The sequence below is a fragment of the Trachinotus anak genome, unplaced genomic scaffold, assembly GCF_046630095.1.
Source record: "Trachinotus anak isolate AG129_WGS33_773 ecotype Australia unplaced genomic scaffold, CSIRO_AGI_Tana_v1 ptg000011l, whole genome shotgun sequence".
Lineage (NCBI taxonomy): Eukaryota > Metazoa > Chordata > Actinopteri > Carangiformes > Carangidae > Trachinotus > Trachinotus anak.
In genome coordinates this window covers 577682-636057 of record NW_027273862.1, presented here as the reverse complement: position 1 = coordinate 636057, position 58376 = coordinate 577682, and the positions used below count along the sequence as shown (strand labels likewise).

At 40.5% G+C, this 58376-nt stretch overlaps 3 protein-coding genes across 5 annotated transcripts; 2 read left to right on the top strand and 1 right to left on the bottom strand.

Moving 5' to 3' along the window:
* Positions 1–2176: 2176 nt before the first annotated feature.
* Positions 2177–13049, bottom strand: mthfs (5,10-methenyltetrahydrofolate synthetase (5-formyltetrahydrofolate cyclo-ligase)). Its single transcript, XM_071488126.1, has 3 exons — positions 12637–13049; positions 10060–10324; positions 2177–2786 (listed from the first exon to the last, which is right to left on the bottom strand). Exons 1-3 carry the CDS (start codon positions 12745–12747, stop codon positions 2560–2562), a joined length of 603 nt encoding a protein of 200 aa, XP_071344227.1. The 5' UTR covers positions 12748–13049; the 3' UTR covers positions 2177–2559.
* Positions 13050–13936: 887 nt separating this feature from the next.
* fah (fumarylacetoacetate hydrolase (fumarylacetoacetase)) lies at positions 13937–39943 on the top strand. Of its 3 annotated transcripts, XR_011692565.1 has the most exons (15): positions 13937–14090; positions 14581–14691; positions 16181–16302; positions 16688–16737; positions 17782–17872; positions 21929–22026; positions 22837–22937; positions 23134–23233; positions 26940–27070; positions 28765–28840; positions 35600–35646; positions 35969–36070; positions 37166–37283; positions 38301–38464; positions 38507–39943. XR_011692565.1 is itself a non-coding variant. In XM_071488125.1 (14 exons), the coding sequence occupies exons 1-14, from the start codon at positions 14010–14012 to the stop codon at positions 38369–38371; spliced, it is 1251 nt and encodes a 416-aa protein (XP_071344226.1). In that variant the 5' UTR covers positions 13937–14009; the 3' UTR covers positions 38372–39943. The 3 variants fall into 3 exon arrangements, 2 of the variants coding, with proteins under 2 accessions (XP_071344226.1, XP_071344225.1); XM_071488125.1 differs by having other exon boundaries at positions 22885–22937; positions 38301–39943; XM_071488124.1 differs by having other exon boundaries at positions 38301–39943.
* Positions 39944–44140: 4197 nt separating this feature from the next.
* On the top strand, positions 44141–58126 carry LOC139628034 (uncharacterized). The gene is made up of 7 exons (XM_071489351.1): positions 44141–44694; positions 45785–45858; positions 48676–49247; positions 49613–49675; positions 49770–49930; positions 50369–50522; positions 51667–58126. The coding sequence occupies exons 1-5, from the start codon at positions 44690–44692 to the stop codon at positions 49842–49844; spliced, it is 789 nt and encodes a 262-aa protein (XP_071345452.1). The 5' UTR covers positions 44141–44689; the 3' UTR covers positions 49845–49930; positions 50369–50522; positions 51667–58126.
* Positions 58127–58376: the final 250 nt, after the last annotated feature.

The following is a 58376-nucleotide window of genomic DNA, read 5'->3' as shown; positions in this document are numbered from 1 at the left end:
AGAGAAGCTATAAAACTGACCTTCCTTTGAGCTAGTTGAGAATCTGGAGCATCACATTTGTGGGTTCGATTAAACTCTCAAAATGGCCAGAAAAAGAGAACTTGTGAAACATGTGAAACTCAACAGTCTATTCTTGTTCTTAGAAATGAAGGCTATTCCATGCGAGAAATTGCCAAGAAACTGAAGATTTCCTACAACGGTGTGTACTACTCCCTTCAGAAACAGGCTCTAACCAGAGTAGAAAGAGAAGTGGGAGGCCCCGCTGCACAACTGACCAAGAAGACAAGTACAAAGAGTCTCTAGTTTGAGAAATAGACGCCTCACATGTCCTCAACTGGCAGCTTCATTAAATAGTACCCGCAAAACACCAGTGTCAACGTCTACAGTGAAGAGGCGACTCCGGGATGCTGGCCTTCAGGGCAGAGTGGCAAAGAAAAAGCCATATCTGAGACTGGCCAATAAAAGGAAAAGATTAATATGGGCAAAAGAACACAGACATTGGACAGAGGAAGATTGGAAAAAAGTGTTATGGACAGACGAATCGAAGTTTGAGGCGTTTGGATCACACAGAAGAACATTTGTGAGATGCAGAACAACTGAAAAGATGCTGGAAGAGTGCCTGACGCCATCTGTCAAGCATGGTGGAGGTAACGTGACGGTCTGGGGTTGCTTTGGTGCTGGTAAAGTAGGAGATTTGTACAAGATAAAAGGGATTTTGAATAAGGAAGGCTATCACTCCATTTTGCAACGCCATGCCATACCCTGTGGACAGCGCTTGATTGGAGCCAATTTCCTCCAACAACAGGACAATGACCCAAAGCACACCTCAAAATTATGCAAGAACGATTTAGGGAAGAAGCAGGCAGCTGGTATTCTATCTGTAAAGGAGTGGCCAGCGCAGTCACCAGATCTCAACCCCATTGAGCTGTTGTGGGAGCAGCTTGACCGTATGGTACGCAAGAAGTGCCCATCAGGCCAATCCAACTTGTGGGAGGGGCTTCTGGAAGCGTGGGGTGAAATTTCTCCAGATTACCTCAACAAATTAACAGCTAGAATGCCAAAGGTCTGCAATGCTGTAATTGCTGCAAATGGAGCATTCTTTGACGAAAGCAAAGTTTGAAGGAGAAAATTATTATTTCAAATAAAAATCATTATTTCTAACCTTGTCAATGTCTTGACTATATTTTTTATTCATTTTGCAACTCATTTGATAAATAAAAGTGTGAGTTTTCATGGAAAACACAAAATTGTCTGTGTGACCCCAAACTTTTGAACAGTAGTGTATTCATATATCTGCATCTGTTTTACTTTTGTATCTGCTGAAGAACACCAGTATATATTAGAATCTATGAATATGAAAATATTATTAATTTCAAATGTTTAGTGACTGGACCATAATGTATTTTAGTTGACTGAGAAGTTGATTCTCAGTGTAAGTGTACTGGAAGTTTCACACATCACATTTGTCTAAGTTGCATTCTGGACCATGGCCGGTGTCCAGACTAGTTGTTGTTACAAGGTGAGTGTGAAAACAGCCTTTGAGTGTCAAGCTCTGCACATTTATCTGCACAGAGAAGGACAAGTAATGTCACAATAAGCAAAACTAATTTTGAGTGTGGGGGACTTTAGTATTTCAGTAAAAGGAACAAAAAAATCACTAAGCTAGTTTGATAAAACAGTCTTATTTACATGGGTCAGTTTTCATGAAGTTATGATGGAACTTCAGTCGTGTAATGACAGGTGGTCAACAGTCTGTTGTGGATCTACCTCTGAACTTCAGTAACAACAAACATCCCTTCCACCAACAAGTTGTGTGTACTCACACACACACACACACACATGCAAAAGTCTAGGTCACTCTCTCACCATCTGTCTGGCTCATTACATATTGGAAAGTGTAAGGGTGACAGAAAGCTTAAAGGGTAATATGGGCCATTGAATCTGCATGCATTACTTCACTGAGTAAGCTTTCCTGCAGCCTCAATATGCCAACTAGTAGTAACACAATCTCCTCTGTGCTCCGGCACGATGCTCAGTAGTCACCAACATCTTCTTGCACAAATGAGGCAGGAGCTGTGGCGATGCGTGTCACATTGTGTGCTGGAAGCGTGTTCAACAGTGTGAATGTAAAGGCAATAAGGGTCCATCAGCCATTAAGATGTACACTGAAACACTGCACATTTCCCAATACAACTTTATTTGCACTTCTTTAATTTAGTTGTCCATTACTGTTTGTTTGAAGTATTAAGTGATCAGTAAAACCTGCCTTTTAATAGCTCTTTATAGCAACATCAGCTGGACATTAGCAGCACAATACTGACTCAACATATCATTTCAGTAGCTTAAACACACATATCAATAGAGCCATTGTAGAAGTAGCTGAACCTGCATGATGCCATGACAGAGGATATTTTGGGGTCATAGCAAGAAAACCTTAGGTGGAATTAATAACATTAATGATGGCTGTTCATCCTATAGAACACAACGGGCCATCTTCTGCCTCATTAGTACCATTAGTTTTAATGCACCATTGATGACTGATCACTGGTAATTGACTCGCTATTTCTCATCCTCATACAGGATTTCATCAATGAGCACATCATTGTCATCAACAGGGATTTCCTGACACAGCTGTTCTTTGAAGGCCAAGGCGATGGTGTAGGGCTTTCCTTTGGGGTGTCTGATGCAGCGCTCCAGGTAGGTGTCATAGTAGCCCTTCCCTCGTCCCAGACGCTTCCCCATTTTGTCAAAACCAAGGCCTGGCATCAAGATCAGGTCCAGACCTCCTGGATAATGAGAGCAGACCGAATCATCAGTAATGAAGGTCTGGAAAATGGCTGACTTCACCTGTAAATCCTGACAGCTGTCAGCCAAACCTTGTGATGTGAGTGTGTTTTTGATGTCTAATGACATTTTTAGGAACAAATATAAAAAATTTAAAAAACAAACACAAGTCATTAACCCCCAGCTCCTGAAAATAACAAAGTGTGTTATAATGACTGAAACTGCTGAGTCAGCCAGAAGACAGCACGGCAGCAGCTGTGGTGCTTCTATTTTCAGATAACTGCTTCACATATGATGAAACAACGGTGAAACAAAATTGAAACAGTTTCACCCAGACTTAAATATCTCAACAACTGTTTGATGGGTTCCCGTTGAATGAAACAGACCTTTAGTCTCCACACAGTTAATCCCTATAAATGTTCAATTCAATTCAATTCAATTTTATTTGTATAGCGCCAAATCATAATATACATTATCTCAAGGCACTTTACAGGGTAAGGTCAAGACCTTACTTTGTTACAGAATAAACCCAACAGTTCCCACAAAGAGCAAGCGCTTGGCGACAGGGGGGAGGAAAAACTCCCTTTTAACAGGAAGAAACCTCCAACAGAACCGGGCTCAGGGTGGGCGGCCGTCTGCCTGGACCGGTTGGGTTTAGGAGAAGATAGAAAGAGGGGGAGGGGGAGGAGAGGGGAGAGAAGAAAGAGAGAGAGAGACCAGGAACAGCTGTGTCGGCAATGGTGTTATCAATAATAATGACAGGTAACAGTGGTTAATAGTAAAGATGAGTAGTGGTGGATCTGGGTCCTGCTGCTCCAGAGGCAGAGAGACCTGCAGAATGAGGACAGAGAGAGGGAGAGAGAGGAGAAGCACAAACTACGGGAGAGAAAAAATACAAAGTTAATGGCATGAAGTTATCGAGAGAGAGAGAGACAGAAATAGAGAGAGAGCGCCCAGTGAATCATGGGAATCCCCCAGTAGTCTAGCTCTATAGCAGCATAGCTAAGGGATGGGTCAGGACATACCCGAGCCAACCCTAACTATAAGCTTTACAAAACAGGACAGTTTTAAGCCTGATCTTAAAGTTAGAGAGGGGGTCTGCCTCCCGAACCCACACTGGGATTTTAAATTCTATCCTGGAGTTTACAGGGAGCCAATGCAGAGAAGCTAACACAGGAGAGATGTGATCTCGTTTCCTAGTTCCTGTCAGTACTCGTGCTGCCGCATTCTGGATCAGTTGGAGGCTTTTTACTGTTTTTACTTTATGTTGATTTCCTGATTTTTATCCAGTTCCACCTGCAGGTCAAATTTTTCTTCCGGGAAATTCATCAATATCTGTTTGGCACATTTTGTACAGACATTCATCCCTGTGAATGAGTCTTTGATGGTGTCCTGCTGTTTCCTTAGTGACAGGGGCTTGGGAACATTTAGTGGCCTGCAGCAGGTCGGGGCTTGAGCGCTGACCAGGAACAGAAAAGGGCGACGTTTTCCGTCTGATCAGCGACTCATGAGTCGCAGAAAATGACCCACATGCATTCTGTGGTCTGCAGGCAGTTTGGCCTGCAGGGATCATGGGTGTATTCATAAGAGAAGAAAAAAATCATACACACCTACAGCATGTAATCCAAAGAGAAGACATGTGAACAGAGGAGGTTTCAGTATTCAGCTGGATTCACTAAGGTTGGTAAATGTGTTTGACTGCATTTATCTCAGTATTAACTTCTGTAACAACAGCATCTCCACATGCTCCACTGGACCTGCTGCTCCGCCTCTCTCCCTCTTTCTCTCTCCCTCTGGGTACAGTGCCTTGTGTATATTTTAGACACAGATCGTTAGATCTATAAATACAGATATAGTAGTTGGCCTCACTATTTCCCAGGTAGTGTTGAAGCTCAGCCAAAGTGAATATTTATTTAAGGTCTGGATGGGGGAATGGACCTTACTTAACTGAGCATGGCAGCGACTGCTGAGATATACGACCAGCAGGAAGAAATGCAGCATCCAAATTTTAGTAGAGCCCTGTCTTACACACAGCAATATTTACAGCTTTTCAGAGCAACATGGATTCCCCGTCTGGCCACAAACTGCAACCACTGCAAATACAAAGAAGGTGCCTTGTCTACAACCACAGCTGCAATTAGTATCTTAACTTTCTCCTAGAAAAAGCATATAAATATTACATTTTACTCAGACTACTCCACCCACCCCAACCCAAACATAACCTGACTCCTTTCCAACACCCCCCCCCCTTATTTTTTAATAAGATAGCAGTGAAATATTAGACAGGACTTTACTCAAATTCTACCTATCCCACAAACATATTTGATTTCTAACACTTTCCTCCTATATTTCTGATCTACTCCTGTTTTAATTTGCTGTTGTCTTGATGAATTGATTATAATCTAGATTTTCACAAAATCCATTCAAACAGTACCTAGTCATGTTACAAATCTGCTGAGTGTCTCTTTAAATTAGGGCCTGAGCACCAAGAACTGAGGGCTGGAAAGGTTGGTGTGAGGATCCTATTGTTCCTGGTAAATGCACTGCTACATGGCACTGTAAGCACCACTTAAAGCGCTTTACAATACTTGTCACATTCACCCATTCACTGATGAAACTGCCATCAGGGGCAATTTAAGGTTCAGTAACTTGCCCAAGAACACTTCAACATGCGGACTGGAGGAGCCGGGGATTGAACCACCAACCTTCTGAATGGTGGATGATCCACTCTACCTTCTGAGCCTCCTGTAGAGATTATTATTATTCTGCTTCATTTTGTAAAATTAAGCAGTTTATTATAATTTTTTAAGGCCCTGCTAAGCGGTTATTACTTATTACAGCCGTGGTTTTCCTTGAAATGCTAAAAGAACATATATATGTTATTGTATTATTATATATGGGAGGTATTATCCTGTCCCCGACAAACAAAATGTGTGTTTTGTAGCTGTTCTATAGCGCTGCATAGTGGACACAGGAAATGCAACAAAACTCATTCCATGTGGAACATAGTGTTGTGAAAGTGCACAGCTGTGTCAGCCCATGATCCACCAGCACCCCAATGTGCATGACAGAGTGTGGGTCCGATCAGCACTGCTTGAAGCTTGAACTGCAGTTGTTTCTACTTTGCTGCAATAGCTTTACAGTTATCAAGAAAACGGCAAAGTAGAAGTGACTGGAAATAATTAGCAAAGGAGATCAGTATCTCAGAGTGCAGCAGGATTATGACATGACTCTCATGTTGTACTGACAGAATTACTGCTGTGAAAATGTACATTAAACTGCTGTAATGCTACATATATCTTGGGCATATGCTGCAGTAGGTTACAGTGATACAAGAGTAGATCATGGCCCATATTTATCAAGTATCTTAAATTGGAAATCAGTCCTGACTGGCCAAAACTTCACAGTGACACAAATGTTGTCCTACTTTTAGGATTAGGAATAGAAGCAGTTTTTTATCAGCTTTCTTAATTTAGGAAGTCACTCCTGTCTTGGCTGAAATTTAAAGAGTGCTCCTGAGGAGTCCTAACCTGTTCAGAGTTGCTAGGAAATGTTGTTGAGGCAGAAAAATCTGAAGGAGAAGAGGTACCATTAATCACTATGAGCTTATTAAAAAGTTTTTTTTTTTGAGAATGTCAAAGAAAGTGCATGTTCTCTCCACATAAAGCAAGGTCTGAACAACATCAATCTGTTACAACTAACAGCCTCTGCAGCAATAAATCCAACTTGGGTGACTTGTACCGCGATAATAATGTGCAGCTTTTCCGACAACTCAACATGCAGTTATGAAAAAACAAGCTGCATTAATGCAAATGTATTTGATTTGGATATTCATTCATTCATATAAAATGACCCACTGCTGAGTAATACATGTTTATTATTATTGACTTCCTAACAGTGCCATTGTAGAAATAAATCATTTTCCCCATCTGTATGGATACTTAACATGAGGGGCATGAGAGAGTAGAGCAAAGCACAAAGCAAGTGTCTTAGTTAGTTTCAGAATGACTCGGCTGTAGTAACTAATTACTGCAATATTACTATTTTCGAGTAGTGTAAGGGATTAAAATTGCTAAAACAGTAATAATATTATTGTTCCTGATATAATTCAGCATTCCGTTACTAGAACACTAATGTCCTGGATAGCAAAGACGTGCTTCTTGCAGCTGCTAGTTGTCAGAAGTTCACCTCTTATGGCTGTAAGATGAGATGAGGGCAAGAGAGAGCTTGTGAGGGAGCTCCTGCAGAGAAGCCTCCCTGCCTCCACTACATCAGCCTGGCATGATGCAAGTGTCCGAGGAAAGCTACTCAGCAGAAAAAGAAGTAATGGACTACTTGAGGTCAAGGGGATCTGAGGTTGAGACTCTGAACCGGTTCTCAAACATCAAAAAGATTTACATGAAGTACACCACTCCGACCCCATCCACTCACCTGAAGAGCGTTTTTTTAGTTTTGAAGGTTTGGTGCTTCTCCTGACAAGGACCAGACTGTGTGATGAGAGGTTTGAGAAGCTGCTGTGAGATATGATCATCATTTCACTTTTGAACATCGGGACCTGTTTAGTATGTCGTGGCCGAAATAACAAAACAGGAAGCTGCAGTGTCACCCTAAATGTGTGATGTTTATATATTTTTTTAAAGCGAAAGTTATACAGTAATATAACAAGTAATATAACAAACAACTTTTGATATGAAGTACCGTATTTTCCGGACTATAAGGCGCACTTAAAAGCCTTAAATTTTCTCAAAAAACGACAGTGCGCTTTATAATCCGGAGCGCTTTATATATGGATTAATTCTGGTTGTGCTGACTGACCTCGAAGCGATTTTGTGTGGTACACGGCGCTCACGGCGCTCTGTCAAAATGTTTTAGTACGACTTTGGTAAACTACAAAGCCGCACCGCTTGCAGCATTACGGCTATCGTAGTCAGGAGCGTCGCGGAGTAATACATACTGTGCTTCACCATAATATTACGGTGTGCGTGTATAAGGACCTATAAGGAGTTATTGTGAATACGCTAACGTTTGATTTAGCGGTATCAGACTGTGCTTTTTTTACGTGTTACAACTGAACAAGGTTGGGAGTTATTGTGAACGCGTTTAATAAAGTTTGACTGACTTATCTGACTGTTTTGTTTCGCTTAATGCGCCTTATAGTCCGGTGCGCCTTATATATGAAAAAAGTTCGAAAATAGACCATTCATTGACAGTGCGCCTTATAATCCAGTGCGCCCTATAGTGCGGAAAATACGGTAATAAGTAAAGTAATGTGATTACTTTTAAATGGGTAATAAGTAAAAAAGTAATAGCTTATCACTCTTCCTGAGTAACTTGCCCAACACTGCTCAGCTGTCATTTTCGCATCTCACTCCTGTTCTTTAAATAGCAAATACACTTGCACCCATCTGTGTGCCCGTGGGCCTTAATGGGTCTTAATGAGGTGTGGTCAGGCCCTCGTTAGCTCATTGCTATCTTGACGCAGTGGGAAGTGATTGAGTGATTGACCAACAAAAACCTGGTCTTGAGTCAATGGCTCAGTATTTGACTGCTATCTTAAGAATTATTATTATGATATATATGATATATATGCTATATATTATTATTATGAAGAGAGTAATATGCACCTACATAGGTGGGCACACAATGCACATACACTCTGCCTGTTATGCACAAGCAGAGTGTGCCACAATGTTTCCCATTCTTCATCTAGACTAAATTTGTCCCACTGCAGTTTCATATAAACCGAAGATTTATTCACACTTCTCATAATAAAACATAAAACATATCTGTGACATGAGCTGTGTGCAGCGCATTGATTCGCTCAGTCCTTCCTCCCCCTCAGAGCGCACAGAGCTGCTGTGTGTGTCCGGACTGTGCTCACTGGTCAGTCACAATATGCAATCAACTCGACACAAACAGAACCTAATTCTGTGTTAAACACCATGCCATTATAAGAGCAATCTGCCGAGGTGCAACCACGCCTGGCGCTGGTTTATTTTATGTTATGGCCAAAACACTGCTATGATTAATTAAGACACTATGCACAACCCTTTTGAACAATTAGCCTGGCGCAGCAAATGTTTTTTCTGCTGTTAAAATAGCGAAGTGATAGCCCTAAATAGATTTGTACCAGGCACTTTAGTCCATGCACTCTGGATGGTTAAAACAGCCTGAAGTGTAGCTGACACCGAGTTGAACAGTGGAAGAGGAAGTAAATTCCATGTTTTCAGTTAAGATGTGCCCACAGCCCTGTTTGCAACATCACTGGTACATGTGTGATTTTTCATGATAAATGATAAGAATCTGGTGCAGCCTTTGTACAAAGATGTGAATAAATTGAAGTTAATACATTTGTTGGTTAACCCATGTGAGTGGCTTGCCAGTGTTTACTTAAGCCTAATGTGACTGTCTTATTGGTAGGTCATCAAAAGATTTAAGATGTTTATTAATTATGGTGTGATCATATACATAACTTTGATAACTCAGAAGTGCATGATGGGACAATATGGGATTGGCCACTGCAGAATGTTCTATGATAGAACTGAACATCCATTAGCCAAAGGATGAGGTTCTGAGGCCTGATGATATTAGCCCAGTTGGCTGATGTTGAGAAATGGTGGCATAAACTGGACTGTAGTCACTCATTAAATTTGTGATACCACGATCAAACCTGATCCTCCAGGGGAAGCTCATACGGGACTACTGATGTCTTGGTAAATGCAGAGGTCAGATAAATTTACTGTATGAATGAAAAACCATGCAGAGTTACTCCCTCGATCTTTAGAGGAACAACAGCTCTATCTGCTGGTGAATATGTCTCATTTCATTATGGCTGCACAACAAATTAAGACAATTTATCTATAGAGCACATTTTAATACAACAAACATTGATTAAAGTGCATTGCAGAGAGATTAAATGATGGGGTTATTTGATTGATGATTATAATCAACCAAAAACACAGGAATGATCACATACAAACAGACTTAAGGAAGAGGATATAAGTAAATGAATAGAAATACAAAAACAAAAAAACAAGCCAGAGAGTGTGGTCAGACATGTCTTCATGATGATCATTAAGAGGCAAAAGAGAAGAGATGGGTCTTTAGAAAACTCATTTTCCCCTCATTTCCTGTCTGTCTTCATTGTCCCTATGCCCCATGACATGCCTATGACCTAACTTTTTGAACTTCAGTGACTCCTTATTGTACCTCCTTGAATATATGTCTCCAGGGGATGATGTCATGTGTGTATGTTTGTGTGTCTGTGAACATTACCTGCTGCCAGTGCTTCCTCTCTGCTGTTGTCTTCCTCAGCAGGCTGTCGGATGTTCCAGGATGTCAGAGGCAGCATCTCCATGTCCTGCAGACTTCTGAGCTGCAACATGTCCATATGACTGTTGCTGCTGTTGTATCTGGGGATGAAGCAGCTTTTACCCCATTTAAACACATCTTTGATGATTTCATCAGTGCGTACTTCATCATCCATGCTGAGAAACACTGCAATCCGATTACAGGACACATACTTGGGGTGTCTGAACAGCTAAAAGAAAATATTTAGAAAGTGAAAGTTAGTCAGTAACATTATCAGAGCCCAGAAGCAGGGGTCAAAATAAAAAATCACTTTCACATAAAAATCAAGATTCTAATCTTCAATGATTGATTCACAAATAAAGCGTCAGTCTGTTGTCTGTAAATGACATTATATTTTATTCCTCAATAAATGTGCTCTACAAGAGCTGAAACAGTAAGTCAAATAATTGATTAGTTGATTTACAGAAAAATAACAAGCAGTTATTTTAATACTCCCCAGTACATGGTTATATCTGGGAGCAAAGTGTCATTACTACAACAACAGGTTTGATGGGGCAGGAACCGTGAGCAAAGACCAATAACAATCCCAATAAAAATGTGAGTGAACACAACTACAGTAAATATAGTTGGTCAAAACTTAACCAGTAAGTGACTGGAGACTTTGGACAATAATATCAATGTTCACGTTCACCCTCTCCTCCAAACCTACAGGTTTGTTTCCAACCTGTCGGATCACGTGATTGCTCATTTTTCCTGACACCTCTGCCTTCTGATGTAGCTGTGTTCCCAGATCTCAGCAATTAACATGATGAGTAAATGTCATAATTACTGATAGAAATGATGGACCAAATGACAGAAATAAAACCCAAGTTGTCATGAACTGGAGCCATTCTTTAATGCCTATGGAGAATTGATGCCCATGCAGTGATCCTCTCAGACTGAATCTTCTCCACCCAACCAGCCCCACCACCTTAAACATTAACTATTAACTATTCCGCTGAAACCATCCATTTGCCCTTTTTTGTGGCAGATTAGATGTAATTAAATGAAAACACTATACTGTTAGTAGTATAACTCTGTAAAACATTTTACTATAATTGGTGGGTTCTTCTGTTTGAGGAAGTGAGTTCGACATTGACCTCAAATCGAACGCCCGGGCTACAGGTAAATATTGTCCAGGATGCATGATAATGTAATTATACTCGTCATGTCCTTTTAGCTTGAAATGCAATGAGTGTGATGTTTCCTCTGGAAATAAGGACTGTGTGCACCTGAGAGAATGAGAGAGCAGATTATGTGAATGTGTTATCACTGTTGTTACTGTTATTGTTGTTGTTATGTATAGACCTCCCTCAAAGCAAATATTATTCATAAACACAGGTGAAATTAATTATGTAATTTAATGCTGTTTCTGTGGCGGGACTCTGCTACTGTGGTGGCTCACTGGCATGGCTTACTGACACACTTAGGCCACGTTCAGACTGCCAGCCAAAATCCAATTTTTAGCCCATCCAGATTGGAACTGGATGGCTCTTTTGAAGTCTGAACAGTCACAAATCACATGAAATCCGATTTTTGGAAACCAGATCGAAACCACCTTCGGGAGGTAGTTTCAGATCGCATTTGGACAGATGCGTCTCAGTCTGAACAGCTCCAAACACTCAGATCGGTTTTGACTGTCCGTGACATCACTCTACGCGACGCCAGACCCGGCTCTTCGGGTGGCACCACACTCGTCACTGCACAGAAACTCCGGCAGTGAGTGCAGCACGAAGCATTGTTGTGTATAATCCTACCAGCCTCCTGCGGCGTTGCAAATGTCTAGTGCGTCTGAGATGTTCTGCACCTCTACTGGACAGTGATAAGGCCAATATACTGAGGTGACCTGCCTCCATCATGTTTGTAGTTGTTGTTGTCGCAATTATATGACGTCAGACGCTCTGTTACTATAGCAACCTGTCAGATCAGTCAATAATGTGGCACAGTGTGAACAGAGCCATATCCGATTTGGACACTTGCTAAAAACAGTGTGGACAGTCAGCCCTAAAAATCGGATCTGAGTAGGAATCTGATTTGAATCAGATTCACCTGCAGTCTGAACGCAGCCTTACTGTAAATGAGAGTGGGTGATTAATGTTAAGAAGTTACAGCTGCTATGACCTGTCTGTCTTCTCATGTTGTGAACACAGTCTGCAGAGCGATTCCTGTGCGTGGTTCAGTCTGCAGTTACCACGCCAGACTGTGTTCAGAAATATGACAAATCAGCAGTTAATTTGACGGTCAGCAGTTAAATGACTGCTTTGACATAGTTTTTTAACTTCTGTAAGGGAAGCTAGACAAACTTATCAATTCGGCATGGTTTAAACCCAACAGAATCACTTTATTTCACTATTAACTGCACTGCCCCGTGTGGAAAAGTGTCAGTGGGGGACAACAACGACGCTTTAATAGTATTAACTGGTCATGACTAGCAAAGCTAACTTCCAACTTTATATCACGAATTAATTTCGAAATCTTGCACACGGCGCCACTTTCCCTTACCTTCTGCGACAGGACGAGGGACTGTCGTTGCTTCTCCTCGTCACTCAGCGCTGCGACCCGTCGCTTTATTTCTTTCCGTAAAGTTTGCTTTGCTGCTCGCAATGCAGCCATTCTGTCTTTGCTAACTTAAAGATGAGCTAACTAAAAGAAAGACACTTTAACAAATAGCTGTGTGAAGTGTGTTCTGTATACGAGCGGGTTGTCAGTACTGTGGAAGAAGCGATTTCGACATAGCGTTTTGCTTCATGCACCTTGACGTGAGGTTACACATTAACAAACACATGGCAGTCATGTAGTTGGTATTACTTCGCTTCATCTCTGTGAGATCCACTAGCTTGACTGCTGCACCATGTTACGACCATAGCCGACTGCGGCCAGATCATTGGCCTTGCCGTAAATCGTTTGTGCTCGCACATGCGCAACTCACGAGTCATGAGTGTTTTTTTTAATCCCACCCAGCGAGGAGCGCGAAGAACCGCCCCTACCCTGCCCCTTTGTTCCTACCCTAATCCTAACCAATATCCCTCTCCTTGTCTAAATCTAATCGAGTTCTAGCCAATCAGAGGCAAAGTAGGGGCGGGTCTTTGCCCACCTCAGGTAGGACAGAAATGAAGTGGTTTTAAATCCACGTGCTATGGTTGTTTTAAATGTGATTATAAGCACTGTATATCCACAGCATTTTGAGTGTACAGCAAGTGATTATATTAAAAAATAGATCTGTTTCTGTGGCTGCTGCTGCTGCTGTTTACTGCAGCACAGTGGGTTTTCTCACCAAGTCTTTCTGGAAACCTCCAGGGGTTAAATTGAGTTTACTAACGGATGATAAAAACTGAGGTTGATTAAGTTACATTAGTTACATTGACTCCATTTATCAATGACCCATAATTTTCAGTTCAGGGTTTTGTCAATGTTTTCTCTGTACTTGATATTCATTCAATCTGTTCTAACATCTCCCTGACTTATTTTAGTCAGACTAATTTTTTTTAAATATTTATTTTTCTCTCCTATTATACATTTTGTACCATATTATACCCCCTATTTTTGAACTCCAGTTTTCCTTAAACTATCAATCCTCAGTTCATGCTGGAATATTTTGAATATCTATCTACATTTAGAACTGCCCTTTTCTTTTAACTTTAAAAACTGAGAAGACTGATCAGTGCCTGGACTACAAATTTGCTTAGTCATTTACCAGGCTGGTTTGCATTAACTTCCAGAGGTTTGGATTAGGGTGGATACTACAGGCAACATGTGATTGGCCATGCGTTGGGAGGCGGGCCTGTCCAAAGTTAAACATCTGGAAGCGCTTACTGCTGCTGCTCAGTCCCTCAGTAACTCAGTCAGGTTGAGTGGATACCACTGGCAAAGACAAGATGTCCTTTATAAAAGTAGATGCAACTTCTGATTTCTCCTACCACAACCTTCCCTATGGAATATTCTCTACACCTGATAATGTAAGTGCAGTTTGCTTTTTTTTCCTACTGGGTTTTCATTGATTCTTGCAGTGGACTGTTGTCAACACAGACACATTGAGGACTTCTGTTCATGATTTTCAAAATAAACCTCTTAGTTAATTTTTGGTTGATGAGGAAGAAATTGATATCTACTAGGAACTTTCGTTTCATAGTTTGTGAAGTTCACTGGGAGACGTGTGAAGTGTGTTGAAGTGTGTGTGTGGCAGTTATAACTGTACTGTGGATCCAGGGACTCTCATCACAAAGCCCTGAAATACTAAAGCCAATACAAATCTCACACCCAATCAAATGCAAAAACACTCATTATTCAAAAATGACACGTATTTGCTATTGTTGACAAATAATTCAGGTTAAGGTGTGGTTTTCTGGAGGAAACACTGAAAACATACAGAGCATATTTATAATCACTTGATAGATGCATGGTAGCAGAAATCATTTGTAGTAATGCCAGTGTGTTTTATTTCTCCAGCCCACACATCGTATTGGTGTTGCCATTGGCGACCAGATACTGGACCTCAGCGTAATAAAGTCTTTGTTTCAAGGACCTGTGATGTCCAAACATCAGGATGTCTTTGACCAGGTGAGTTTAATTACTAATCAGGGAGGAGGCACCTTAACTCACTTTACCTTTTCAGTCTGACATGAATTTGATGTTGTGCAACATCACAGCAAACTTTCAGTTTTATTACAGTACAGTACTTTTGAAAGGGTCCATTATCATATAATGTATGACAATGGGACCTTTTAAATGAAGTCCAGAGGGCCCCATGGCCTTGATGTTCCTGCTATTTCAACTTCATTGGTGACTTAGGTTCAGAGGCTCCTGGATGAGGGGTTACGTGAAGGTATACATCAGGGGAATACAGAACAGTTCCAGAAACGAGATAGATTCAATATCTGGAGAGGCAGCCAGTGACACGGGTGGAGCAACTCCTCAGATCCCGTACCTCAGTAAAAGTAGCAATACCACAGAGAAAAACTCTTACATTTATAATTTTACTTGCAGAAGTACAGACATATAAGAAAATGAACTAAAAGTACCAAAGTAAAAGCACTAATAATACAGAACTACCCCTGTCTGTATTTAAATACCTTATCATGTTGGATTATTATAACTAATGGGTAATTTAATGCATAACATTCTATTGCAGTTCATAAGCTGGTGATTCTGGTATTTTTTTTATATGTAAAATATCATTTGCAAAGTAACTAGTATTTAAATGTAGTGGAGTAAAGGTATAATGTAGCATGATCTCAAAGTACCCAACTAAAATACAAGTATCTCAAAAGTGCATAAAAGTACAATACCTATGTAAATGTACTCAGGTAAATTCCATCACCTACATGTACATGTACATGTGTAAATCAGTGAGGAGCAGCGTATCGTTTAGAAGGCGTCTCATTTTTATCTTTTAGTCAAATCTGGAACTGCAGGTCACATGATGTCCTTGAGTGCAGATAGATTTGCCAAACACATTCATAAGATAATAAACAGTGGTAGAATAAAGAAGAAACACCAGAGCATCGCATCATTCTTCACAACTTACTCTTTGAATGATCACACCCAATGGGTCAGAAGACACTGTCTGTAAATATTATGCTGGTGTTATTCCTGTGTGCAGGTCGGCTGTGTTGAACCAGATTATAAACCCTAGTGTTCATTTCTTATATATGTGCTGAATTACAAGGCAATAGAGAGAGTTTCAGTCTACTTTATGTGCTGGATGAGCAGCTTTCATTGGGATGTGTGCCATGTTTGGGGCACCACGTCCAGTGTTTAATATGTACATGGTGAACATGGACAGTGTTGAAGCTGCTCTGTAGGCTCTGCCATTTTTACTTCCGTCATGTGCACATTTTTCCATGTGTCTCAAAACACCATAATAACCTCTTCACTTCTACAAATTGTAATTTGCATATTGTCATAATATTGTTTGGGGTCTAACCCACTACATGTGTTGTGTGTTTACCAAAATATCTTTCTATCATTCTAGAAATGTGTCATCTGATTGTAGGATATGCTGCTCAATTTCATCATATTTTAATTTCTATCTGCGTCTTCCCATAAGCCCACACTGAATGCTTTCATGGCTCTCGGGTATGAGGCCTGGAGGGAGGCCAGAAGGACCTTGCAGATGTTGCTGTCAGCCAATGAGAGCACTTTGAGAGATGACATCAGCCTTCGGAGCAGGTCGGTCTGTGCAGGGTCTGTAGATTTAAAAGTCCATCTAGTACAAAGGCTTACATGGTGGAATATGTCTGACATAATTATTGTGGTAAGCAAAGAGATTTTGCCACTATATATACATTTCTCCGTTGCTATTTGTTTCCTGTCACTTAACTGTAAAGGCAGTTTTTTGTTGTATAGTGCCTTCTGAGCCACACAAAATAAATATTTTCCACAAAAAGTCACCAGAAATTTCCTCAAAATGTTCTGAAAAAAGAATTTTGTAGAGTGGAAACCCAGCCTTATGTTTTAGCTCTCTAGCCTTGTTTATTTTCTGGCTGACATTAGGCCTTTTGTGGAACAGTTTATTTCATCAGAGGTTTTTGTCTTTTTGTCCGTCTCTCTGCAGAGCATTTGTCCATCAGAGTGCAGCCACCATGCACCTTCCTGCAGACATCGGTGAGCCTCTGCTGAGTTCTGAGGGTTGAATCTGTCATCAGAGCAGTTTGTTTCATCAGACGCTGTCATCCTTAGAGCACAGAGTTACATCCACCCATTAATGTGATCTCCCCCTGGCATCATTTTTTAAATTGATGTCCCATCACACTTCCTGAATAATGCATTTGTTTGAGTCAATGTGAACAGTCTTTCATTTCAAGACTGACGTCCCACCTCTTGACAGAGATGATTTGATGTGGCGGTGCTGCATGTCTCTCTGTGTTAATGTCGGCAGCTGAAAAGAGTGTAATTTGTACAATGACAGGTGACACTCCCCCTACATTTGTTCCCCTCATTTTGATAGCCAACATTACAGTTTAACCCAGTAAACTCTATCTAAACAGAACAGAGATAAAATATATTTGCACATCTGGGTGGCCTTGAGCTGCTCTTATGTGCTCACACAAAAGTCCCTGAAAGCACTGACTGACTTTTCCTGTCCTGGGTTTTGCTGCTCTGGCTACAGGCTGCCCTAACCCTTGGATTTGGTGGAGCTTGTTGGGGTGGCAGGAAGCCATGACACAACACGGGGGTGAAATACATGTTCTCCCACATTAAACTGGGAAAGTCTTTTCTTTAAGGACCTGGCTTTGTACACAGGGCGTTGTCATGCTGGAACACAGGGCTGGAAGAACTTGATTGTCTAAAATAAGCAAAAGTATACTGAAGCATGTGGATGGGGGTGACCACATACTTTTGGACATATGGTGTTACTCATCTTTAATGTCACTTCTAAGTTTTTTGTTAGCCTTACACCATAATGGAGGGCACAATGACTGATTCATAGTAATTCTCTGCTTTGATAAGTAGCTAAGGAAAGAATAGCATTCACATAGTTTTAGATTTGAGTCACAAGGAGGCACTGTTTAACCACATATTACATTTTCTATTACTTTTGAGTTTGCACATTCAGTGATAGACTTCACTGACACAGAAGGGTATAGGCAGTAGATGGGAATAGTTCAGCCACTTCCTCTGATGAACTCTCCTCTCTGTTTTTCACAGGCGATTACACAGACTTCTACTCCTCCAGAGATCACGCCACCAACGTTGGCATTATGTTCCGCGGAAAGGAGAATGCTCTGATGCCAAACTGGTACGCTATCAGTCAGACAAGCAAGAGACACTAACAGCTGTTGATAGAGTAAACAAAAAGCGTTCTGAGAGGGCTTGGTACAATCCCAGTGTTGGGCCAGATATTGAGAGGCAGCCTGAGACAAATTGTTCAAGGCTCTCTACAAACAGTGATATATGGAGGGACATTACAAGGTTTCTCTAATTGATTTGGGCCTCGAAGTGTCAGTGTGAATTTAAACACTGCAGCAGGGCCCTGGGAGCATCCCGCAGCATGCCTCAGTCACACAGCACAGGCAGCTTTCATTTTATTCTAGGACCCTTGTGGGAGGAATGCCAACACGGCTGGGGCATCTCTGTCTGACAAGCTGCGCTCTGGTTAAGCAGCTGATTGGCAGGCTGCTCTTCCTGCCTGTCAGATTCATGTGAAATTTCAAGAGGCAGGATAGTTTTTAGCAATGGACCACATGTTTTTGAATCAGTGCATTATAGATATGGAGACCACTATATATTAGATTAGCAAAAAGAAATAGATGTCTTTTTCAAAGCTACTTCTCGTGATGTAGAAGTTTAATTTTAAACTGTGCACTTTTTGGGAAATGATAAGAAGACACTGATTGATGGATCGAAATGTGATTATTTTATTCACATTTTATATTAGCTATAATCAATATTTTTACACTAACAATACATCAACTGACAATGTGAATGACTGCTCGGATCCTGTTACCTGTTGCCTAGCAACCTTGATAACATGTAACTTTTTCTCACAAAAACATGAGGTTTACAGGCCCCTGGTTTTAACAGTTGTACCATTAGCTGTTGAACAGAGCTGAAACCCACTACCTACTTAGATTAGAGAAGTGTAATCCTCTGGCTCTTGGTCAGTGCTGTTTGCTGTCATATTATTTTCATTATTTATTATGCATCTTGGGATAGGTTGGACCTTGAAGGGTCCACCTGTTGGAGCCTTTGTTGCCCAAGAAAAGAAGGATGCATTTCTGGGCTGCATTTGATGGCACCTTAAAAATGGGACAGCCTTGTCACACCGCTGTGACGCAGTCAGTCTTCAAGTGAGGGATGCAGTCCCTGAAAGGGGACACAGAGACAGTATAGTGGCATTTCTGGGTTCAGCAGGCAGCTGTTTTTTTACTTCAAATGATTGATAGACTCACTGTACACTGCCTGCTCATCATCAAGCAGCAGACAGATACAGTGAGACACTGGCTGGTGAACATCGTGGAGCATTTAGCAGCTTAGGAGCCAAATACTTACCTCAGGAGGTGGTAGAGACCAAAAACCTAGCTAGAAGAGAATAAATATTGGGCTTTCATTCAACACGTGACACGAGACACATTTCCAAATGAACTGCTGGTTGTGTGATTTAGCACCAGTTTGCTAACACATTTGCTATATCAACTAAAAAAGTTTATGATATGTCAAAAAAATCAGTTAATTCAGGTTTAATTAAGACAGCAATGAAAAAAAGCTTGGTCTGTTCCTTTGATTTGTGGGAAATAAAATAATGTCTGTGTCTGTCTTCGAGCATCACACTGTGTCACTTAAAGGCAGCTGCTTTCACACTGGGAGCTCACCAGTTCAGTCAGTTCTCCACTGGCAGCTGCTCAGGGTTCAGTGCCTTTAATACAGACCATGATTTTATTTGATTTCTGATTTGATTTCATTTCATTTTTGATTAGATCAGATTTTTGATTTTCAATTGTTGATTTGGATTTTTGTTTGATGTAATGTTGATTAGATTTGATTTCTGATTGGATGTATTTTTCATTTGATTTTCAGTTGATTTGTCAGTCATTCAGTCCACTATCTCTTACAGAGGACTCTTGACTTGTCAGCTGTAACACACATACAGAAATATGGTTTAACCAAGGGCTTAGGTTTGTAAATGGATGGACACGACCCTACCAGTATTTTGTGATAACAGAGTTGTCCCTACCAATATTTGAGTGAACTTGTTTTCATGATGATTCCACTGTGCCCTCCCAGAGACTATGCGTCCAAGACAACGGATTTAGGCATCACTCCCTCTGGCTGCGATGCCCCGAAAATCATTGTACGTTATCATTGTGGCCTCACAGCTTAGATTAGTTGTGTGTATTAACTGTACTGCTAACGTCTGACTAGTTAACTCTCTGCTCATGTGGCCAACATCACCTCTCTCTCTCTCTCTCTCTCTACTTGTGTAACAATGTTCTGTCTCACAGATCACGTCCACATCAGTATCGATCTATCCTTAACTTTAACTGGTCAAGTTTCTTTGAAATAAAATATATTTACATATTTATAGATTCTGAAAGGTTGATACATCTTAAAATATGTCTTATTTTATTCATGTTAAAAAGTGAATTATTTCTTGTTTTCATGTCATTTATGTTATTTCTTGTTTTTTTCTCATCAGAAAGTCAAGTTATTTGCTTGTAGGCATCAGATCACTCAGTGGTCTTTGTGCCCTGACATGTGGCCTTGTGCTTTACATTTTTTTGTGACAAATCTCCTTGTCCCTAAAATGAAGAATTTACTTGCTAACATCACCAGCCTTACATTATTAGATTGTTAATATAGATGCTTCACTGGATTAGCAGCATTTTACCGTTGTAGCTGGTCAAGGTGCTAGTTTAACTAGGAGCTACTTTTAAATGAGGTGGTGGGGTTATTTTATCCCCACCTGTGCTGATACCAAACCAACGCCGTTGCACTGACAGTTGTGTTTGTGGAGGAGAAGGCGTCCGTTGTTCACTTTAACCCTCGGTCTGTTTTCCTACCAGGAACCAGATGATTCAGTCTTTTATTGTTAGGCTTGCTTCTTTAGCCTCAAGGCCACATAGGTTTGGTCTCAGCAGTGATGGGACAAAGCAACCCCACCACCCCTCAAAAACAAAGAGGGCTTTTTAATGCTGTCAGCAAAATGTTTATAATATTTATGGAGATATAAGATCTGTATACATCTACATAAAACTACGTACATTAAAAGTAAAAAAGACTTTAGGAACTTGTTAAAACTAACATTATTTTTGCATCCAACATCAGCATTTTTGTACTCAGTAGAGAGAGCGATAGAGAGAGAGGTGATGTGACCAGAGTGGACAGCTAAATAGTTACAAGTTTGCAGTAACATGCGCACAACCAATCTAAGCTGTGACGACGCTGCAGGGACGCTTTCAATGCAACCCTTTGGATTTTGAGAGCAGGCTAAAGTGATTATGTATAATGACTTTTGGGGCATCACAGCCAGAGGGAGTGATGCCTAAATCAGTTGTCTTACAGACATAACTTCCAGGAAGGCACAGTGGAATTATCTAATATGACCTCACTTTTAACAAAATGTGAACGAGTTCACTCAAACATTGGGAAGGACAATTCTGTTATCACCAAACACTGGTAGTGACATGTTGCTACCGTCCATATGTAAGCTGAGGCCCTTGTATAAACATTTAAAATCGAAATATTTCCATACTGGAGAGAACCAGAAAAGCCCCAACACAAAGCTAACACTAATATTCATTCTACTTAAACCATCAGTGAGTCCTTGTCATCTGCATTTTTATGTTTGCACTCACTCATTCATTCAGGGGTTTCCTTTAATTTGTCACCCATCTATATCTAGACAAGTATCACATAAACCTTTTAATACTACAAGTATCAATAAATGATCAATGATGAGCTTATCTTATCTTATCTTATCTTATCTTATCTTATCAATAAGTTACCATCTTTGACCTTAAGCTCACTGCTGTGGAATTTCTGTCCATCACTTCCCAGAGATTGCTTGGGCAGTACTGAGACATCTTACATGGTGTCTCTTTTTTTGCGCTCGATTTGTCATTTAAATTTAACTGAACAGTTTAATAAATGACCTTCATTCTATATACCTGCCTCTATGCTCTAAACCATTTTTTAAACATAATTACTAGTGCAGTAAAATATCACCACTGTTCTGTGAATTCCAGTTCCTGTTCAGTGTGCACACCAATCTAAGCCCAGCAGCCCACGTGCAAACTGAACCTTATTTTCCCATTGTGGTCACTGTTGTGCTAACTTGTTGTATTGTGTTATGCAGGCTGAGGCTTCCAGTGGGATACCATGGCAGAGCATCATCAGTGATTGTTTCTGGGACCCCCATCCGCCGCCCCTCAGGCCAGATGAGACCTGACCAGAGTAAGATCCTTACGTTTGGTGCTGGGCAGGTAGTGCACAGCTGCACAACTGCTGCTGCTGGAACAACCAAAACAATGAGTTGAAAGATGCCAAAGCAGTGGGTAGAGCTGAGAGGAACTGTGTAGTTGGTGATAATTCTCTGTGGATTAATCACTATGGGGACACATTTCACATTGCACATAGTCTTGATCTATTGTTAATATAGAAATATTAGTTATTGTAGCCTTAAAGCAGTAATAATAATGTATTAAATGACAACGTTAGAGCAATGTGATAGTGTGATATTGCAGCTGACACAAACATGACTCCACATGAGTAATGATGTTGCTCTGTAAATATAGGAATGTGTAAACTGTTGATGTCTTTGAGTGTGTACCTGAACTCTGCTCTATTTTTATTTGGTCACTCAGAAAACAGTCAGCCAGTCAGAAGAGAGACTCAGATCCTCTCTTCTGATTGGCTGACTGACCTGTTGTTACTACAGTTCCAGAGAGAAGCCTGAGAGAGGAGATGTAAAACTACACTGAGATGGTTTTTGGTTCTTAAAATCACAAATATATCTTCTTATGGAGATCAACACTTCAGATAAAACCAAACCTTGGAAAAGTGTAAAATATGGGACCATGGTTATGTCATTGTTGTGTTTACAGCTTGTTCCAGTGGCCTTGATGTAATTAGTGTGGCTTTAGCTGCTAAATTTAATAGTTTACCTTGTGTGAACCAATTTCTTCCCCAAATGTGAAGTGAATTCCCAAGATGTGCCTCTTCAAACCAATTGTGATCCACAACACTGATGATGTTACTCCACAGACCCTCTCCGGCTGATGATAACCATTTTTACCTTTTTGTTCCTGTTAGCGAAGCCTCCGGTGTTCGGCCCGTCTAAGCAGCTGGACATTGAGCTGGAGATGGTGATTACACTGTTTATTTAATCTAATCACCTGTATTTCTGTAGTGTTTCAATGGACGTTGAGATAACTTGCCCGAGAGAAAGGCCTGAGTTGCCCTTCTCTGTTGTTGTTTGTCAGTCTGTATGATATACAGTAATACACACAAGCATACGTGAGTGTTTTATTGCGGGTATATTTAAAACTTTTCCCTGATTAGGCCTTCTTTGTTGGAGGAGGAAATAAGTTGGGAGAGCCCATTCCCATCAATAAAGCCCATGAACACATCTTTGGCATGGTCCTCATGAATGACTGGAGTGGTAAGAGCCTCTGCACAACACATCACACTAACATCATCCTTACTGGCAAACCAGGGATTATGTGATACACTTTGCACAGTGCAAAGTAAAATTGTTAAAATGTGGAGCTTGATTGTTTCATGCTTAACCGAATGTGTATCTCAGGAGTGATGTTGTTACCAGTAAAGTCTGCGTGACTGAACTGGTTCTGTAATGAAGCTGATGGGATGCTGCCAAATCACACACTTGTTCCGTAATTTAGCTCTGCATTATACATGTTGATGCAGTCACTTCAGATTGAGGCAGATGGGAATGGTTTTAGACTACATGGCAGAGGCAGTCCTCATCAAAACACGAGTGGGAATATGTATTATTGATTCAGCTGGAAATCTCTTGAGAGGACATGCATGGTGCTGTTGCTCTCTGACTGTCATTCTCTCTAATATCCACTCCATACTCCTGGCTCAGTGATATCGTAGCCTGCCAAACAGTTCCCTCAGTCTCTGCCAGCAGAAGCACAGTAAAACCAGCCTTACAACAGCATATTAATTATTATCATAAAAATCTAAATTGGTTGTGATTCTTTTCCAGTTGACCTCACCATCTTATGTCTGCTGTCCTTTGATGCCAGGAACCATGATGATGTAGAGTATATTATAAAATCCAGTTTTGGAGGATTCACCCTTCATCTCCTGTCACTTCATGTATTAAACATGAGAAGGCTGAAAGAAGGTTGCTCATTTAAAACAGGGTTACAGCTGCAGTCTGTTTAAACTTTGCGGATTAGAACAAGCAAATCCAAATTGTAAGGCCTTTGCAATTTGCACCTGTTAAATGAAAAAAAAAATCAACATACCATGTATTTTATATATGTAGTGCATATACACACACACACACACACACACACACACTCTCTCAATCCCACTGCATAATTCATCAGCAGTTTGTGAGGAACAGGGAATGTGAAAAGTCAGATGTGGTCTGATTTGACGCTAGGCATGCCTTACTGTATGTCTGAGAACTGTTTTTTTATTTCCATTTACTGGATAGATTTAATTCCTCTACTTCATCCACCCTGTCTTCACTGTCACATGTTACAATATGGCAGCAGTCTGTGGTTCAGGAGATCATTTAAAGTAAACAGTGAGTGGCATTTCAACACAACTAGTTGTTATTTTCAGGAAGTAACCTGCTGTGTATTGTTCTCAGTCACCAGTGGGGAACGCCAAGATTCATTGATAGAGATTTATTCATACAGTCACTGAACACCGCTGCAACAAAACAGAACACACAGCAGAACGCTTACAGATTCAGTTCTGATAAAATAAAGATTCATGTCAGGCTGTTTGTGATGTTCATACAAATGTTTTATAGCTGCTTCTTTTCTTATGTCTGAGTATGGGAACAGGTCTGTTCAGGACAGTGTTAGTCATGTGATCTGCAATTCCAACTGTGGACACTGCATCAAGACCCCCTCACAGTTTACCACTTGTAGTCCCATCACGCTAACTAGTCAGGTTGTTTAATGAAGATGTCGTCAGAGCAACTGACTCAAGAGAATCTGAAGAAGTGAATGGAAATTCAGTGTTCATTATCAAGTTATTACAATTTTCTGCTACAGTCGCTGCTGTTCACATAGTTTCACTTTAACACTTTAATGTAAGAGAATGTAAATGAATGTATTTCTCAAAATCATCATGGATAATCATCAGATTTGTGACTGTATTTTTTTTGTTAATCTTTTTTTTCTCACATTTTGTTATTTATAGTTTCAGATTAAATTTTTTTTTTTTCTAGCTGCTATTATTAATTAATATTAATTAGAAATACATCAGAAAATGACATGTAGCACAACAATATTGCAACACATTGTCCAGACTGAAAATAACACACTATGCCAGGCTCTTGTTTTGTTTTGTTTTTGACTCTCTGCAGCACAGTGTTACAGATTTCTCAGTCTGTGACATTTCTGCTGAGTGTGCAGCTTGAAAGTGAACTTTTTGTACTTGACTGCTGAAGCCCTCAGGAGATCAGTGTATGCAGAGTTCACCACAGGCTCTCAGGAATATTTGGCATCCAAAATTTCTACCATACAAGTACACGCTAAACCCCATCCTCTTCCCCTCTGTTCTCAGTGGCGCACAGTGATTTCAGTGTAGAGTCATTTCTTAAAGGCTCACAGTGGGTGAGAGGAAGGCTCAGCCAATGAACCGTGTGTGAGCACAGAAGACGACACTGAGAGCGGACCAGCATTAAAGCTCTCTTATCTCTCTGTTGCTTCATTAGCTTCACAGTGGAGGAGACCTATGGGTGCACAGAGGTGTGGGAAGATAATGGCATCAAAGAATTTCATTTAACCCCTAAGCTAATAAATCTAAGTAAGATGGAATTTAACTAAGTACATTTAAATTCAAGTACTGTTCTGTCCAGTACTGTTCTTACATAAAATTTTTTAGCAGCGTTTACTATACTTATACTATATTTCCTTTTTTTGCTGCTTAAAACTTTTTCTTCTCTATGTTTGAGAGGGAATTACTTTTCCCACCACTACATTTATTAAATGGCTTAAGTTATTAATTACTTTTATAATAAGATATTACACGATACACACAGCCACATTTAAATTAAAATGTGTAATCTCATTATGTAATTTCAGTCAAAATATATTTTTTTTAATATGAAAAATATACCATTGCAGTGAGAATATTTCAACCTGTTTTCCATATCAGTTTGTTTGTCTCGAGTAATTTCCAAAATGTATTTCAGTTTTCATAATGCAATGATGCATTTTATACTGTTTTGTTTAAGATGCACAGTATATAGTCAGTACTTAAGACAGGTTCATCTGAATTATCAGCTGGTTGATATACTGTTACTGCAACTGAATGAACCACTTAAAGCCAGAATGATATTTATTAGACTGATGCACTGAAAACTAAAGAGACTGAACCGTCCAACAGTATATAAAGTTTTTAAAATTAGCTGCTTCTTGACCAGTTGCAACAAGTACAAATGCACATTAATGCTGGATTTTTACTTGTAATAGAGCATTTCCACAACGTTGTAGTGTTACATTTACTTCAGTAAAACTCAAACTTACTATACTTCTTCCACCACAGCAGTTTGAGCTCTCTGTAGCAAAGGGTTTAAATCAATTCTGAGTAAAAAGTGTTGTAGATGGAATCAAGGAATCAAGTCCCTGACTGATTTCTAGTTGAATCATGTGATTTATTATTGATTGATTCTTTGATTGTTCGTCTAAATGTATGAATTAAAGTGTTAATTTGACATGTGTGTTCCAAGTCTAAGAGATGGCAGCCAGTTTGTGGTAGCACAGATGGTGCTTGTGTGGCTCATTGAGCAGAAATGACTGTGACTGACAAACAATTCTTTGTTGTGAGGTTGGGAGAGGAGCAGTAGTGACTGCAGAGCACCAGCTCACCACCAGACATTACACTTTAGACTGCAACTGTTCTGATCATTACCAGCCACAGTCCAGCTACCCATAAGCTGCTCCTAATCACATCTTCAGCTGACTCTTATTCTGTGACCATGCATACAGTAACCTTTCAATTTGAATTAAAACTAGACCTTATCTTTTCACAGTTACCTTGTTCACTTAGCTTTTTTCTGTGATACCACACTCTTTGGATTTTTATATTAGCAAATTACCATTACAGAATCATAACCTGCCTACATATGCTGTAAAATATGTGTGTATTCTCAGCCAGGGACATCCAAGCATGGGAGTATGTTCCTCTGGGTCCTTTCTTGGGGAAGAACTTTGGGACAACAATCTCACCCTGGGTGGTCTCCATGGAGGCACTGTTACCCTTTGCAGTTTCCAACTCCATCCAGGTGAGTACAAAGGTCACAATCAAGCAGCAAACTCTGGGGTTGAAAAATAACAGCAATGAACATGTTTACAGCCTGATACCAAAAATGGTTTTGGTCTCTAGAGCAAATTTCCTCCTTCATGGTAACTGTACGGGTTGTGAATTTTTATATAACTAATCTGCTTACATTTTATTAAGGCTTAAAGTTATGCTTAATTTAGGGCATGGCAGCTTTGAATGAGAGGTGGGTGAGTGTATGCTTGCCCCAAACTGATATACACCGAAGTCTCAGCCCCTTACATGCCCCACCTTTTTGCCCATTTATGGATTAGCAGGGAATTAGGTGGAGTCAGGCACCGCCAAGATGGCAATGGCAGAGGCTACATCCATCTTTACATACAGTCTATGGTCACAACTTACACCAATAAATAGAAGGGTCCAATGGTGATCCTAAATTCCAAGTCATCAAATTAAACTTTGTCACTGACAAAGTTTTTATATGATTCTCAGCTCACTCACTAGATCAAATAGAAGCAGGTGACCAAGACTGACCATGATCACTTGGGTCAAAACATGCTGACATCTAGTTTGCCTGATGCTTTCACGTATATAAATGTCTGCACTATGTTTGCTTATAACTAGATGTATTCAATGACCTTTATTTGTATGGTGTCTATTGTTCTATTATTGCATTGGTATGACAATGGCAGAACCATTACAAATGCAAATAAAATATGAGGCCATGAGTAAAACCTGACTTCTTCCAAGAGAAAAAGCCCATAGGTCGTCTCCGCAGCAGCTTATTATGACCTATAGTTACACTTTGTTGTTAACTAGTCTAGTGGTCGTAGTAATGATGACAGGAGCAAAGGGAAAAGTGTGGTGATGTAGTTTATAGAGCAACAAAGTCCACGTCAGGAGGAGGTTGGGGTGGATGGATGAATATGATACAGGAGAGCGGTGTTCGATTCCCATGTGAAAGTAGCAGTTTATGTTGTTTCTATTATCCATGACCATTAGACAAAGTTAACCACATTATTATTGTGGCCATGACAACTAAGATCATGAAGGATGTTGAGGAAGTACTTACTTTAACCCAAATCAATATCTTTCTCTAAACCTAACCAAGCCATGACTGTTATTATAGTAAGCATAGTGTCAAAGGTTGATGCAACACACTCCATACAGTCTGTATGTTTATTATTGTAACCATGACAACCGAGGTCTGGTACACCTGCCGCTGTAGCAGCGCTATTTCAGGAGACACTGCTATGGGTTGTATCAGAGCGTTGAAAAAAGAAAAAATGACCTGTATGGTTGCTGAGGTTGGAGGAGTTGTGGATGTAACAGAGCATGAAAACAACACTTACAAGTACATTTGACATAAAACAGTAACATAGGCACATGCAGGGATGGATGGAGGTTAAACTGTGCAGAACAAACCACAACTCAGACTGAGGACAGTCTGACAATGTAGTCTGAGCCTGACGAGCTGAGACATAAACATAAACTTTATATAAACCTGTTTTGACTTAGAGAACACTCAGACTCAGAGCCTGACCTCTGGCGCCACCTTTAACACGGACATTACATTTTTGTCTCAATCATTTGGATTTAATAACAGACAAGATGTTTGTCCATTTTGGTTCGAGTGTATGAAGTGAACATTAGAGGCCACATTTGTTCATTTTGTTTGTATTTCTCCTCTTTCTGCAGGATCCAGAGCCCCTCCCCTACCTTCAACACCAAGATGCTTACACTTTCAACATTAACCTGTTTGTGTCACTAAAAGGTACTGTACACAAATCCACTGTAATTGTTTCACTGTATAGATAAACACACACTCCAGCACACACACACACACACACACACACCCCACACACAGCTGCACAAGCACTAAGCAGTAAAAGCCAGTAAAAAGAGGGTTTTCATTCCTTCCACACATACATTTTTTTGTTTAAAGTTACAGTATTTTAGGGTGGGCTCCTTTCTTAAAAATAAAACATTCAAGTTTTAGAATGTTCAGCTGGTTTTATAATTATCACTGACTGTGTAATCTACTGATGCCTACGGACACATCACAGTGACGTTCCTGGAAACATTCGGGGATTCAGGTTTTTCAACATCATACAACCTCCTCCTACTTGTGTCAAGATGGCTGGCTATTTACCTGACTCCATGGCTCTTCTCTTTTGAGCCACAGCCAACATAAAGCCCTTTCTGCCACATAGGTGGAACTACAGATGGCCATCACCTTCCTCTCTCCCTCCATGCCTAAACTGCTGAAGGCTGTGAATCCCCTGGATCCAACTTCCACTGGGAGACACCTTGCTCTCCATCCAGCCTGCTGAATGGCTGGCTCTACTCTTCCTTTCTCCTTCAATTTGTAAATTTGTGAATTTGTGACCCAGCTTGAGTCCAGATGGCTACCTATTTACCTTACTCCATGGTTCTCCTCTCTTGAAAAGTTTCTGGCTAGACAATAGGCTATAAATCTATTGCATCCTGTGAAGTTGATGAGTGATCTTGAAGTGATCTCCCTGCTTGGTGGACTCAGAGACAAGGACATTGGTTACAGGGTGGTAGCTGCAATTTGGTTGGGGAAATTCAGCTGCTGATTGAGGTCCACTGACAGCTGCCAGTCCTTCACTGAGGTCGTGATGCCTGCAGATGTTCTTTTAGCAGGTTCTGTGCTCTGACAAATGCGACGGCCTGCTAAAGGGTTGGGACGTCCCCACCCTGATGGTTACAGCAAGGTTCTTTAGGACCTGATCATAACTCCATCAGTACCATCCCTCTCCAAGTGCCTTTGTGTAGCAGCTGAGGATGTGCTCCAGTGTGCAGATCTGATGGGCCTTCAAACACATCATACACTACCTGGATGAGAAAAGGTGGTGTGGCTTCCAAAGCTCAGCCCAGGTCACGTTCCCCTTGAGCACATTGTCCTATCTTGTCCAAGCGCCCTGTTTCTTTATTCTCACCATCTCTGCAGGTCCTCCACTGCTGCTCTCACCTCCTCCTGAGCTAGATGATGCCTTTCCCTCCCTCTCATGGTGTTCATTTCGCGAGCTAGTAAGGATCCTAGACCAGTTCATCCTCATGTGACCACTCACACCAGCCTCTTGTGACACAGATTTACCTCTGTTCCTGAACAGCTTGGACCATATGCTTGACTGAAGAGTGGAAGAATTATTCTAAAAAAAATATTTTTCAGTAAAAGTACCAACACAAGAATATAAACACTTCCAGCTAATGTCCTGATTCATCATTCTACTTACAAAGAGTACAGAAATAGCAAAATGTACTTTTAGTGCCAAAAAAGTTCTCATTATGGAGCCTGTCAGTGTTAGATTATTATATATCATTTGGTTATTATTATTGCTTATGCTCATTAAAGCTGGGGTTGACAGAAATCTAGACATAAAGGAAAATAAAATTAAAGCCACCCTCCTGCAGCTCTCCCCTCATATGCACACACTTCATGCATGCAACACAAGCAGCAAAGCTGCAGCCAGGAGCTTTTTACTACCATTAGCAGAAGGCTAAACCATTAGCATTGTGGTAAATCTGGGCTACATACACAACCAACCACTACAACACATTTAGATATTACAGGCAGCCTGTTACTTGTCCAGGAGGAGTACAACAAGTTCTCTCCATTTCTGAAACACTTCAATGATATTGACACAGGACCATCTGAGGGGACATGCACACAAATTTGCATTTGTTGAACAGTCAATAGGAACACTTTTTTTATCTGAAAAGACCTGTTATTGGCTAAAGTCTCCTGTCACAGGTTAGATTTTATAAGGAGGTGCAGACGTCCAGTTTGCTCTCAGACCACATGAATTACAACATGTTAAAAAGTGATGATGGAAATTTTGCCTAGTGACACTAAAAAAAATTATGCCTACCCAAGTTTTAACATGTAAGCAGCATTTTCATGATCTAGCAGGTCAAGATGAAGCAAATTTTAACCATTTGTAGGTCAAGCTGAAATGATCGAATAATTCCACAACAGCCGTGTGGTAATTATGGCAGACCTGGAAACCCAGCTCGTCCACAGAGAGAGAAAATGTTGTACACAAGCTACGTAAACAACCTGAGGCCACATCTCAAAAATATTCAATTCAATTCAATTCAATTTTATTTGTATAGCGCCAAATCATAATCTACATTATCTCAAGGCTCTTTACAGGGTAAGGTCAAGACCTTACTTTGTTACAGAAAAAAACCCAACAGTTCCCACAAAGAGCAAGCGCTTGGCGACAGGGGGGAGGAAAAACTCCCTTTTAACAGGAAGAAACCTCCAACAGAACCGGGCTCAGGGGGGGCGGCCGTCTGCCTCGACCGGTTGGGTTCAGGAGAAGATAGAAAGAGGGGGTGGGGGGAGGAGAGAGGAGAGAAGAGAGAGAGAGAGAGAGACCAGGAACAGCTGTGTAGGTAATGGTGTTATCAATAATAATGACAGGTAACAGTGGTTAATAGTAAAGATGAGTAGTGGTGGATCTGGATCCTGCTGCTCCCGAGGCAGAGAGACCTGCAGAATGAGGACAGAGAGAGGGAGAGAGATGAGAAGCACAAACTACGGGAGAGAAAAAAAATACAAAGTTAATGGCATAAAGTAGTAGAGAGAGAGAGAGAGAGAGACAGAAATAGAGAGAGAGCACCCAGTGAATCATGGGAATCCCCCAGCAGTTTAGCTCTATAGCAGCATAGCTAAGGGATGGGTCAGGACATACCCGAGCCAGCCCTAACTATAAGCTTTACTAAACAGGACAGTTTTAAGCCTGATCTTAAAGGTAGAGAGGGTGTCTGCCTCCCGAACCCACACTGGGAGCTGGTTCCACAGGAGAGGAGCCTGATAGCTGAAGGCTCTGCCCCCATTCTACTCTTACAAACTCTGGGAACCACAAGTTGACCTGCATTTAGAGAGCGAAGTGTCCTATTGGGAAAATAGGGAAGTATAAGCTCTCCAAGGTACGATGGTGCCTGACCATGAATGGCTTTGTAGGTGAGGAGGAGGATTTTAAATTCTATCCTGGATTTTACAGGGAGCCAATGCAGAGAGGCTAACACAGGAGAGATGTGATCTCGTTTCCTAGTTCCTGTCAGTACTTGTGTTGCCGCATTCTGGATCAATTGGAGGCTTTTTACTGAATTTTTGGGACATCCTGACAATAAAGAGTTACAGTAGTCCAGTCTTGAGGTAACAAATGCGTGAACTAGTTTTTCAGCTTCCTTTAGACACAGAATGGGTCTGATTTTAGCAATATTGCGCAGGTGGAAGAAGGCTGTCCTAGAGACTTGCTTTATATGTGAAGTAAAGGACAAGTCCTGGTCAAAAATGACACCAAGGTTTCTGACTGTAGCACTGGAGGCCAAGGTGATGTCATCCAGAGTCAGTATATTATCACATAGTGTATCTCTGAGGTGTTTTGGGCCAATTACAATAACTTGAGTTTTGTCTGAATTTAAGAGTAAGAAATTACTGGTCATCCAGGTTTTTATGTCCTTAAGACACACCTGAAGCTTGGCTACCTGGTTAGTCTCACCTGGCTTCATGGATAAGTACAGCTGGGTGTCATCTGCATAACAATGGAAATTTATCTGGTGCCTCCTAATAATGTTTCCTAGAGGAAGCATATGTAGACTGAAGAGTACTGGTCCTAGCACAGAACCTTGTGGAACTCCATGACTGACTTTTGTGATGATAGAGGAGTCATTATTAACATGAACAAATTGGAGTCTATCTGACAAATATGACTTAAACCAGCTTAGTGTGGTTCCTTTGATGCCGACCATATGCTCTAGTCTCTGTAATAAAATCTTATGATCGATGGTGTCAAATGCGGCACTAAGATCTAGCAGGACAAGTACAGAGACAAGTCCATTGTCTGAAGCTATGAGGAGATCATTGGTAACCTTAACCAGAGCTGTTTCCGTGCTATGATGGACTCTAAAACCTGACTGAAAATCTTCAAACAAACCATTTCTGTGCAAATAATCACATAACTGGTTTGCAACAACCTTCTCAAGGATTTTGGAAATAAAGGGGAGGTTGGATATAGGTCTATAATTGGCTAAAACATCTGGATCAAGAGTAGGCTTTTTAAGTAGAGGTTTAATTACTGCAACTTTAAAAGCCTGCGGTACATAACCAATTGATAAAGATAAGTTCATCAGACTTAATATAGAGTTGTCGATTAAAGGAAAAACTTCTTTGAGCAGCCTTGTTGGAACGGGGTCAAGAAGACAAGTCGATGGTTTAGATGACGAAACTGTTGAAGTGAGCTCAGGGAGATGTACAGGAGAGAAACAGTCAAAATATAAACCAGTTACAGTGGACTCTGAGGCTGCTGAACTGGACAGTACATCTGAGCCAGCTGTGGGGAGGAGATGGTGAATTTTTTCTCTAACAGAGACAATTTTATTTGTAAAGAAGCTTATAAAGTCATTACAGCTGAGGGCTAAAGGTATAGATGGGTCAACAGAGCTGTGGCTGTCTGTCAGCCTGGCTACAGTGCTGAACAGAAACCTGGGATTGTTCTTGTTTTCTTCTATCAATGATGAATAATAGGATGTTCTGGCTTTATGGAGACTTTTTTTATACGCCAACAGGCTGTCTTTCCAAGCCTTTAGAGATTCTTCCAGGTTAGTAGAACGCCACCTTCTTTCTAGTTTCCTTGAATTTTGCTTTAAAGCTCGTGTTTCTGAGTTGTACCATGGAGCTAGCCTTCTCTGACTCACTACCTTCCTCCTCAGAGGGGCCACAGTATCTAGAGTTGCACGCAGTGAGGCTACAGTACTGTCAACAAGATCATCAACCTGTGTGGATGTGAAGTTAAGAGAGCTGTTCCCTACTGCATTGATACCTGGCAGTGGGCTCAGTACTGATGGGATCCTTTCTTTAAATTTGCTGACGGTATTGTCAGAGAGACACCTGCTGTAATAGATTTTTTCCCCAGATGCTGTGTAGTCCATGACTGAAAACTCAAATGTTAACAGAGAATGGTCAGATAAAAGAGGATTTCTGGGAGAAATTGTTAGATATTCAATGTCAATCCCATAAGTCAGAACCAGATCAAGGGTATGGTTAAAAGAGTGAGTGGGTTCATTAACATGCTGAGAGAAGCCAATTGAGTCTAATAATGAATTAAATGCATGACTCAGGCTGTCACTTTCAACATCTACATGAATGTTAAAATCACCCACCATGATAACTTTATCTGTGCTGAGAACTAACTCAGATAAAAACTCTGAGAACTCAGATAAGAACTCAGAGTCAGGGGCAGGTGGACGATATACAGTAACTAGTAGGACTGGTTTTTGTGTTTTCCAGTTTGGGTGAGACAGACTAAGAATAAGGCTTTCAAATGAATTATGATTAACTTTAGGCTTAGGATTTATTAGTAAATTGGAGTGATAAATGGCTGCCACCCCTCCTCCTCGGCCTGTGCTTCGAGGGATATGAACGTTAACATGAGTGGGGGGTGTTGATTCATTCAGACTAACATATTCATCCTGCTGCAGCCAGGTTTCAGTCAGACAGAGCAGATCAATGTGATGATCAGTTATCAGATCATTGACTAGTAGAGATTTAGATGAGAGTGATCTGATATTCAATAAGCCACATTTAATTTTCCTGTTACTTGGTTCTGGAATAACAGTTGTGTTAATTTTTATTAGGTTTTCATGTCTAACTCCTCCTCTGTTCACTTTTGATTTATTATATTTAAATGTAGGTGGTGGGGGGACAGACAGTTTTTAGGGGGTGAATGGCAGCGACTGCTCTAAGAGGCGCAGAGCAGAGAGTCAGACTGCGACTCTGCCTCCTGCTCTCAGCTCTGGTTTGTCCTGGCTTTGATTTCTGATAAACTCAGTGAAGTTTCTAGATCAGAGCGCAGCTCCATCCAGCGTGGGATGTTTGCCGTCCCGTCTAATCAGACCAGGTCTTCCCCAGAAAGTCTGCCAGTTATCACCAGCTCGATAACCAGCGGCTGAACGATGACAAGCGGCTGGACATGTCCCCGCTGGTCAGGTTGGGGAGGGGCCCAGAGAACACTACGGAGTCCGACATTGTTCTAGCATAAGTACACACCGACTCCACATTAATCTTAGTGATCTCCGATTGGCGTAATCGGGTGTCATTAGTGCCGGCGTGTATTACAATCGTACTGTATTTACGTTTATCCTTCGCCAGCAGCTTCAGATTTGATTATTCACCCAAATGAGCACCTATACACATGTATATAAGTAGACATGTCTGTCATTGAATTGGTTTACCCTCTTATGGACATCATGTGCAAAAATAGATGGAATGGTTAAAAACTTTTTTAAGTTTTTTAAGAAGGAATAATCAAAGTCATTTTTGGCCAATTTCAATAGCACTACTTTCCACCATGGCTGAATGATGCTTTAAATGTCATAGGGAACAAAACCTTAATTCAGCTTTCACTTAAACTAACTGCCTCATGTCGAGAGTCCTGTGATATGTTATGAAGTGGTTTCCTGTTTCACTGTAAGTAACGTCTGCTGTTTGCTCCTTTAGGACAGGACATGGCGGAGTCAGCAACCATCTGCAGGTCAAACTTTAAGGTAAGAATCTTGTGTTAGCTCGATCCACTGTGCTACATTATGTGCATAGTGAATAATACAACGTATACACACACAACCCCAGATTGATGCTGTACATTGGTCACTATTGATCGCCATCCACTCTGACCCTGGTCCCTCGCTCTGGAAATGGGCACTCATATCGTCTCATCTTGATCATTTTACCATAGCCTGCTACTAATTTTAAAATCACTTCTGCTTAAATTATTGCAGTGACAACCCCTCTTACGGCCAACTATGAACATCACTATGAAAATTATACCTTGTGCATCATAATCCTCCATTATTATCTGTGTCTCTCTAGTACATGTACTGGACCATGAAGCAGCAGCTCGCCCATCATACAGTCAACGGCTGCAACGTCAGACCAGGAGACCTGCTGGCTTCTGGCACCATCAGTGGACCTGTGAGTGTCTGCATGCACAATATGCTCAGTGTGATAAAAACAAATCAAGACTGTTTTGTGTAGCTGTGCATGTAAAGATATATCCTATTGGACATGGTATATTACTGCACCATGGTTATGTCAGGCCTAACATTTCATGCTGATAATGTTGAACTGAATGATTTTTTAATTTGTACATTTCACCTCCTTGCATTGATGTTTTGTTTCTTTCCTGGAATGGAAATGTTGTGAGCTTGATGAAGGAGGTTTCAGGAGACATCAGGTGTCTTAAACAGAAGTATTTATTGTAGTTTGATGCATCAAGGAGATAGGCAATGGACAATTACAGACATCAAGAGATTAATGTAACTAATATAATGCCATCTGACAAATCAGCTGCTGTCCCCTGGTAAGGCTGTATATAAACCCTCAACCTCTCACATGGCTGAAGATCACCTCTCATCAACTATATTCCCTACAGGTTGTTCCATAACTCTCAGATACATGATAATATTGTTGGACACCTAAACCTAAACATGACCCCATGTCTTACCTAACTCACACTGAGGATCTTCCGTGACTCTTGTATTTTTAAAGACGATGTATACTATCTGTCCCCTGGTCTCTGAGGCACCTCATGCCCTCGCTTCAATGTTTACATCTCCCTACACTTGATATCAATATGGAGTCCTGCTGTAACATCAGTTACTATGGTTACCGCTGATGGGAGCTACACGCTCACAAGGCTAGAGATAAACAATGAAGTATTGTGACCTGTGACTGACCTTGTGTGTAGACACTCACTGAGAAAAAGTAAAAAAAAAATTAAAATAACATATTTAAAGAAAGAAAATTCCTTCACATTTCCTTTTCTTTCTCCTGCAAAGCACTTTGTTACTTCTGTTTCCAACTTCTGACTGTTTCTGACTGTAAGACTCCTCCACAGAGAGGTTGTACTTTCATCAATAATTTTACCAGTTCCATGTTGGATAATGCATCATCGCCAACAATTATCTATCAAAACAGAATTTTTGTCTACCTTTCTGCCTTGTGTTTTATATGTGCAGCATATTTGTGCTGTACAATGCTCATACTGTATGTACTGTATCCTAACAGGATCCAGAGAGTTTTGGCTCCATGCTGGAGCTGTCATGGAGGGGATCTAAGAACATTGATTTGGGAGGAGGAGAAACCAGAACCTTCCTGAAGGATGGAGACGATGTCACCATCACAGGTTAGACTGAACCTTCTGCACAGCAGCTGGATAAAACTGTCTTTCAAACTACTGTATATTATCAATAACTGTGTGCCCGTTATGTAGTCACTGAGAGCATGTGTGTTCTGGGACTGGGCTCATATATGTAATTAACACTTACCAACGTGACGCGAACTGCCACTGCCATTATCACAAAGATAAGCTTTGTCCTCACACACCCACTGGAGATAAAAATAATTAATCAAAGGCAGGGATCCTGGTGCATGCCAGCTAAGCCAAGTGTTTAATAAGTTCAGCAATATAATCCTGCTATTTTCAACACTTTGTGGCTCGTGTCACACTGAAAGAGTTTATCTCAAGCTTAGTGGGTGTGTGCCTGCCTCTTGTTATGGGCAGTGACCCAGCTGCTCCGCCCTGCTCCACTGCAGGGAAGCAGAGGTGCTATTTCCAACTGACTGAGCCTCGCCTCTGTTACAGCAAATAAACAACATAGTGCACCATTATCGCTAAAGGAGGCAGAGGAAGCTAATAAAACTAGCAGATCTGAGTAGCATGTAAACAAGAGACAAGTCAGGAACTGGAAACGAGGCAACACACTTGCTGTGGCACGTTATCGCAGCAATAACAGCCATGATGAGAAATAAAGGGTTTCTATCCACTGAAATGCTACAGAGTTTTAAATTTGAAACGGTCACAGGAAATGTAGAGTTTGTATTAACATGTAATGCTAACTTTAACTGGGAAAATAGCAGCAGATCAAAATGATGCATCATACTAAAATACAAATATCAAATACCAATTATACATCAAATTCATTGAATTACAAATAAAAGCCTGTTTCTAAGAAAAATAAAGGCCTGTCCCCCCCGTGGTTGCAGTAAATAAAGGCCCCAGTATTTGAGGAAATACAGTACTCTGCTGTAAAAAATTCTGTAAGAAATTCCAGATTGATCTTACATAATGTGACTGTACTGATAATAATGTCTATGATCATATGTTTGATTATAATAGTGTTCCATCTCTTGCTTTGTCTAGGTTACTGTCAAGGCGATGGATACAGGGTGGGCTTTGGACCCTGTATGGCAACCATCCTACCTGCCTTGTAACACTGAAACAGACACACTGTTACTCGTGTGGGCATTCTTTTGTGGAGCATAACTAGTGGAAGACACAAACTCACACAGCTACAGGACCACATCCTGCTTTAATGTTCACTGTCCATGAATGAAGGTGACAAGGGCTGGATAACAAATTTATTTTCCAATTATTGCAGTTTTTATATGAATAATCCATTATCGATTTTGAAAATCCTCCGACCGATCTTTGCATTTGCGCCTTTTCTCAATAAATTGTACACCTGCTCTACATATTATGTATGCAGTGAACATTTGGTTACAATTAAGTTACTTTGTGGAACTCAAATTTGACAGACCCTTAAATGGGAATGCAGTAAATGTGAATAGTTACAATGTATGTAGACCTGTCACAGTTTACAGGACTGTCATGACTCAGGATGTTTGGCTCCCTCTAGTAGACCTAGAGACTGAAGGACAGGCTGAAAAGAGACACCCGATCTGAACTCTCAGTTTGTGTTTGTTAAGATATTATCTCAATATGATATAAACAGTGTCTTGATTCTGCTTTATTCAGTCTGTCCCTGCTGTAGCTGACACTAGCTAACAGCTGTCAGCTGATGTCAACACACAAACAGTGCAGATGAATAAGCGAGCAGACTTTCGGTGTGTTTCCTGTCTGTGTTCACAGTGATCGTTAAAGTCGATGTCTGACAGTCACACATGTCTGTTACTGATGGTGCATGTGCAGTTATATGTTAAAGCATTTTTTTAATATGCATAATGATGATGCCCTGTAAAAGTTTTTTTTTAATAAATATTCTCAATCAACTGTTTTGCACATTTGGGCATAAAGAATACAGTCGCTATTAGTCGTTTTACATTTGTCAGAGAAAAGAAATACTCCTAAAGTTTTATAACCGGAAAATATGTTTGTGGATTAGCCTATAATGTGCAGTTTACACAATTGTATACTGAAGGAAATAACATTGCTGCTCACTTGTTGAGTGTGAAGGAAATTTAAACTCCCAGGTTAAACTCTGAAGCTATTTCTCTGATGACTGAATCATCAAGAATGGGATCGAATTAAATTCAATCGAATCACAATGAATCGAAACTGGACTCTGAAATTTGAAATTGAATCAAAATGAGCATTGCCGATATCCAGCCCTAATGACATCAACTAATCCTTTCACTCTCTATCTCTTTCTCACACACACACGCATACACACACACACACACATCTTTTAAAATTATATCTTTCTGTTAAAATGATGTGTTTCCAGCTTTACTTTATAATAGATGAGCTTTTCTCAGATTCAGTCTGTGTACTCTCAGAGGTCTGTAGAGTTGTAGTGACCTTGTTGTAGAAATCCTCTGCAATATTCAGACATCACATCAGTGTTACTGCTGAACCAGGATCAGTGTTATTGATGTTTTATGTACATTGGCTCCTGATTTATAATGAAATCATCCATTTATAATATCATTGTGTTGTATTTTGTTCTCCTGTTGACTCACTGTGCCCATCAGATGTTGGTGCTCTTTAATCATCAGAATTTGTCCCTGAAATGATTTGGTTTTTCAGTAAATAATACCGTTATACATATTTTTTATTCATTTAAACTATCAGAATGTTTTTTTCTTGTTGCTGACAAAAACCAGCAATAAATTAATCCTAACAAGTGTTTGGTGAGTTTCCAACCCCTGATCTTGTTCCTCTGGGCCATAGAGCTCCATTGTTGTCCCACATACACCACATACACCACACCAGGTGTGGACCTCAAAATGTGTTGAGTATTTGGAGTATCAGAGTGCAGGGCAGTATGGAGTGGAGGTAAAACAATGTACTTCATTTTGCTCCCAAAACATTCAGCTACATAAAGTTGATATGAACTCAACTTAACTTACTGTGATGACAGTAGGAGATATAAATATTAACCTGGAGATGAAAGTATTTGAATCTAATCTAATCTAATCTAATCTAATTCTATTCTAATCTATCTATCTATCTATCTATCTATCTATCTATCTATCTATCTATCTATCTATCTATCTATCTATCTATCTATCTATCTATCGATCGATCTATCTATCTATCTATCTATCTATCTATCTATCTATCTATCGATCTATCTATCTATCTATCTATCTATTATATGTCAGGAGCCCTTTCTTCACAGCTGTCAATTTAAACACAAGATTTCTGCTGCAGATAATGTTTAAAAAAACCTGGTGAGTAAACATAGAAGTGCCTCAATGCAAAGACCAACCAACTCCTGTGAATTATACAAGCTAAATATAATAACCACACAGATGAAAAAAGACCAACAGTAATGGAATGCAGGCTGTAAATGCAGGACATACTCATCATGTTTTCCTATCTACTAAATATTTCCATTTATATTCAGCCACTTTACCATAGAGTTAATGATTTTAGTGTTTCTTAGGCAGGTCCTTGCATCTCTCACTGAAAGAACCACTGTAATAAATATGACAAACACTGTATGAAAGAAAAGTCAAGTTCTTGATTTATTAATGTGTAAACAAAACAAAGAAAAGCAGACAAGTCCTTGAATTATTGACTGAAACCAAAATGTAGCTTTCTAACAAAATGCAACAAAATGAAATAGTCATGATCATGCAGAGGTGAGGGACACTGGTTTGGGTCTAACACTTGTGACACTGGCTCCAGCAGTGATACTGCACACACTGCTGGAAAGTTATAAGGTCCTCTCAATGATGGATCGGGCTCTGTCATGGTGAGCATTGAAGCACACCTCCACTCTTCCCCTCACTGGCTCCTGGTGTGAGGTAATGATGAGGACTGGTGCAGTCAGACATGAGTATCCTCCACTCCCCAGCTGATGGCTCACAGCCCCTGACAAACAGTGGAGAATTTCTTGCCACCCTGGTGTGGTGGACTGAAGCAGGGAAACCAACAAATACAGTGTGGCCCAAACGTCTGAGACCATTTTCCCATCCAAGGGAATGGAAGTCCAAGTCTGTCTTAGACTTTTGGATCCTGCTGTATGTCCACAAATTTGCCAGTTGTGTAAGTTGTGAAGCTGGATGGAGAGAAAGAGTTTCCTGTCCAGGTAATCTTGTGCATGTGGTGTGGGGACCCTTGATACAGATGTGGCATCATTGCTGCCACATGGTGAAACAGTGTTCGGAGCCATGGCCGCTCTCAGCACACTCTCATATACACTCATATATTGACCTTAGCCATGGGTCTTCTTCCTCCTGAGAGGGGCTCAATAGATGGCCTAAACAGATCAAAGAGCATGTCTTTCAATGGATCTAAACATATCTGTAAGAGGGACATGGGCACTGTGGGTGGTGTTTATTCTGCTCCCCTCCTGTAACAGACAAACTAAAGAATAATAATGAAAATGAAGTGTAAATACATAATTTCTTTTTTTGTTTTCATTACTAAACCTAATGATGCATTATTGTATGTAAGGCAAAACAGCTGAATGGTTATATTCTACATGGAAACACAGCAGGAACAATTTCAGTTACACTTTGACGGTGGGTTCAATTTAAGCATGCTCTGTGATTTATGTTCAATAACCATATGAGCATCCTTTTACCACTCGTGAACACAATGCCATCAGCCTCAGCAGTTGTACCCTCTTCCTCTAAATGTCTCTATACAGAAAGCTCCATATCTCCCATTTCACTCTGCAGCCCTGAGGGGGGTGGGGGTGGAATTAGGGAAATTAACTTTTGAAAACTCATCATGGAGCAAAACAATTTGACTAAAAGTCACATGGTGTTATCCACACCATTACAGACTGTGCATGTCTGATGCATTTGATAACGTGTGCGTCTAATGACGTCTGATAATTCATATCAATAGCCTATAAAGCTGGTTGTTGTATAACAGCAGTTTGGGTGTAGAAATTCTCTTTGCAGTCAAGACACTCAGTCATCAAGAACCATATGCTATTACATTTACTGGGAGATTTAAAAATACGCGTGTGATATGATCTGTGAATATTAGCTCCGGAAGCTCCCTGGGTTTATTATCAGATTATAATCAGGACACAGAAGTCTGTCTTTCAAGAAAAAGGGATATGAGATGTTTTTAGCCAGGTGATGTTTTTAATTCAGCATGTCTGAAACTTGATGACGTGTACAATAGTAGATTTTTAGGCCTAACATATGATACATATCTTGCTGACAATCATTTAGTTTCACTTTTTTGACCGGTAGTCTATACTTCTATTTTAATTTCAATTCCAACCTTGGTAATTAAGTAATATCCATTTTTATGTAGCCTTCATGAAACAACATGGTAAGAACGAATGGGGCAGAGTATGTAAGTGGTCCATCTTAAGAACACTGTAGTTTCATCACAGCAGTCCTACGTCAATAACATCTACTATTGCATGATTATGCAGTGTAAGTGCAGTCAGATTCTCTCCTTCACAAGGAAAGATGTGAAAGAATTCTCCCTCACATCTTTCCTTCACCACATGACGTCATTTCCCATCAAGGTCAAGGAAAAGTGGTTAGGAAAGGACATAGGACATAATTTCTTCGATTACACATCAACCTTCCTACCGGCAGCCGAGCAGCAGCAGACACATACTGCTACAGTAAGTTTAAGTCAGCTAAACTTTGTCACACCGAACTCATGGAGCTTGTAACACTATTTAGGGTTGGAATGCCTTTATTTATATGACTGACAGCTAGATTGGTGACATAAAAAGCCCAATAGGTGGGAGAAGACAAAGTTTTTTTTCAGCTTTGTGCTTTAGAGTCGAGGCAGAATGTACCAGTGTAAACATGACTCATATCAAAGTTTTTGTCAGCACCAAACTGCAGTTGAAGATAGTCTCAAACAAATGTTATTTCCATGCCCTCACCCCTATAAAGGACAGATGATGATGAAGAATTTTCACTAACTGCAGATGCTGTAATTTCTCTCCAGGCACACCCTCACCCAGTCCACCATCTGACATGTACTGCAGAACAATGTCACAGTTCCTTTCACAGCTCAACAGGGTGAAGTCAGTCATACTCTCTCAACTCAACTGCACCATAAATCCCTGATTGAGCAGATGAGCTACACCAACACCACAAAAAAAAAACACACATTACCACAGCCGGGCTACGTTTTTAACCAATAATAACACAAATAAGAGTACACAGTTCAAACATGCTTATGTTCAGTTATATAGGTTAACTGATAAATCAACAGATTAACTGAAGTATTGGACAAATAATAAAAGAGGGTAGAAAGCAACCTTTTTACATCACAGTATTTCCTCCTGTTTGCCTCCTGTTTGAGAATTGAGCCTTTAAACTAAATAAATAAATAAATAAACTAAATATTTATTACAACAGGCTGACTCATGCTTCAATCGGACAGAGGTGATAGACAAAGAATCAGTGGGGATAAAGTCCATCACTGCTGCCAGTAACAGCAGATTTAACTGTTCTCACTGTGGCAGCTAAGGCTGTTTGTATCTTTCACACTGTGTTTCTGGCTCTCTGGGCTGTCTGCTCTGTGGATACTGATGAGCAGTAATGCACTGATAGACATGGATGAACTTAATAAAAGTCATCAGCTCTCTAAATGTGAATTTTATTGCTGCATTAGCATTAGTGAGATGTCATCTCTCTCTCTCTCTCTCTCTCTCTCTCTCTCTCTCTCTCTCTCTCCCTCTCTCTCTCTCTCACACACACACACACAGAGAGAGAGAGAGAGAGAGAGAGAGAGAGAGATTATATCAGTTTAATGAACATCAAAATTACTAGCACAGCTTGGATTCATGGAGACTATGAATGCAGAAGTTAATATAAAACCAATATTGAAAAAATAATTCTAATGACCACTGTCTGTTACTGCATTGGAGACAGTCCCTGATGCTTCCCATTAAAAAGCTTAGTGAACAACAAGAGAAACAAGTGAATGCTGTACTTTATCAAAGGTACAGAAATCAGCCAGGTTTACTATACGTTTGCCAAACCAGCCAGTTATGTGTCTTTTCTCTTGTAAAATCAAAACATAGTTTGAAAGCACTTCTGATGAAGCATACATTTCACCATTGTGTGGCTTTTTCAACACTGTAAGAAAAGTCCGTAAAAATACAGTACAATCTGCTGTGTAAATAGTAAGGGATTTTCCGTATTTGATTATTACAGGTGTTTTTCCGTTTTTTGGGTTTGCGCATTGCATTGTGGGTACAAGAAGAAGGCGGCATCTGCCAGCACAGGTAATCACCGTGCTCGGCTGCGTCGGCTCTACAGGACACCACGGCACACTAGTCGCATTTTGGAAACCTGTTTTGGACTGGGAGAGAACTTCGGTTAGGATGGGAGCAAATTCTCGCACTTATGTGGTAAAGAAAAAAAAAAGATTCTTTTTTAAACATTAGTTGACGTCAGGCAGGCTAGGCTTGTAGACTGACACTAGCCACCGTTAGCTTCCAAGCCCGCGGTTTCCCCCCGTCAAAAGCACATTTATTACATGCATTTTGTAACAAGTCGAAATGTTTATTTGATATTTGTAGGGGTGCATATGTCTCATTGTGTTCTCACTCGGTCAGGCGGGGCTAGGCTATAGGCTAACGGTAACGCTAGCCCCAGTTAGCTTTCAAGCCCGCTCTTTACCCCGTTAAAAACACAAACATGCATTTCACATGCATATTTTAACAAGTTGAAATGTTTAATTTATATGTGCAGGGGTGCGTGTGTGTTACTGTGTCTTCTGGTTCAGTTTTTTGTTGGACAGTGCGGTTTGCTGAACCGCTGAGTGTTTGAACAGTTTGAATTTGCCGGGTGAAGGAAGGATAGACAGCCTCTTCCACATTAAAAACACTCGTGATTCTGACCCCATAAGTGGAATCATATTACTCTGTTGCATTTGTGGTATTTTGGTTGTATTGTAGTTACTTCGGAGCCAGGAACACTCTGTTGAGCATATAAATGCTCTAAATTGGTTATGGCAATGTTGTTAGAGCTCGGAAAAGTGATCCAGAGCCTGGAACGCTCTGCTGAGAGTTAAATTTGCTGGGTGAGGGACAGGTAGGCAGTCTTATCAACATTATGTTGGGTTGTAAGTTTTTGTGGATTTAACTGTGTCTCTTCGACTGAATACCTAAAACACAGCAGGTCTCACAGACATGTTAATAATGTGTTTTTTTTATGTGGTCACAAAGACTGTGGAAGGAGGTTTTCCTCATTCAGTAGCTTTGCTGTTCATATGTCACGGATGCACCCAAACACAAGGACCAGACAAACTTGGAACCGTAGTGTGTCTATACAGTTGAAATGTTCATTTAATTTTTGCAGCAGTGAATATGCAGATGTTAAAGGGCTTGTGTCTCACTTGAGTGGCCACATACAAGAGAGTCTCACTGTAACTTGTCCCTTTGATAGATGTTCTAAGACATTTAATGTAAAGTCATCCTTTTCATCTCATATTTCCAGGTATCATAGAGGGTGGGATGTCACCCAGATAGCACCTGTTCATCTATGTGAAGTTGCAGAGCAGTCTTTGGCAGGTGAGGGATCACATGTTGTAGAGCCTGAAGGAATGGATGTCACTGATGCAGAACAAAATGACAATTTTGGCAGTGATAAAGTGCAAGACACCTACACACAGAATCTAGCTCTGTTTTATTTGGGTTTGCAGACAAAGTATTTAGTCCCCACCGCCACAATTACAGAGATAGCAAATGAAATGAAAACTCTAAATGATATTCAACAGGACTATACAATGGATGTGCTATCTCGAGAACTTGAACAGTATGGTATTCCAACAGAGACATTAACACATCTTGGTAACAGTGCATATGAGCAGAGCCCTATGCACGAGGCATTGCATGCAAATGGTCCTTTAACTGCACACCACCGAAGGTTGCAATATTACAAGACACACTATAACTATGTTCAACCTGTTGAAGTCACACTTGGGTACAATGATAGAGGGCAGAAGAGGCACTATCATTACATTCCAGTACTGGAAAGCCTCAGAGCAATACTAAAACAGGGAAGTGTAGCTCAGCACAGTTTTAATCCTCTTCTCGTTGAAGATGCTACACTCTGTGATTTGACTGATGGGCATGCCATTAGACCTAATGCCCTGTTTACCTCAGAACCAGATTCTTTAAAGGTGATGCTTTTTCAAGATTCTTTTGAGGTGGCTAATCCTCTTGGATCTGCCAAGTGTCTACTTCACTTTGGGAAATTTCCATCCACACCAGCGATCCACTGTTGATCAAATCCAGTTGGCACTACTCTGTATTGAGAAAGACTGTAAATATTTTGGAGTGGATAAAGTTTTCAGTCAGCTTGTGTTAGACTTGTGTGAGCTGGAGTCAAAGGGTATATCTTTTGAGGGAAAGACATATAAAGGTACTGTTGCATGCATCATGGGAGATAACCTGGTGGCTTCACAGAAAATTTCAGCTTTGCTGAATATTTCTGTAGATACTGTCTAGCCACAAAAGCTGAATTTCAGTCTAACCCTCTCACAGTATTCACTCATAGAGATCCTGCTGGTTATAATGAGAGAGTCACCCTGAAGTGACCATGCACCAGGGCATTAAAGGCAACAGTGTTTTCAACAAACTGTCCAATTTCCATGTATGTCAGCCAGGACTGCCGCCCTGTCTAGCACATGACCTGTTTGAGAGTGTGGTTGACTATGATGTAGCATTGTGTTTGCAGTTCTTAATTAAAACAAAAAAGTGGTTTGGTTATGAGTTGCTAAATAACAGACTCAAAACATTTCCTGGGGAAAGCAGCAAAAAGCCAAATGCTGTTCCCAGTAAAGGAGGAAAGCTTGGAGGACATGCAGCCCAAAACAGGTGGCTACTGAGGTTCTTGCCTATTTTAGTGCATGACAGAATTGAAGATGCTTACAATGCTGTATGGCAACTTGTACTTCTTCTGAGGGAGCTAGTTGAATTTGTCTGTGCACCTTGCCTTTCAGAGTCACAGATTGCTTACATGAAGGTTTTGATCGAAGAGTATGTGGAAATGAGGCAAGAGTTATTTCCTAATGTAAATCTTAGACCAAAACACCACTATCTGCTTCACTATGCTGACTTGAGTTTACAGTTTGGCCCACTCATACATACTTGGACTATGCGCTTTGAAAGCAAGCATAGCTATTTCAAAAGATGTATCAGGTCAAGTAAAAACTTCAGAAATGTGATTAAGTCACTTGCAGAGAGACATCAGTTGTTACAGGCTTATCAGTGTTGCGGAAGTTTATTTAGCCCCCAAGTTCAAGTTCCAGACTCCACCAGGTTCTATCCAGAACTCTATGATGAGAGTATAAGGACAGCAGTTGCAGAATTTGGACTTAACTCGTGTAACTCAGTTGTCACAGCAAAGGTCCAGGTTCGAGGCACTTCATATGGAAATGGTATGCTTGTCGCACTGAGATATATGAAAAGGCAACTACAGTTGGGACAAATAGTGAGCATTGTTATAAAAAATGAAACAACTGTCCTACTTTTGCTACGGGAGGAAAACTGCCAGCTGGGTACCTGAGCTTGGAGTCTATGCAATTGATGAAAATAGTTCTGACGATAAGTGCATCTGCAAACATCTGGACAAGCTTAATGATTATTACCCCATTTCTTCTTACCACAGAGGTGCGAGGTCACTAATCCCACTTAAACACATGCCACCATGGAGCTTGTGAAAGAATTAGTTCAGAAAGCTATGCCATCACTCGGTAATGATCTGATGGACTCAATCATGGCTAGACTGGAGGTGATAGGAGTCAGCAGTGTTGATAACCTGAGCTTTGTGAAGACCGAGGACGTTGATGGAATCCTGCCACCCATTCAGTGCAGAAGACTTATCAAAGCTTTCAGTGCAGTGTAAGTTTTTAGATATGTAACCCTAATCCTTGTGCACTGTACTGGAGGGCTGGGCAATATGCACAAAATCAATATCACAATATTAAATTATATATTTTAAGATGTTGTGATGATATTGTGGGGATGACTATCAGTGCTTTATTTACATGATTTTTTTTCTTGATAAAACAATCATCAGTAATGCCTTTATAGCTAAAGAAGGGTAAAGAAGAATAATAGAGCAGGTACAACAGTCAGGTAAGTTCAGAACATTATTTAAAATCAGGAAGAGACAACACGTGTCATATCACAATATGATATCTCTTCTCAACAGTGCATTAATAAAATGGACCCTTATGGGTTGTTCCATTTGTACACTCTTCAGTTACAGACCCATGAGGGTTCATTTGGAACCCTCGTGGTCCATGAACCTGACGCTGAGAACCAGTGTATTAATGTAATTAATTGGTGTCATTCATTTTTGGTGATGTATGTTATCCATAGAGTCACAAGCTGCACTTGATCCGGCATCGACACCACTGCCACAGAGTGATCATCTTCCCCAAACTCCACCTCCGACACCCAGTCCCATTGAGTCCCCATCCTGTGAGACGTATTCTGTACCATGGCACAAAATGCCCCCAAACCTTATGGTTCCCTTGGGTGAAAAGAAAAGAGCACCACCAAAAGAAAGAAGAGAGATGGTTCGTATCATTATTGATGATTTACTCAGTAAAGAACCTGGAAGACCTGGAAGAGCAAAACTGCGGGGGATCGCCAAGCAGATTGTAGAGCAATATCCTTGCTCTTTCCAAGACAGAGAGCTCAATGGAACTAATGTCATTGGAACAGGATATGATGCTCTTTTTATTCAGCTAGAAAACAGAGTCGAAAATGCAAGGAGGCCATCACTGATCTGCTCAGAAAAGAGGCCAGCAGAAGATGTAATGAGGAAAAAGTCCAGAAATTCAGATCGTTATGGATGTGTGGAGTGGCAGCCTGCTGTTGAGGGTGGACCAGAACTACACTCTAAACAAGATGAATTGAAAAGTGCCTTCAAAACCCATCATCTTCAGGTAGGGCTGCAAACATCTATTATTTTCTTGGCAATTATTCTATGGATTACTGTTATTAATCGAGAAGCACATTTTTTTGGATAGTTTTTTTAATCTTTTTATATATTAGTTGTAATTAATTTGTATAATTGACTAAACCATTGAGTCGGATTAACCACGTAAGCCCTATTTTATACTTTGTCATACAAGTGATGCATAAAAAGCAAAAATAGCCGATCTATCACAACATGTTGTGAGCTTGTAGATCAGCTATTTTCACTATTTAATAAAATAAATACATTTGATTTTCCCCTAAAATCGATGATTATTTACATCGAATATTTAAAAAATAATTTATTAATTGATTAATTCCTCGCTATCTTCAGGAATCAACTGTTCGAAAATTGATGGCCGATACATATTCCATCCAGCGTGAAACTATCAACAAAGTAAGCAGCGTAAACATCATAATGGAAGAGTGGCCATTCCTTTTTGAAGCTGTTCACCTCTTTGATCACACATCTACCCTCCTTGGCTTTGCGGTCCAAACAAAGCTGGCAGAGGAAGTATCCAGAAAAGGAACAAGCATCCAAAACTTCCTTGACTCAAAAGGGATGAAGATAGGTGACGATCCAGTACAGCTGATCTCTGGCATTGCAAGATACTTCAAGGAAAATCCTGATCACCTTTTCTACCAAAATGAGGTAAATTGTATGGATTTGAATCCCAGATAATGATCACAAGATTATTATTTGTATCTAGTGCTTCTCACAGACTTTGGAATCTTACTGTAGGTGTTGGAGGAACTACACGCTTAAGAATAAAAAATAAAAAATGAATTAGTTTCCATTCACTTTTGACGCCCCTTTACAGTATATGGGCTACTGTCTGTTTTTTCTAGATGGTATTATAAGTTAAAAATCAGCAATCATAGTTGATCCACTTTGCACTGCTCTCTACTACTACTGCCACTACTACTGCTATTATAACTTGTACCACTATTATACTATTCTACTACTAAATTACTATTGGTACTATTGTTACTACTACTGGTGGTATTACAAAAAAAAGTGTTTTTTGAAGTGCATGTGATATTATTTTTTTAATTAATTCATTTTCTTTTTGTTATACATGTGTTTAAGGTGATCGGCATTTCAGGATTGCTGTCGATCAGGAAGTTGTCAATGACCACATCACTTCCCCCATTGTGGCCCTGAGCTACGCTTTCTCCATTTTTTATGTTTGCAACATAAAATACCCAAAGGAGATGTCAATTACATTGGAATTCATACAAAGGTAAGTCTAACAGTTGGAATTATAGTTTTGCGCTGGTTGTGCTGACCTGGGCCTCATTACTCTGCCAAAAGAAATACAGCCTAGTTCTTGAGATTTCTGTTGCTGTTAATTCAGCCCCTCAGTGATTTCATACATTTGAGGGGAATTTTGAAACTTCTTCAACAATGTCTTTCTATTCAATACAGAATTTACAGCTTCTTCATGTCATGACATTGGCTTATGCAACTCTTTCATGTCCAACAGTTTCAGCCCTTTTCTCAACCATTTCAGGACTTTCAATCTTCACATTACACATTTCTCTGCTTTGTTTATATTTTCATACATTTTTTACACTAATCTCAATCTCAAACAAATTTTCTTTAGCTGTCAAGTTCCAGTGTACAGCAGCACATTTCAACTCTTCAACTGTTACCCTTAAACATGTAGGATTTTCAAATTTTTCTTCTGCCTTTTTAACATTTCTACTGCTTTTAGCACCTTAAAAGCTATTCATCTCTCAGCTTACAAGTTATACTTTTCAGCTATAGCGTCAGCCTTTTCACCATTGCTTCAGCAGTTTCTTCAGCTGATTCAGCATTGCTTCAGCAATGGCATTCAGCCTTCAGCATTCACATGCATTTTCTTCAGGAAATGCTCTTTCTAGTTTATGTCTGTTGTGCCATAAATTACACCCCCTAGTCCGCAGTACGCAGAAGTGCATGTTATTTTTGATGATGAAATATTTACATTCATTCACCCAATAAACCATCTTATTAGCCATTGGTTGATGCCATTCTAGTTGATGCCGTCTGGTTTACTGGTTAGCAACATTAGCATTCGTTTTCAGCTGAATGGCGATGGGAATGAACAGACCAAAAATTAAAAACAATAATAAATTACCATTATGTGTGTGTCTCAATTACCATCGATCAGATGACTGCTGGTCATTTGGGACAGATTAGCTGTAGACAGACAGAAGTCTATAAGAGGGTCGGTCTGTGTGCCTGTCTGTCCATTGCGAATCTCACAAACCGCAGGACTGATCAGAAGCAGAATTCTGGAGTATGAGTATTTATCCATCTCAACCTTGTCTGCATGTTACTCTGTACTTCTGTTCCATTCATTTAATTGCATGTGTAACTAAAATATTTCTCTATTTCCTTAGAGTTTTCCTTGGAATCAATCCTGACCGAGGGTCCAAGGCTGAGATGAAGGGAACACAACAGCAACATGTTCCTCCAAGACTGCTGAAGTTCCTGTCTGACCTGAACAATTTTGAAAATCCATGGAAAATCTGACCTTTTGTCAAAGGTCAAAAACGTACACACACACACACACACACACACACACACACACACACACACAGAGACACACGACCTCCAAGCTTCATGTTGTGAAGAAAAGTCACAACATGAAGCTGCATTAACATAGTTGAATGTATTTTAATGTTATTTTATTATTTTTGTTGTATTCTCATTTTGTAGAAATGCATTTTTTTTTAAAAACAAGTTTTAAGGTGCTCAGGTGGCACGGGTTAAAGTACCTGCCAACCACATTCAGGGTGAGGGAAGCCAGGCAGGGAGGGTGATATTTGTCACTGCATGTACTCCTACAGACAGGGGTGGCACCTGTCAGTGGGGAATATTGAGTGGGATGAGTAGGATGGAGGCACCATGTCCTCCCAGTGCAGGCTCCTCCCTCCTCACTGGCAGGTGAGCCAGTAGGGTAAAACAGTGGGAGGAATTAATTGGCATTACAACTACATTGGGGAGAAAAGAGAGTAAAAAAATTTTAAGAAAAAGTTTTAAAACAGTATAACACTACAGTTTAGCACTTGAATGAATGTTAACTCAAGTTAAAGATTAATGAATGTTCTGTTGTGAAAATTGAACATTGTACATGTTGCTTTAATGGTGCTTTGCACATTGTTCATTTGTTATTTGTAGAGTTGTTCTGATAACAATATTGGTATTGGAAATACTCCCGATACTGTTTAAAATGCTGGTATCAGCAAGTACACAATTCTATGCCATAATGATACCAAGTTTTATATATATATAATTTGCTCCCCTTTTTTTTTTTTAACCGCTTTTAGCATGGCATTGCCATATTGACAGTGTCATAAAAGACGAACATATAAAAAGAAAAACAATGTTTTTTCACTATTTTATTTAAAACAGTGGTTTGCATATGTATATTGTTTTTTGTTAACCTGTTTGTAGTAAACAAATGAATGCACTTTGTTACATCAGAAAAAAAGTCAATGAATGCACTTTTAAGAGTATGTCTTTACACAAGTTACTTGAAGAAAAAAAAAAATAAACATTGTTCAATTTGTATACATTGTGGTGGATTCAGATTGATTGACGGAAGTGTCCGTAAATGTTACAGAGAATATCTTGTAAATGTACGGAATTATCCGTTTTAGGATTGACAGAAGTATCCGTAAAAGGTACAGACTGTATCCTGTAAATCTACGGGATTATCCGTTACCAGGTTGACGGAAGGTGTCCGTAGAATAACAGGCAATGTACTGGCAGAAAATTACCAGTACATTTTCTGTTTTTCTACGGATTTTTTTCTTAGAGTGAAGCTTGTTTTTGAGTGTAGCATCTTACATTGAGGTTCAAGCTTTTTTATTGCAGTTCTACATACATACTGTAAGACAAATGCAGAAACAAAATGTTGTTGAGGGAAGAATCTGTTGCAGAGCCTGGTAGACAAGAGAGTTCCTAACGCTCCGCTGCCTCTTGTCAGATGGTGGGAGAGTGAAGAGGCTATGGGAAAGGAAAAGGTTGTTGGTCCACTATGCTGCTAGTAGGTCCACCTCTTCTCTGTAAGCTGTGTCATCGTTGCTGTTGATAAGGCCCACCACTGTTGTGTAAAAAGCTTCTGGAAACATCTGTAGCCGGTCAGAGATGTAACATGTAGCATCAAATTACTTACACATGGAGGAGGAGAAAAAACAGATCTGAGTCAAGCTCGAGCCCTTTAGCAGCTCTTGGGGTTCTCCATCTCAGTAAAGACAGTCCAGTATTGGCTCCATGGTCGGTCTGGGAAAAATTTTCAGCCTTGGACTTATCCACTGGGACCTGACACTGATGGAGCTGGTAAAAAGGAGCCAGTAGTCACTAAGGCGAGTCCATCTGTCTTCTGTTTTTTTCTTTCTTTGTCAGTAGCTGGTGGAAAACACCCGCTGGACGTACTTGGTAGTTGTAGTGTATGCTTTGATTTTCTCCATCGGCTGTAGGGGGCAGCAATGAGACCATTCTGGCTGCACTCAAAGATCAGATTGAGGAGATGCACATGAGAAAGAGGCCCAGATATCAGAAGCTAAGAGAGCAGTGTCAGAAGCAAGGATAGAGAGATCACTGCATACCCATAGTGATGAGATGAAGAGGCTTTGCTTGTTCTGACATTGACAGTCCACACTGGGGTCTGCTGGAAGAGATTCATTTATGAAAAAAACTCAGTGTGGTTGTAAGTAGATATAAGTGTTTATTAATGTATTTGTCAACAGCAGCTCCTCCTGTGGGCATCCATGAATTTAGAATGGTGAATAAACTGATAATGAATAATAATAATACAGTAAAACTCAGCTCTTCCAAGGTTGAAGTTATTAATGTTGACCAGTGGCGTGCTGTCAGGACAAGCAAGGCAAGCAGTGTTTTACCAGTAAAAGCTAATAGACGTCAATTAGAATATCTCTCCTTACATCTGATCTCAGAACAGCGTTATGTCCCATAAAGTATCTGACATTGCTGTTTGCATTCACAATGTAATTTACTGAGCTCTTGCTGACTATTTTCTTTGTCATTTTGGGATTGTGTCTCATTGACAAACACTGGGGCTTGTCAAGCAGAGGAGAACAGCATTTGTTTTGTGGATAATCTTGGGGCCTTTGATGGGTGACTAGCTATAGCCAAAATGTATTTGTCAGGTGTTGACTCAGCTTCCACCATTCTGAGATCAGTAATGCTATTGTACGCATGATTATACACATGTGCAGATGCATGTGGAAGCTGTACTTGCACATTAGAAGATTACTACATTTCTTTGCTCTGTAAATGAAGTCTGCGTGTTAACAAATGTTATGACAGGTCATATTATTTTCTGGCTGTGTATTTTCTTTTTTCCGTGCCCTGAAAGTTGGTTGGTATGACGTGTGAGAGTGTACTTGTATCAGTGGCATGCCCTCACGGCAAGCAAGGCAAGCACTGCTTGCCAAGTTAGCTGTTGTATCTATTGTTTCTCTCATTTTCGTGGGTGTGACTGTGTCCTGTTGACAAAGACTGGATATAATCCAAGCAGATAGGACAGCAAGTTAATTTGGAGGTTTGCACATTGAGGATAATCCTGTGATCTTTGACTGGTGATCAGGTACAGCCAAAGTGTGCTAGGCAAGCTGTCATTGTGATAGTGCAATGCATTATGTGCATGAGCAGATGTGTCTGGAAACTAAACCTGTGCATTAGGCATTAGGAGGCAGCAGTAGCAAAAAAACTACAAATTATGCTGATTTATCATTTCTGTGCAAGATCTGCAGTAAATCTGAGAAATTAGAGACAGAATATTGTTGCAGGAGGACAGCAGCTCCTTTCAGGAACAGATCAGTACAGAGGTAGTGAGCAGAATGGGAGAGAAAGAGAAGGAGAGAGAGACAGAGAGAGCGGTGAGGCTGAGCACCGGAGCAGAGAGTTAGCTTGTTAGTTAGCAGTTAGCAGTGTAGCTGTGAACACAGCAGTTCTTTGTATGTTCATTTTAGGCTGTTTGTCAGTAAATCAAAGCTACGACTCCTCAGGACTGAAGTTCTGCATCTCTGAGCTTCAGCTACAGTCCAGATGATGAACCAGGAAGATTAACAACACTGAGGCGGGAAAATACAGGATTCTACATTATCACTGGACAGTGTCACTGTCAGTTATTGGTAAATATGTTGAAGACCATAGAAGTGATTTTTAGTTATTTTTCCTCTATTCTGCACATTTGATATGTTAATATCAGTGCAGAAGAATAATCCTAAAACCTCTTCAGACAGAAGGAGGAAGGTGAAGATGTCCAGACAGAGATCAGAAGATGCAGGAGAGAGACTTTCAGCACAGGAAAGACAGACAGCACAAAATCATGAGACAGGATAGGACCTGAATGTCTGAGAGATGCTTCTACGATGGTCGTGAAAAGGTCTGGTCCATATTTTTGTGATTAGTGTAGTACACAGCTGAATTACTAAGTCAGGGTTTTTGCTTGGTTCTGCTTGGTTCTGTTTGCCTATTCACTGCACACCACTGGCATCATCCTGTGTGCCAAGACAGGGAAGTGATCGGTGGACTGACTGCTGCTGAGCTGCAAGGTGTGTGTGTGTGTGTGTTTGTATTAATGATTTCCAGTGATGGTGTTGCCACTGTGAAGCTGGCTCCCTGCAGACTGTGAAGGTTGACAGGGGCAGAGGAGAGTGTGGGGCAGAGTCAGAGATGAAAGCAGAAATAAAACTCAGTGAATTGGTAAATGTGTTGCCTGCTGACTCTGGGTTATGTGCTAGCATTTGGTTCATCTCATCAAAATAGAGACAGAGAAGAGCAACTATCCCTCACTCTGATGACTAATATCCTTCATCCAGTTAAAATATACTGTTTAAAATGACAAAGGTGACTCATGCGCATAGGGAATATGACATCATTGTCAATGCGATCTGAAACTACCTCCCGAAGGTGGTTTCGATCTGGTTTCCAAAAATCGGATTTTATGTGATTTGTGACTGTTCAGACTTCAAAAGAGCCATCCAGTTCCAATCTGGATGGGCTAAAAATCGGATTTTGGCTGGCAGTCTGAACGCGGCCATTGAAGTACACACCGATAGTCTCTGAACCAAAGACCACCTCACAGTTAGTGTCAGGATCACCAGAGGGAGAACCAATCTTTCAGACTGTGACCAGCTGTACCAGCAAAAAAAAAACCTTAAAGCAACAATTATAACTTTGAAATTTTCATCTTGTCCCAAGGCTACAGGCTCATATTTAGGCTTGTTACTAGTCTGAAATGGTGCAAGCTCATTTTTTCACATTCAGCCAGAGAGACTTTTGATTTCCCAAACAATAATGTGGACAGTCCAATTACAATCAGTTATTTGTCTGTGAGGTGTCATGTAGACAATGACAGCATACAGAAATGCCTGCCATAGAAGCAGATACAAAAATAATCAAGCTGACAGCCTATTGGCTATGCACTCAGAGCAAACTGTCTCAAAATGATAAAATTATATATCATGTCAAAATTGAATTATTGGTTCTGGTCTTATTGCTTCCCCTACATATAGGGTTGCCAACATTCCTGTATTATACAGGGACATCCCATATTTGAAAATAAAATAACATTTTTCCTGTGTCCTGTGCTGTGAATAATGTAATGTCAGATACAACCAAACTAGGTATAGTCACCAAGTGGATTGGAGAACTTTATCTATGAGCAGTAGACTGACAAGCTCTTTATGTGTGGTTGCCTTTTACACATAAAATTGACGGTCACTTTTATGTACAAAGGCACCAGTGTTGTGTCACCTGGTAGAGTGCAGGTTATATTTGTTGTTACCCTTGATATATTTGGGTTATAAGTGTCACAGGGTGTAGTGTGTCTGTGTGTGTGTGTGTGTGTGTGTGTGTGTGTGTGCGTGTGTACGTGTGTCACCGACAGACGCTGATTGGAGCGGCGAGCCCAACCCACCTCCAACCAGGTGATCGAGAAAATGCGAACCAGGTGTGCGGGGAGAGAAAAAGTGGAGGAGAGACGGAGAGGGCGGCGCGGAGCAGACGGTGCAGGAGAAAGAGCCCGAGAGGCCTGGCCAGGCTATGGCCGGATCGACTGAACCCAAGCAGACGAGAAGAATCTCAGTAGCTGGACCACACCAGGAAGGAGCAGCAGCAGAGAGGTCATAGACATCCGGCTGCTACAGAGAGGGAGACACGCTACGTGGGAAAGTGGAGGGGTGAATGCACGCTTCGCCCCTCCTCCAGTTAAGTCTCCCTCTTTATTCATTCTGTAGTCTACCGCTGACTATGCTCAAACTCACCGAACGGCTGGTTGTGTCAGAAGAGTTTATTTACTGAACGGGAACAAAAAGGGGAGGGCCACTAGTTATTTGCATGTTTATTTTGGGTGTATTTTATTGGTGATTTTTCTCACTAATTTGCCTAAGTTTGTGTGATTTCTTTCCATTGATTTTTGCTTAACTTGTTTAGTGTATATAATTTTTAGTGTGGGTAAATATTTCTAGTATTTTGTTACTTCACTAGTTGGCCACCCAAAGCAGCTTAAATTAGTCCATTCGGAAAACGCATCTGAAGGCGAATGAGTGGGGATTGAAGGGTCTGCTGATTTGGGTCCTCTCTCTCTTTTTCCCTCCTGTACCTGCTGGAGCCAGACGCTGCATGTGGCAGTGGACACCAGGCCTCCAGGAGTAGCAATCACTCCACAGATTGGACTTTTAGGCACCTTGCATATTGGACCCTGGGATATTGTTGAGACGCACTGGACTGGTTTTTTTTATTCTGGTCTTACATTATATTGTTTTACTCTGTTTTTGTCATATTTATTGTCTTTTAAAAGAATATAACTTGTCTTTTGTAAACTGGCATCTGTTGTGCTGTTTTGAGTTGGCAAATCTCCCCAGTAGAGTTTTTAATAGTAATTAAGGTTCCCTTAACTTTTAGCCACCCTCACGGGTGTGACATAAGCACATGAGAGAGTGTGTGTATAAGCATTTTGAAATCTCAAAAAATGGTTGCCTCAACCGGGAGGTGGGAGGGGAGGGGGGGGCTCCATTATTTCTTCACATAGAAGGTGGCAATCTTACCCATGTATCAAGTTTTACATGTATTCCTT

Bases quoted from the DNA above. Each gene is read 5' to 3' on its own strand.
- mthfs (XM_071488126.1), bottom strand. From the start codon at position 12,747: ATGGCTGCATTGCGAGCAGCAAAGCAAACTTTACGGAAAGAAATAAAG. The intron at 10,325-12,636 runs GTAAGGGAAAGT...ATTTTCTTTTAG, and splicing joins CCCTCGTCCTGTCGCAGAAG to CTGTTCAGACACCCCAAGTA. The intron at 2,787-10,059 runs GTAATGTTCACA...CTCATTATCCAG, and splicing joins AGAGGAAGCACTGGCAGCAG to GAGGTCTGGACCTGATCTTG.
- fah (XM_071488124.1), top strand. From the start codon at position 14,010: ATGTCCTTTATAAAAGTAGATGCAACTTCTGATTTCTCCTACCACAAC. The intron at 17,873-21,928 runs GTACGCTATCAG...TGTGTTATGCAG, and splicing joins AATGCTCTGATGCCAAACTG to GCTGAGGCTTCCAGTGGGAT. The intron at 28,841-35,599 runs GTACTGTACACA...TTGCTCCTTTAG, and splicing joins CCTGTTTGTGTCACTAAAAG to GACAGGACATGGCGGAGTCA.
- LOC139628034 (XM_071489351.1), top strand. The intron at 49,248-49,612 runs GTAGGGCTGCAA...CGCTATCTTCAG, and splicing joins TCAAAACCCATCATCTTCAG to GAATCAACTGTTCGAAAATT. The intron at 49,676-49,769 runs GTAAGCAGCGTA...TTGGCTTTGCGG, and splicing joins AGCGTGAAACTATCAACAAA to TCCAAACAAAGCTGGCAGAG.